The sequence below is a fragment of the Xenopus laevis genome, chromosome 3S (genome assembly GCF_017654675.1).
Source record: "Xenopus laevis strain J_2021 chromosome 3S, Xenopus_laevis_v10.1, whole genome shotgun sequence".
NCBI lineage: Eukaryota > Metazoa > Chordata > Amphibia > Anura > Pipidae > Xenopus > Xenopus laevis.
In genome coordinates, this window is record NC_054376.1 from 36,963,260 (window position 1) to 37,020,469 (window position 57,210).

Below are 57,210 nucleotides of genomic sequence, written 5' to 3' on the forward strand. Positions count from 1 at the left end.
GGGCGGGTCCACGAGGTGGAGGATCGTTCTTAAAATGGGCAGGGCTGTGATGTCACGGGGCAGCAATATCGCTGTCACTGGGGGCGTGGCCATGACATCAAGGGGCGGGCCAGAGTCATGGATCGTGGAATACGTAAGTATTTTTTAGCTATAGAGGGAAGAAAAGGATGGGCTGAGGGTGCATCGGAGGCAGGCCGGGAGCAGTTTGAATGGTGATCAAAAATTTACCGGCAGCTTCATTGCCGGTAAATTTGTAATACCCGCCCCGGCTTGGTCTGGTATTTTACCGGCAAGGCCGGTGAAATACCGGCCAGGTGGCAACCTTACCCCTGTAATGCATAAAGTTCCCAAACCATTTTCAACAGTTTAATGCTTTAATGAACAATTCTTCATTGTGGTGTCTCCATGTCACTCTTTGGGGCAAATTCACTACAGCGCAAAGTGGCTAACGCTAGCGCAAATTCGCCAGTGTGATGTTATTTCCGTACTTCGCCGATTTACTAACGGGTGCTGGCGTAAATTCGCTAGCGAAATGGACCTACTCTAGCGATACTTCGCACCCTTAGCCAGGCGAAGTTGCGCTATGGCGAAGGGACGTAACTACGCTCATTCACTAACTTGCGCATTTTACTGAACGTTACCTCTTGTGCCAGACTTGTCTTCGCCACCTCAGACCAGGCGAAGTGCAATAGAGTAGATAGGGCTTGCTTCAAAAAAAGTTGAAATTTTTTTAAAGTCCCAAAAAACGCCTTTTTTTAAGGGTGATAGGCTGAAAAAGATAGTAATTTTTTTGGGGGTAACCTCCTTCCCCCCTACATTTCCTAACATATGGCACATAAACTATACAGTGGGCACATGTGTAGGGCAATATAACAACTCTATTTTATTTTATGAAGCTTTCCCAGGCTTGTGTAGTGTAATGTATTTGCTGCTACACACACGTCCATTGTACTTTAACTTGGCGCTGTATGCAAATTAGGCATTGCGAGCGTAACTTCGCTTTGCTTGACGTATTAACGCTAGCGCAACTGCACTACCTTTCGTCTCCCTGAGCGGCGCCCTGGCGAAGTCAACGCTGGCGCAACTTCGGAGGTAAGTAAATTTGCCCCCATCTCTTGCTCCGTAATAATAATAGTTACCCTGCTGTGTTTTGTTTTAATGGCTTGTTATATTTTACTTTCTGCTTTAATTATTTTGATTAAGGCAGGGAAGACTTTATTTTGGGGAGATTATCTGAAAACCCCCATTTCTCAAGCAGTTCCCATTATATCGGATACCTGTACAAGAGACACAAAACATTCAGGGTCTGGGGCCTCTAATTGGGTCTGTTTCCACCAACAACATGAGTCCCACAACAGGAAAGTTTTAATTATAATATCAGGGGGGTGGGCCCCTACACTCTCAGACAGCCTGTCCGTTCTTCTCAGTCCTTGCAACACTAAGCACACAGCTTTAGGCACAGCAACACCCAAATGTGCCCTTACCGTCTCTAAGCACATGGATTTAGTGGCGGTGATCCTTGGTGGGTGGAAGCAGTGAGTGCTAATCCGCTCAGCAGAGCTTATATGCAACTTCAAAACTAATTATAAGTATGGTAACTGTTCCATCAAGAAGCCTTCACAACAGCGCCAGTCAATGTGCCTAATTCACCCCTACTTATAGACATGAATGAGAAAATCTCTGCCTATGGTATGGCTTATACAACCTGGATACCCATGAAATCTGATTTACTGCATTAACAGCATGCCTTGCCTTTTGTTTCCCATGGATACACCGGAAACATTAGGGGCCAACTGATCCTAAGGCTAATACCAGACGTGGCAAAAATAAATATAAAAATAAATTTACACACCTACAAAGACACAGGATGACGGAGGTCCCTTTGCCGTAAAGCTTACAATTTAAGTTGACAACATATCCTGCAGGGTTGGACAACAGAGGGGTGCATCCATTAAAGGGGTTGTTTACCTTCAAACAACTATTTGTTTTCAGATAGATCCCCAGAAATAACGACTTTTTGCTAATTACTTTCTATTCTCTATGTTTGACTGTTTTTCTAATATTGTAAAGTATAGTGTAAAGTGTCATTTCTCACCTTCTAAGGGCAGAGACACACGGGAAGATTCGGGCAGATACAGTCATCGGGTAATCTCCCCAAAAAGCTTTACCGCCAGCTAGAATCTTAATCGCTGGAGGGATGGCACTCAGAACGGTTCGTTTTCCGAAGTAGCCCGAAGTTGCCTCACTCGGGCGACTTCGGAAAACGAAGAGCTCCGAGTGCCATACCGCCAGCGATGATTTAAATTCTAGCAGGCAAGAAGGCTTTCCGGGGAGATTAGACGCCCGAAGCAGAGGTGATTAGTCGCCGGGCAACTTAATTTCTCCCGAATCTTCCCGTGTGTCTCTGCCCTTAGAAGGTGAAAAATTACACTTTACACTTCAATATTAGAAAAACGGTCAACCATCATTTTTACCGGCCAGGCCAGAAAAATACCGGCCAGGTGGCAGCCCTAAGTCCGACCTTGCATACATAAAAGTAAAGTACAGCTATAGTAGTGGGACAGTCAGCAAGTGTGTATTAATGTAGGGGGCCTTATTTAAGCAATTTTAAGCATTGTTCAGTAATTCAGAAGGAGCCTAAAATGGAAGAAAGTAGACTTCTGATTGCAACTCTGCCACTAAGTACTGTCATTCCTGGGCTCATGAAATGACATTTCTTGTCTGTGTTTTCTGTGGTCCTAACATGGTGGCTTCGTTTTGTAAGACATCCTTTGTTTTGGGAATATTAAAACACTGTATGGCAATTTAGCAGAAGAAAATCAGTACACATATTCCATCTAGTGGCTGAACGATAGAATGTTATAAATGACTTCAGCCCAGAGAAAGGTTGGGAAAATTTGGATCCATCCAAGAAGGCTGCTTGTTGCTTGGTTTGCAATCCTCGCACTCCAGTAATCTGCATTTATTCCATGCACCTTAAACTCTTTACATCTAGAGACATTAAAGGGGATCTCTACCCAATACAGTTATCTACAATACAGATAATGTCATTCTAAACATCCCACTATACATTTATTCCAAACTGTGAATGGATTGAAAGTTGTTTTTGTAATATAATTGCACTGGAACACTGCACTGTATTCTGACTCTTGAAACAATGTCATCAAACAATCAGAAATCAGTTTTTGTTTTTTTTACCATAAGCACATGCTATGGAGATGGGTAAGGGCAGAGACACACGTGGAGATTCGGGGAGATTTAGTCGCCCGGCGACAAATCACCTCTTCTTTGGGCGACTAATCTCCCCAAACTGCCTTCCCTCTGGCTAAAATCTAAACGCCAACCGGATGGCACTAGGAGCGTTTCATTTTCCCAAGTTGCCCGAAGCGCTCCGAGTGCCATCAAACCTATGCCCCCTATGATAACCCACTTTCTCTATCCACCTATAGCCTTTATTCTGAGCAAATGCCATTGCAAAATTCCCCTTACGGATACAGTTTTTTTTAATCTGTTGGTGAAAAGTCCAATTATTGTGGCAGTTTCTCTTATGGGAAAGTGATTTGACAACCCTGTACCCCGGTCCCCACGTACGATTCCTCCCCCTGACAATATGGACAGTTATAAAAACTCAGATCAAGGCTGTGCTATAATCTCTGCAGCCCAAAAGTATTTCATTACCCTTCTCCTACAATTAGTATGGAACACAATACTACTTGGATGGGCAGATTGAGAGATTATTCAGTTATTCAGAAGCACATTGTAAGAGGAGAATTTACAGTATAAACACAGAAGCAGAAACAGTCGGCGCTAAGCGTTTCACTGTTCTGCAGTTCATATATACACAATATATCACAATTACATTGTATATTCCTATCAGCAAACCAGAGCAGTTCTACTGACTCACATACAGTATTCATTCCCATGCACAATACACATCTAGCAATGCAATCTAAAAATGTTTTTTTTTTATATGTTATTGATATTCCTTTAATTTTCAGTCTTTGAACAATATAACTTTCCCTATCTTGCCCATGGGTAAAGATATATACAAGATATACAGATGCATCCCGTATACAGTACTTTTTAGAAACAGATGAGCCAGTGTGTTTGAAACTCTAGTCTAGGGCATCTTTGTTTATGTCAGACTGTGCTCAGATCTGAGAAGGAGATATTGTGTTACATGTCCTTTTCTCTTATTAAATACTTCTAGGTTTCTCATGGGGAGTGGGCAGCTTTGCACAGCAGATAGAGGGAGCATGGGATTCAGATGGGAAAGGAGAGAGTCTCTGGGATGTGTTCACTCACAGGAAATGGAAAGTGTTTAGGAACCAGACAGGAGATTCTACATGTGATGGTTACAATAAAGTCAAGAAAATTGCACAGGATCTCTAACAGATGATATGACATTTTCATTTAATATACATCTTTAAAAGGTTAATATAAATGTTAATGCTTATTACTTGGGAAGAAAATATGATGGGTGGGGTTTCAAGTAACAACAGGGAAACAGAACAGAAGGGGTAAAGGGGCTGGTTATGCCCGAAATGTTGCTTCACTTGTCGCACAAATAAATAATTTTTTCACTGAACCAGGTAGGTATCACTGTTACACTAGGCCCACACTAGTCACGTTACTGCTAATGACCCCAGAAGCTGGAAGAGACAAAGTACTTGATAGGCCTACAAAATAGAGATCAATGCAACTTTGAGATAAGTATAAGTCCTTGCTCTATAGCGGTTGCAGGAATAAGGCAGTGCTCTAAAGCAGTTGTTACCTGGAAAAAAAGTATTTCATTATTATTCCTCTTGTGCACTTGCAATGCTGTCATTTTCTCCTTTGTTTCCACAACTGAAGGTATAAACGAGAAGGGGATTAAATTAACATCCTCCTGCAAAACAAGATCACCTTGTACTACTGGGACCTGCCGCAGGTCTGCTCCTTCCACACCTCCCATAGATCTGCTTGTCAGGCGTCAGGTGGATACTTCCTATTGTCCAAATATTCATCAGGCACCAGCAATAAACATGATGTGTTGACTTTCAATTTCAGCGCCGTTCGGCTTAGAGCGATCTGTCACCCAAGAGATGAGTTCTCCCTAACCACAGAGACATCATAATAATACTCTGTGAAGTGAATTATAGCAGTTGGTCACAATTACAGAGAACTGGTGTCGGAGGTTTAGCTAATTAACAGACAAATTAGTTGGGAGCCGCAAGGGCGTGATATATTTAGATTTGCCTTCTGGATCTAAATAGAAGGATTGTTTAGAATGTAGTAAGATGTTCCCTTGGATGGCTAATGGTACAGCATTTATTTTTGTACCCTACGTTGGGGTTGTTACACTGCAGTCCCCCTGCTTTCGCCAATTACTGATTCCAGTATTCTCTGAGTCCAGCACAGAGCAAGTTAGTGTCTATCCATGAAAGTTTCAGTGCATTTACCTTGCTTAGCTCCATAGACACAGATTAATGAAGATTTCGGAACCGTAAAAAGAGATATACTGCTTTAAATTGAAATGCAGTGGCATAACTAGATGTTACTGGGCCCCCAAGAATAGTTTTAGGGCCCCCAAAATATGCAGAGGTTGTCATGTTTTACCAATATATGTTGAAATTGCTCATTAATTAGAGCCTCATGGGTCTCCCTACATCTTCTGGACCCCCGAGCAGCCGCAGGGTCTGCTTCCTCTATATTTACGCCCTTAATTTATGGATTTTGGCAAATGCCAGAGATGGTGCTGAAAGTTGCTGTAGACAGTCCATATTTATTGGACATGTGGTGGGAGTTGTTTGGGTCTCTATGTCCTTGAAATGCCACGACACCTTTTGAATCTTAGTTTTGGGGACAGAGTGAAGCACTGGACAGGCCCGGACTGGCAATGTGTGGGTTCTGGCAAATGCCATAGGGGCTGCTCTGAGATGCCATAGAAAGTCACACTTTAGTGGGCTGGTGGGGGACTTTTTGGGCCTCTTTGTGGGCTGTTTGGGCCTCTGTGTAACTAAAATGGCAGGGCCTATTTTGATTCTCAGTCCAGATCTGGCACTGGATCAGATTTAACTGCCCCTGGGTGAGTAGGCAAGCTGAGCCAGCATTTGGCTTGCAGCAGATGGTTTGATTAATTTTTATTACTTAAACGTTTAGCATTAGTGTCACGTTTTATGCTTTATATACAAGAACTATGATGTCTGTAAAAACAAAATGGGCATATATTACTTATGTAGACCTAAAGCCATGTTAGGGCTTAATAAGCCACACTGCTATACTAAGGGGCAACATTATTAGAATGTGAACTTTGCCGCAATTTGAAAAAATCAAGGGGAAAATACAAATTCGGATATATTTTTTAATTAAATCTCAACAAAAAAAATTCAGGAACTAAAACCCGGTAAGTCAAAGGAACACGTATTTTCAGCATTCAAGCTATTTTGCAAAAAGTCACATTTGTACGAACAAATGGAACAATGGGATCAGATCAAAGTTTTTCCGTTTAGGTTATTTTATAAATATACTAGCGGTCAAGGGAAATAAATGCAGTTGCCAAAACAACTTAATTAGATTTGAGATTTTTTTTTCTCAATTATGTTTAATAATCATCAAAATCTGTGGAATTAAGTGACTTTTGATTATACAGGTATGGGACCTGTTATCCAGAATGCTCGGGAACTGGGGTTTTCCGGATAATTGATCTTTCCGTAATTTGGGTCTTCATGCCTTAAGGCTACTAGAAATTCATTTAAACATTAAATAAGCCCAATAGGCTGGTTTTGCTTCCAATAAGGATTAATTATATCTTAGTTGGGATCAAGTACAAGCTACTGTTTTATTATTACAGAGAAAAAGGAAATCATTTGGATTATTTCATTATAATGGAGTCTATGGGAGACAGCCATTCCGTAATTTGAAGCTTTCTAGATATCGGGTTTCCGGATACGGGATCCTATACCTGTACTTGAAAATGTTATACAATTTTCGCAAAAGCAGCCTTTTCTATATACATTTTATAATTCGATTTTTGGAAGGAGTTGTATACATCTAGGGGGTTATTTATCAAAATCCCTTATTAGATTTTTTTAAATAAAGTCCAACCAATCTAGAACCCACTATGTGATCTTCTTTATTAATGAAAGAGCATGATTTAATCGGATCGAGGACAAACTTGATAAAATCAAGTGAAAATCTGACATATTCGACTTTTTCCCCGGAATAATAAGACTTTTTGGGCTTTTCCCCGAAAAGCCAGAATTTTTCAGATTTTTGCCAGAAATAGTTGAATTTTCGGGCTAATTCCAGCGCAGACCACAGAAACTTCCAAATAGGATAGGGACCTCTCCCATTGAGCTATAGGGTCTCAGGTCTGAGATGCCGGATTTGAAAAATGTAGGTTTTTTTCACAAAAAATTCGAATTTTTCGAGTTTTTAGCATTCAGTTCATGGGTATGAGACAGGAAAACATGCTCCTAGAATGAAGCTTATGGGGACAGGTGCATACAATGCAGCCCATCACATAATTAAGGTAATGCTAAATAGATGTCTGGGATATTGGTGGAGAACATCCTCATGAAATGATCCCTAATACAGTATGTGGGGGCTGGGTCATGAATTGTAGGTTTCCCCAGATGATCTCCTTGGACAGGAGCTCCAATTTATGATCTTGTATCATATCTCTGTAGTTAAAGGAAAACTATACCCCTCAAACAATGCAGATCTCTATAAGAAGATATTGCATAAAACAGCTCATATGTAAAACCCTGCTTCATGTACATACCGGTAAACCATTTTCATAATAATATACTTTTTTAGTAGTATGTGACATTGTAAAAAAACAATAAGGGCCACCTCCTGGGATCCTACAATGCACACAAACAAACTATACATGTATGATCTCTTGAGCCAATTAATGACAACGTTTTGTCTTTTGCTTCCACACTTCTTCCTGTTACAGTTAGAGCTGCAGTATTTCTGGTCAGGTGATCTCTGAGGGAGAACATTACCATCATAAAAAGGGGGGCTGTTGCTTAAGCATTCATTTTGGGGTTATAGTTTTCATTTAAATCATACTTTGCACCATTAGATGCACTATAATTACAATGGCCTAGAATATTTTTTACTGTGGGTGTTTGTGTTGCAGGCACATGCCCAGGTGTGGCACAGTTACAACAAGAACTGGCGAGACAAGCAACAAGTAGGATGATGCCCCCAATCCAAACCGATAGTCCAGTGAGTACCTCCTCTCTTTGATGCACAGGCGGTGCAAAGCAGCTGGGCACTGACTACACTTATGGTACCACCCAACATGGCAGTTAAAATATTCATGTGGCCACCTATGCACATTTATGTTGGCCTTATCAACTTCCAATAAGTTTATATAAGCATGTTTGTGATGAAGGAACTACTGAATCTTTGCATTTCAAAACAAACCCAGCGAAAGCCAACATATAGTGCTCCTGTCCAGAGACTCAAAGGAGGGATGCGTCTCTAATTCATATATCTTTGAATGTCTTAAACTGGACTCCATGGCATGGCAACATGCATTGTATAGTTCCCCTTTACGATGCCCCTTATTCTAACCAAGTTAAAATACATTATAAACTTGCCACGTTTACTTCCAGGCCAAAAAAGTGCAAAACAGGAACTGGGGATGTCCCGTCTCCCCACTTTTACCTCTCAAGAGAAGAGTTGATTTCCTTGGTATTGGCCACTTTTCCACTTGATACATCACAAGCAAGAACTACCCCTCTACCCACAGTCCAAGTTACTACACTGACCGAGACCTGACAGAACTGGTGGATCTGAGATGGCCTGAGCCAGAATCTAACTGGCTTTGCTCTGTGCCTTGGCTGCTCAATTATGTGAAGGTACATGGCCTGGGAAGATCTTCTCAAAATGATTTGAACCATTGTAGCATGAAAGTTTTTGCATGTTTACCTCTCTTTAGACACACTATGGAAACCCTATGCTATTTGTGACAGAAAATGTTGCTTCTAAGAAGATGCTGTGTGCAGAGCTGCACGATAAATGGAGAATACAGTATCTAAAAGGCTACGGTAATAAAATGTTAAAAGGTAAAACTACAGCCGCATGTGCACACATTGGTTAAATAAGTACAATTCACAACAGAGGTAAAAAGGGACACTTCAAGCATAACTGTAGTCCAACACTAAAGGTGGCCATAGACGTTACAATTACGATCTTTTCTTGGAAAAGATCTTTCCAAGAAAGATTGTTCGTTTCAACACATGTAGAACTGAATCGTCAGATAAACAGGTAGATACAATAGAATTCCACCTGTATCCGATGATTAAACAGTGGTCGATGCTCAGGTGCCTTCAAAGGCGCCCGATCGACAAGCCGACTGGTATCCAGATCTTCTGCAGATATGGGTTGGCTCATTTGCCTCAATACACGGACCGAATATCATACGAAAATTTGTTTCTTACGATATTATTGGTACATCTATGGCCACCTTAAGTTAGTTTCATGGTGACCCTCTGCTCAAGATTGGGTTTGCATTAGGCCATTTATATTGGGTGAGTCCTTGAGAATAGATGTCACTTATTTTTCTCTCTTTTCTTATTAGTGAGGAATGGTTGGTGAGTGGCATATACTCAAACCATCAAAGCCTAGAAACATTTGGCTTAACTATCAGGTTCGATGAGCAGGTTCCAATAGATTTGCTTTATTATTATCTTCCACATATTTCCATGCAGTGGACTCAAACACATATAAAACAAAAACAGCTTAGTCTTGATTGTTAATGAACCAAAGTCAGGAATTGTTTGGATTCATTACTTGATCTGCTATAGAGGATTTGCCTAAATCCAAAAATGATGGATTCACCATGTGCCATATTAGATGCACAATAGCACTTTTGCGATACATTGGGATACTGAGAGCTGTAGTTAAAAAGGCAGTGAAGGGCTGAATGCAGAACTTCTTACTATGATTTAGTCTTAGCCAGTTAGTGATCCCCAACCAGTGGCTCTCGAGTAACATATTGCTCTCCAACCCCTTGGATGTTGCTCCCGGTGGCCTCAAAGCAGGGGCTTTTTTTTGAATTCCAGGAGTCAATTTTTGGTTGCATAAAAAACAATTTTATGGTGGAGCCTCCTGTAGGTTGCCAGTCCACATGGGGGCTATAAAATAGCCAATCACAGCCAGTATTTGGCACCACCAGGACATTTTTTCATGCTTGTGTTGCTACCCAACTCTTTTTACACTTGAATGTGGCTCATGAGTAAAAAAAAAGTTGGAGACGCCCATCCTAAGTCATGATCTTTGACCTGTGCTTCCCAACCTGCTGCTAAATTGCATCTCCCTGAAGCATTATCCGGAGGTGATGACAGGTGTAGTTTGACAGCTTCAGAGTGAAGTACCCCTCAGAAGTTCACAAAACGCATTCTTCTTTTCTTTATACATGTCCTTCCAGTTTAGTGAGAAAATCACAAAAGGTAGCCCCTGCCCAAAACTTCCTTGCAATGACAAGTGGTTCACTTAACGGCAATCTTGCTTCACTGGCTGGTACAATATCTATTATAAATAAATAACTCAAATGCCTTTAATAAGCCTCTGCATATTTGTTCTTCTGGGAAAGTTTTAATGGCTACAGTTTGAATGCAGCAGTTTACCAAAATAAATGAAAAGTTCAGGTCACTTACCTTAAGGGAGTTAAGGGCTGTCACAGCTAAGATCTATGCTTCACGGTTGGGCTGCGAAATCAAATGTTTAACATACTACAACATGTACAATGACAAAAAGGTGGAAGAAACCGCAGATACTGTCACTGGGGATGTACACAGTAAATTCACAAAATGAATACAAACAGAATACCAGAACTCTAGAGGAACAGTTTATTATAAGGTTAATGTTTATATTATATAAAAAATATATATATGTGTATATATAAGAAAAGGGGGATTTCTCACCCCTATGGGTGGCATGTGTTAATAAGAAGGATGGAAGGACTTTATGGGATCTTTAATCGCAATAAGACAATGTTAACCTGTTATATATACATACTATATATACTTGTTTCCCCTTCCTCTTTCCCTTTGTGGGATGAAACAGCTTTAAGCTTTCTCTAAACAACATACTACATGCAGCAATGTACAGAACTTTCATTTCAACAGATTTTCAGAACCCCCTTTTTGTCTATTCTTTTTGTGAAAAGAGGAATATGGACGCAAATATTCTGCGGCTTATTCATGGTAAGATGTCTTGTTAGAATGTTAAATGTAGTGTTTGTTTTTAAACAGATGGTAGGAAATTTGTGCACCAATAGTGATGCTGTTTCAACAAGTGAAGACAAAGATCACGTTTGGCCTTATGACGTTTCTCACTATTAAATCCTAGACCCGCTGACCACTTACATGGAAATGGTGACAGAGATTGTGGTCTCCACAGTGGTCACAAATTCCGATGCAGTCCTTTTAATGATTCTGCTACAAAGGCAAAGCTAAAGCAGAAGGAGCAGCAAGTAACCCCATGGACAAATGCTGGTGGTGTCCTCCAATAGCTGAGAGACTTGCTGACCACTTTCAACCCATCAACTTCTGTAGCTCTACAAGACAGGAAAGAATATAATATGAACAAATGTATAACAGAATCACACTAAATTCATCTGCCATTGTGAATGGAGACTTGTATTGGAATGTGTGTCCTACATCAAGATACTTCTGACAAAGAGACATTTGTAGAAATAGGAAATTTGGGGAATATATCGAAATAAATCTAAAGGCATTGCAGTGTTAAATGCAATAAAACGGGAGTACTGATACACACCTGCATCTTTCTCTCTTTTACTGTAATATATTTTCTGTCATCTGCTGCCTCCTCTCACCTCTTAAAGGAGAACTAAAGCTTAACTAAAGAAGTAGCTAGAAATGTTGTACATTATGTTTTGGGCTTCTGTACAAGCCCAAGGCAACCAAAGCCCTTTAGCAGGGAAGATCTGTGTCTTCAAAGATGCCCCAGTAGCTCCCCGTCTTCTTTTTCTGCTGATTCACTGCACGTGCTGCTGTCATTTATTGAGCTCTATACACACTATATACTGTACAAATAGAGTAGATCTGTCACAATATAAGGTGGAAAAGTAATTAATACAGATAATTACTACATGGCAGCACAGAAACATCAGAATTTAATAATCAGGCCTGTAGCATCAGCTTATATTACAGACAAACATTTTCTGCTTGATAATTTGTGACGACCCCTAAGCTTAGCTTCTCAACAGCTGCTCAGAGCCCACTGAGCATGTGAGTGTCACAGACACTTTCCAAGATGGTGACCCCCCAAGTTTGAAGTCCTGGATCATTGCTGCTATTGACAAGCTAAAACTTTAGGCTGGTGCAGTAAGTTCAGTATATAAAATATGGAATTTTTGGGCATATTCATTTTCATAGGGTTTAGTTCTCCTTTAAGTCTAACCCCCTCTTGGCTACTGTACATTTTCTTCTTCTCCTTTCTATCCACCAACTTCTATATCTGTGCCTCCTTTGCTCTTCCCATAGGAAGCTCTCCCCTGAAAATCCTGCACACTTTTGCCAGCGAGTTTGAATTCCTTAACATACATTTTCTCAGGGATACGCATATTAATACCATCTCTGTAGAGCAGAGAACATTTTATTATTCAGGCTGGGGTGGGGTCATTACCAGGGTGACTACACCGGCAGGGTGCTGGTGCTGACTTGCTAACCATACTTTGTTATATAACAATACAGAATAGCAAAATTACCTTCTGCTATAGAAGAGCTATAGGCTGTGTAGGCACATACAAAAAAAGGTCCAAGTCTCCTCTATAGATATTGATACAGGTATGGGACCTGTTAACCAGAATGCTTGGGGTTTTCCAGATAAAGGGTCTTTCTGTAATTTGGATCCCCATACTTAAGTCCATTAATAAATTTTAAATAAACCCAATAGGATTGTTTTGCCTCCAGTAAAGATTTGTTATATCTTAGCTGGGATCAAGTACAAGTTACTGTTTTATTATTACAAAAAAAAAAAATTAAATCAATTTTCAAAACTTTAATTATTTTATTAAAATGGAGTCTATGGGAGATGGCCTTCCTGGTATTCTGATCTTTCTGGATAACGGGTTTCCGGTTAACCGACTCCATAACTGTACTTCAAGAGGCCAACTGATGTGCCGGTTGTCATACTCCATTGAAGTAAGGTTAACTAATACTATAATAGAAATAGTATAATAGATAATAGTATAATAGACTTCTGTGTAGACTGTACCTGGAAAGCAACCGTCTCAGCAGAAGTTCACTTGGCTGCAGCTGACTTGTGTGGGGTAATATACAATCTCTTCATTCTCTCCACTTATTGTCATATCTATTGGCACATCTGCAGGAAGAATAGCAATTATTAAGTTATGATCAGCTAGATTTCCCAGTTATTTACCAGAAATCTCTGCCCCACACTTGCAATTTCTAGAGAGCAAAAACCTGCTTATCTTCTTAGCTAATTAGTTTATTTAATGGATCATTTAATATATTGTTATGTAATATTTACTTTTGTTTGCCCAGAAATAAACATGTATGCTGTGCAATCTTCTGGTTTAGGTAAATCTGCCATCTTTCACATAATATACTATTGAGTATGTAGTATGGATGAACTGAAGCTTGAAGATTAATCCAATCAGTAGTTTAAAGGGGTTGTTCCTTTTTAAAATTCAATATAAGCTTCAGCATACCAAAATAAGAAACTTTCTAAATACAACCAATTAAAAATTCTGTACGGTTTCTAAAATAATCAAGTTTATCTTCACTATTCCTCTCTCGGCATCGGTTTCTCTTCATTAGGTCTTCATGCAGCAGTTGGGTGTCAGATAATCATTGACAGTTAGATCCAATATTTCTTATAGGGGAGGCTCCTTTTGCCTAGAAGGTGTATTAGAGCTCACCAGACATCATGTCTCTCTACATGCAGAATTTGTGCCAGAGTCAGTTATTTTGTTATATTATGTTTGTCTTGGAATCTAATGAGCTCTAATTCATCTGCTAGGAATGGAAGCCCCCCCTATAAGATATATTGGATCTAACTGTCAATGAATATCTGACACCCAACTGCTGCAAAAAGACAGAATGAAGAGAAACAGATGCCGAGAGGGCTAGATAATTTTAAACTAGAAACAATAGAATTTTTAATTGACTGTATTTACAAAGTGTCTCATTTCAGAATAGTAAAACGTATATTACATTTTCTATATTGAGATAGTTCCCCTTTAAAGGAAAACTATACCCCCAAATTGAATACTTAAGGAACGGCTAGTTTACATCATGTTAAGTGGTATATTAAAGAAACTGGAATATATACAGTATTTAAGTAAATATTGCACTTCTACATCTTTTCCTATGAGCCCCCATTTTATGATATTCTCTGTGCTGCCTCAGAGATCACCTGGCCAGAAATACTGCAGCTTTAAATGTAACAGGAAGAAGCTTGGAAGTGAAAGAAAGAACATTGTCCATTAATTGGCTCATGTAACTTAACATGTATGGTATGTTTGTGTACACTGTGAATCGTAGGATCCCAGGAGTTGACCCTTATTTCTTAAAATTGCAATTTCCTATTTAGGATTACCTAATGGCCCATATTACAAAAAATTTAAATGAAGCAGGGTTTTACATATGAGCTGTTTTATGCAATTTATTTTTATAGAGACCTAAATTGTTTGGGGTGTCATTTTTTTTGTGTGACAGACATAAATGATATAATTTGCAATTGGCTTTTATTTTTTTTGTTGTTTTTCATCTTAGGTTTTTGTTCAGCAGCTCTCCAGTTTGGACGTTTAACAGTTGGTTGCTAGGGTCTTGTTTATCTTAGCAGCCAGGCAGTGAAATAAGAGACTGGAATATGAATAGGAGAGGGACTGAATAGAAAAATAAGGAATAAAAAATAACAATGATAATAAAATTATTATCCAAAAACTATGCTAAAAATAATGGCCTTGCCACCCTCACCTCTATGTTTCATGGCTGACTTCCACTCCACAATGTACCCTCAGGCTGACTGCCTTCACTCCCAAGAGGCAGCAACAACTAAATTAGCATAATGGGCTGAAGCCTACCAACTCGTACATATCTGGAGATGGAAGCACCCAGAGGCTAGGGAAAACTCCTGCTAATCAACCACCCACCAGTCATTTTTAAGAATAGATCTGGCATTCGTAACTAGTGATGTCCTTCCCCTCAGTGGTAGGGTGCAATTCCTACCACATATTCTCTCTGACCACCCTCCACCGCTACTTTCCCTCCGCTGGTCCACCCAACGGGGCCCAGACTGTTGAGACTAAAGGTGGCCATACATGGATAGATCCGCTCGTTTGGCGATGTCGCCAAACGAGCGGATCTCCCTCCGATATGCCCACCTTGAGGTGGGCAATATCGGGCTGATCCGATCGTGGGCCCTAGGGCCCAACGATCGGATCCTAGCGTTCGCCAAACGGGCGGTCGGATCGCGGGACCGCATCAACGAACAGATGCGGCCGCGATCCGACGGGATTTTTAACCCCATCCGATCGAGATCTGGCCGACTTTCGGCCAGATCTCGATCGGGGAAGCCCGTCGGGGGCCCCCATACACGGGCCAATAAGCTGCCGACTTGGTCTGTCGGCAGCTTTTATCGGCCCGTGTATGGCCACCTTAAGTCCCCTCTGGCTGACTAGAACATCAACAAACCCTGTTAACAAAGAAAGCCCTCCTTTACCAAGCCCAAAGGCTGTTTGAGCCTTACAACAGCTGCGTCAAACATAAAGAGGGTGGATGCAAAAGTAGTTACCGACCCCAAACTTATTGTAGACAAGTTTGCAACCTTTTATCAAGACCCCAACATCAAGCCCAATCTATTCTAAGATGATATACAAATCCCCAAACTGCACCCACAAGACAGAGCCTCCCTCAACAACCAATAACATAGAAAAAGTGAAAAGAAGTGAAAGCTGCTATAGCATCTCTCCCTGACAATAAAAACACCAGGTATGGATGCTCTCTCATCCAACTGGTGCAAGGCCCTAGTACAACAACTAGCGCCCCTGGCTTTTAACCAGAAATCCTTTGAGGTGGGCATCTTCCCACCTCTCATTCTGAGATGCCCTCATTGGTGTAGTTGCAAAACCGAGAAAAGACCTGGACCAGTATAGCTCCTTCCGCCCAATCTCCCTCATAAACACAGACGCCAAAATCCATGCAAAAATACTGGCTACAAAACAAAAAAAATAATGAAAACAAATTGCAAAGCTAGGAATGGACATTCTATAACATACTAAAAGTTAACTGAAAGGTGAACCACGACTTTAGCAGGCATCACATTACCTGGTACAGCGAAAGAGACATGATCCACTGGTCTTCTAGAGGTCAGCTGCCAGGTTGTCTTCACTTCCTTCTGCCCATGCCCACTGATGATCTCCACGCGCCAGGTCTGTGGGTGTGAACTGGAGAAAAGCACATTTTCAACAATTTTGATCAAGTGCAAAACCACTGTATTGAATCATTTAATAATTAAGAATGACAATGGGAAGATATTCTTAGTCTTTGATAAAACATATAATTTCAAATAGTTTTTTACTTAAAATGCAAAAAGGATGGATGGACTCACTTTTGGTAGAAAGTGCTGATGACGCTTGGTCGGATTGGAAGCTGGAACACATGCTGTTCATTCCAAGGATTTTCCTTGTAGTATTTTAAACAAGACCTGGTCAGGAAAAAAATCCAATAGGAAAGCATTTCATTTACATTCAACCAAAAAGAGCCTCTGATGTAAACATTGACTAAGTACACACTTTTTATTTTAAAGGAGAAAAAAACCCGTAACATAAAAACCCCTACCCTTTGAAGACCCCCCTCCCCCGCCAGCCTAGGTGGTATCCGGGGCAAATGCCCCTAACTTTTTACTTATCCCTTGGTGCTGATTCTGTCCCTCACAGTTCACGGCAGCCATCTTCTTTTCTTCGTTAAACTTTGGAAGCAGACCTTCGTTTTCGTCGCATGCACAGTTGGAATAATTTTCCGGTCCCGAACAACTGTGCATGCGCTGAAAGTCACGAAAATATCCGAAAATTTTCGTGACTTACGTTGCATGCGCAGTTTGGGACCGAAACGAACCTCTGCTTCCAAAGTTTAACGAAGAAAAGAAGATGGCTGCCAGGAACTGTGCGGGATAGAATCTGCACCGAGGGGTAAGTAAAAAGTTAGGGGCATTTGCCCCCGCTACCACCTAGGCGGGGAGGAGGAGAGGGTCTACAAAGGGTAGGGTTTTTTTATGTAATGGGTTCGTTTCTCCTTTAAGGGATAATAAAAAAAAGAAACAACCATATAGTAGGTGACCAGAGTGCAAATACTGTATATGAGTATATCCATTATTGTGATATCTGGTAACATGCTACCTGTAAACTACATTTCAATTTACAGGTGAGGTGATAAAATAGAAAATAAAATGTAATAATGACATACTAGAACTTTTATATGCCTTTTCCCTACTGCACCTTAGCCCCAAGCGATATACAGATGAAGATTGTACACGCAAAAGAAAAATCAAATCTGTTTTATTCCATCAAAAATAAACAAAATCAAGACATTGGCATTACACATTTTGACCTTTAGGGCAGAGGCACAGGTTCCGATTTGGGGAGATTAGTCGCCCGGAAAACGAATCGCTCCGAGTGCCAGGGGAAGGCAGTTCGGGGAGATTAGTCGCCCTGAAGAAGAGGAGGAGATTTGTCGCCGGGCGACTAATCTCCCCGAATCTGACCGTGTATCTCTGCCCTAAGAGGTCTTCATCATGGTAAAATATTAAAAACAACACAAGGAACAAAAAGGAAAAAAGAAACGATTTGTGTTGTTTTTGATATTTTTCCCCTGATGGTGGCCTCTTATGGTCGAAACTTGTAGAGCCAATTTTGTTTATTTTTGATGGAATACAACAGATTTGATTTTTCTTCTGAGTGTACAATCTTCATCTTTATTGGAATTATTGTAAGCCTTGGTGCCTCTGACGGAGAGTCCTGTTGTCCTGTTTAGATAACCTCTTTTTTGTCCGAGCTCTATAGAGCTTAGATTTTCAGTGACTAGCTGGTGGATGCATTTTATACTATAAAGTATTTGCCGCTGGTTGTTGGGAACTCACTGTGTGAGAGGAAATAAGTTTTCATGCCCCAGGCTCAGAAAGGCATTGCAGACCACAACAACCTCCAGCATGTGATGTAGTTTCTTCACACGTTGCACCTGTTCCTGTATGTCCACTGAAGAGGAAATAAAGTAATCCTAACAGAGAAAAGGACATGAAGCTATTTTTCTTCAATGCCAAACAACTTCAATGATGTTTTTTAGTTAAACATATTGGAATGGAGTTATTTATTGGGCTCACCCTAGGGCAGTAGTGTTAAGGTCCAGCATTTGGGCAGGGCTCCCCTTAGCACAGTAAGAGATTTATATTTACACATTGTTGTATTAGCCATTCACTCAGGTCCAAGAACATTTTGCACGCATTGATCTTCAAGCTGGGCTTTCAGATATGTCCAAATATGTCCCTAAATGACATCAAGGCTTACCCCCACCCCAGTCAAGGCTCTGATCCCCCTAGGGGGGCAGCACCACAGTTTGAGAATCATAGCCCTAGAGTCAATCCAAAGTCCAGAAATGTAATACACAAACCATAGTCTTACCAGGTAATTGAAAGTTGCAAGATCTTGGCCTGTGGGAAGAAAGCGCTTCATTACTGTAAGAAGTCTACATATGACTCAACTGGTAGCATTAGAATAGCTTGAAATTGTAGAACAATAGTCAGATAATAAAAAAGCACCATAGGCAACCTTGCAGTTTATGTAGAAAAAAAATACTTTGCGAATAAAGTCGCCTAGCACTGAACAGTCAATAGATCACAAGGAATTCTGACCTATGAAGCAGCTGATATAATCTTTCTTCATTTTGTCCAGTCCAATTTCTAGCAACATCCGCATAGGAGTAAGTCCTGTAAGGGAGACACTCTGCATCTTCCCATGATAGGACTGCTGAATGAGCTTGCTCAGGGCACTGCTGCTTCCACGGTGGATCTGAAATGAGCTCAGAAAATGAGACAGCACCATGTCTACTATTGCTGTGAAGTAGCATCAGAAGTTACCAACTCCCGAAAATATTAGAAAGACAGAAGAACATATGCCCCTGGTCCGAATCAAAACTTACACCTTCTACTGTAATTATTATATATCTCTTTATTCATGTACTGTATAAAACAAGTAGAATACATAGCAGTGGCCAGAGATGATAAGTTCCTGAATTGATCACCTAAAATAAGGTGACCTGGTCACCTTCTCCTAAGCACCCCAACATACAAATCAACATTCTTCCAGAGTTGCAGGTTTTTTTTTTTAACATACCAATTCTGACTACTATACCCCCACCCTGTATTAAATACATAAATACATTAGTTGTAATATTGGTGTGTAGGTAGGGTTGCCGTCTGACTGGTATTTTCCGGCCTGGCCAGTAAAGGTTGATCCCAATGTTATTAATAGCGAAAAAAGATAAATATATAGGAAGGCCGGTATTTTTTCCTGAAAAAGTGGCACCCCTATGTGTAGGCAGCCATCTTCTTCTACTCAATGTAACTGAATGTGTTGCAGTGGGACCTGGATTTTACTATTGAATGCTGTTCTTAGATCTACCAGGCAGCTGTTATCTTGTGTTAGGGAGCCGCTATCTCATTACCTTCCCATTATTCTGTTGTTAGGCTGCTGGGGGGAAAAGGGAGGGGGGACATATCACTCCAACTTGCAGTACAGCAGTAAAGAGTGACTGAAGTTTATCAAAGCACAAGTCACTTGACTGGGGTCATCTGGGAAACTGACAAAATGTCTAGCTCCATGTCAGATTTCAAAAATAAATATAAAAAAATGTGTTTGCTGTTTTGTTTGTTTTTACTTCGGTAACTGTCAGCAGCCCAGAGCATGTGCATTAAAACAGCAGAAAAGGATGGGGGGAATTGGAGGCTACTTTATAGGCACAGATCTTTACTAGTGACTGGGGTAAAATGAGGTTTTACACATAAATGTAATTTGTATCTGGTTTTAAACTCAGAGTTACAGAAAATAGAACACTTGATACTTGCACTTACCCAAGGATGCACCTCTCCATTTTTTAGGGACTGGATTACAAGAGAGAAGCAGTTTACCACATCCTGGTAAGAGGAGACACCTGCAGAAAAAGTAATCATGAACAGAGTCTGTGACACATAACTTACTCCCAATCATCTGCTGGCATTGGCTGCTCTACATACATAGAATACTCCTACTCAAATGACCTGCTCTTCCCTAATTAATCTATGCTATTCAACAGTTAAAGATTAGGTTTTGTTTTCTTAAAGTAGCATGGACCACATCTAAGGCTATTTTAAGCTTAAAGGAAGCTCATACAATCAATAGAGAGGAATGTCGCTCGCTGATATGGAGATTTGTTGCGGTTCAACTGGAGGTTCAACTACTTTATCCCATATATTTTGCTACAAGTGTTTGAGACACTGAGCAATATTAGCCGTAGAAAGGCATGAGGATGTAGCATTGCAGATTCATTTATAACCCGCCCGTCTGTAGTACAATGCCTTTGACATTGGGTCCTGGGGGTTGCACTCCTGCAGTAGAAACAAATTCTATATTATCTTTAGTATTGGTTTAACAGATAAATTCTCTATAATGAATGCCATGCATTCTCTCTGTCTCTTTGTATTACATTCACAATAATTCGTTATACACATTATAATACATCAGTGATCCCCAACCAGTAGCTCGTGAGCAACATGTTGCTCTCCAACCCCTTGTATGTTGCTCTCAGGGTCCTCAAAGAAGGGGCTTATTCTTGAATTTCAAGCTTGAAATGAAGTTTTAATTGCATAAAAACTAATTATAGTCCCAAGTAGAGCCTCTTGTAGGCTGCCAGTCCACACAGGGCTACCATATAGCCAATCATAGCCCTTATTTGGCACCCCAAGGGACTTTTTCATGCTTTTGTTGCTCCCCAACTCTTTTTACATTTGAATGTGGCTCACGGGTTAAAAAAGGTTGGGGACCCCTGTAATACATTATAAAAAAAACATTAACATCAGAAACCTTAGTGGGGTTGTTCACTTTCCAAACACTTTTTTCAGTTCAGTTGTTTTCAGATTGTTCCTGAGAAATAAAGACATTTTTCAATTTCTTTCCACTATTTATTTTTTACTGTTTTTCTAAAATCCCCCCCCCCCAGAGCTGCTTTAGAAGGTGAAAAATGACACTTTACACTTAAATATTAGAAAAATGGTGACACAGAAAACTGGGAAAAAATTCTGGTGATCATTCTGAAAACAGCTAGTTTGAAGGTGAACAACCCCTTTAACAACATTTTTGTAGTGGATCCCCCACTGCAGAGATGGAGAATGAATGTGAATAATACATTTTACACAAATAGGCAAATTCTTACTTTTCCTCATCCTGCACCACAACATCTCAGCAAAGTCCAGATCCCCCCGTTCAGTGATAAAGGACTGGATGGAACAATCCACTGCTGCAGTGTCACTTTTTATTTTCTAGGGAAGAAAACCATAATAACAATCTCACGTTCTCTATGGCAATTTAGAAAATGCAGTACAGGCCATAAATACAAGCACAGCCTTATACAGCACATGTCCTAGCAGATGTTACTTTCACTAGGAATGTTACTCGCTGCCATTATGGAAGCAATCAGACTCATATTCCTACAGGAAACTCACGCATATAATATTACTGTGTATATGTATAGCTATACACTAAGCATGCAAATAAAACCTGCCATTAAATTGTGCCATTACATCAAAGCCAGCATAGATACATGTACAGTATTTTGTTCGTTTACATATTATGCTCTTTTTTTTTTTTTTAGAAAAGTGCCAAATCTATAAAAATTGGAGTACTGAATCCCCCATAAAAGACCCAGCCTATCACTGAGCCTTGAATGCATATTCAACTTTGAGCAAACTTGTCATTAAAAAAAAAAATGAATTGCCCCTTCAGTTGTCTAGAGCTTATATAAATCAGTTCGATTCAGTTAAACGTTTATGTTTATTATGACACAGCAGAACAGCCACTGCCAAGATCCCATCCTGCAGTCGCTTGCTATATGGACAAATACCCGTCTGTTGCATTCTCTGTAACAGAATAATAAGAACACTAATTCAGTCAAGAAAGGACATATATCTGTGCATAAATAAGGGATGCACCGAATCCACTATTTGGGATTCGCCAAATCCTTGGTGAAATATTCGGCTGAATAACGAACCCAATCCGAACCGTCAGGAAAGGAAAAAGTGGGAAAAAAAATCTTCATTTGTAACGAAAAGTCACGTGATTTGCCTACCCGTCCCTAATTTACAAATGCAAATTAGGATTCAGTTGGGCCAGGCTCAAGGATTCGACCGAATCCTGCTGAAAAGGGCCGAATCCCGAACCGAATCCTGGATTCAGTGCATCCCTAGCATAAATAAACATAAAAGAAGGGGAAGCTCACTTTCTCAATGCTTGAGAGAAATTAAATGTTCCCATCAATCATGTGTGCAGTGAGACTCACACATACATAATACATGAGCAGAGCAGAATTACTGTAAAATCATTTTATTGAGGCTGTTTGGATACCCTTCAAGCCCAGAGAGAAAATCCTCAGCAGTCTATAAGCAATAGACCTCAACATGAATCTATTTCCCTGTAGGCCCACCTGTTATTTTCTGGCTTTCTGTAAATTTTTATTTAGGTTTCCATTTTTATTTCATGTGCCCCAAGGCAAAGCAGCTGAATCGTACAAGCGGCACATGCATCACTCACTGTAATTGTCGTGTTTAATAATTGCAATATTACCCATGAGTATTAGCAACAATATGCACAGAGATGGACTGCTTTATGTTGACCTTGTAGACAGGTTTTTAACCCCTTTCATTATATTGAATGCTTCAGTAGTCTAAACTGTGGGAGACTCCATTAAAACAAAACCTGCATTTAGAGAAATACTAACAGGCTTACCTCATTGTCTTTCTTGGATACAGAACTAGTGAGACCATCCACTTTATTCTTTAGATCTGCCAAAACATAATTAATAGGTAGAGTGCTACTGAGAAGCAGTTTTTTGGCACAATATGGCTCTGTACACTCACTAGCCTGTGGTAGCAGTGGGAAGGCAATTCGATACACTGCAGCCACATAGCGATTTTAATAGGGGAACATGCAAGTTACCATTTAGAAGGAGCTGCACTAGATCCACAGCAGATTTTGTCTCGCCAGTTTCTGGCCACTCGGTAACCCCAGTCTTTAAACCTTCAGCCAAAACCTGCCAAAAAAAACCCCATGCAATATTATTTTTTTTTTATTTTCATTAACTTACCATCCTCCATATTTATAAAAACAATAAGGAAAACGCAAAGTTTAATGGAATATTATTTTCCCTACATAAGAATACACAGAGACAAATGGAGGTCAGTTACAACCTGACGGTAATATTAGTTTCAAACTGTATTGGCATTGATCAGTTAAATTTAGAGAACACTAAAATAATAAAGCTCTTGATCTGCATACCAGGGCCGCTCAAACATGGGCCAATGGGCTGCTCAAGACTTTACTATAATTTTTTGCATGAGAACATGCAACGATATTAGATAATAAGCCTACTACATATTAAACTTCATATAATATTTGGTATGTTAGCCAGACAATAGCAATTTATATCTATGTACAATAGATATTTGTCAGTTTGTCAATCAGGAAGGTTTAAAAAATGTATATGTTGATGCAGCACATAGGCATCTGCTCTTCACTTTCTGCTGTTCCAGTTATTTATGATGCCAGCCCAAAATAACATAATGAAATAAAGGTGGCCATACTGTGAATGAACCCTCGTCCAGTATTTGACTGTTTGACCCTTTGGCTGATATATTAAAGCATTGACTAGTGTATACTGTTCTTAAATGAGAACTAAACCCTAAAAATTAATGTGGCTAAAAATGCCATATTTTACAAATTGAATTTATTGCACCAGCCTAAAATTTCAGTTTGTCAATAGCAGCAATGATCCAGAACTTCAAACTTGTCACAGGGGGTCACCATCTTGGAAAGTGTCTGTGACACTCACATGCTCAGTGGGCTCTGAGCAGCTGTTGAGAAGCTAAGCTTAGGGGTCGTCACAAATCATCAAGCAGAAATGAGGTTGGTCTGTAATATAAGCTGATGCTACAGGGCTGATTATTAAATTCTGATGCTAGTTGCACTGGTTTTTGTGCTGCCATGTAGTAATTATCTGAATTGATTACTAATCAGCTTTATATTGTGACATTTCTATTCTATGTGTACTGTATATTGTGAGTGGGTCCCGAAGCTCAGTAAGTGACAACAGCACAGTTCATGTGCAGGGAATCAGCAGAAAACAAGATGGGGAGCTACTGGGGCATTTTTGGAGACAAAGATCTTTACTGCTAAAGGGCTGTGGTTGCCTTGGGCTGGTACAGAAGCACAAAACATAGTGTTCAACATTTCTAGCTACTTTTTTAGTTAAGCTTTAGTTCTCCTTTAATATGGCAACTACACAGGCTATGAGCAAAAAGTCATTAGGCCACAGTCACACGTAGGGGCAGATTTATTAAGGTTCGAATTGTAAATTAAAATTAAAATTTTTGAGTTATAAGTTCTAATCAGGCAGAGAGAAAATGGTCTCCTTTCTGCAGGAAAAGTGCAGCTACAGGGCGCTGCAGATTCTGCTTCTCTCTACTTGATTACAAAATGCAGATGGAGAGAAATGGAAAATATCCTATGTGTGACTGTGGCCTTAGGGATCATTTACAAAGCTCAACTGCACCTAAGGTAAGGCATAAATGCTTCATTGTGGGTAAAAATCATAATAATATTCAATGAAATTATAATAAAAAAAGAAATCTATATTCATCACTCTGGAATACGTTGGCACTTGATAATAATATCTACTTACAAGCAAAAAATCCAGCTCTTTATAAACTGAATATACTGGGCTTCGGAGATCTCCAGACTCCACCTTAATGTTCTGGAACAGAACAAAACATTACAGAAATCAAAACAGGTGAAGAGGTTAAAAGATGAAATATTACACAGTATACTTACACCTACCCCAAGCCATGTCAAAATGAATACGAAACCCTGCAGGTCCCTTCTTTGACCACAATGGTTTCAAAACGACATTGGAAATTGGTCAAATTAAATTTGCCTCCCAATCGTTTATGAATCATTTAAATTTTAATGGTTAAAACTGCAACTGGGACTGTATCACATTTGTCACATTGATACAAGTCCATACATTATACTGAACCTTTTGCTGTCAAATACATTTGTGGGTTATGTAAGCAAGGCATAGCATGTAACTTGCTAATAGATTCTAGCACTGTATTTGAGAGCAGAAGCTAGCATAATGTAAGAACTGAGATTAATGGGATAAAAAGTGTGCAAAACACAGCAATGCACAGATACTGCCTGACATATCTAGTATGGTCTGTGAGAATAAGCAGTGGACGTGAACGTGTCTTTGTGATCTTGTACTGTTCAATATGCTTCCTCTGTTATGACTGTACCGAACATGCTACTGCCTTGTATTTTCCTTTTTGATGTGAAATAAAAATATAAGTTACAAAAAAAAAAAAAAACACAGCAATGCAGTATGGGACTCAATGCAATTATTATCTGCTTCAAGTCCCATGACGAAATATTTCCTTCTACAGGTACTGGAGGTATTTTTCTACTTGTACCAGAGTAAATTTCATTATGTTTTGTAAATGGCATATCATACTGGAATTGCTTGGTTTTCTGTTTTCTGCTTTTCTTCTTAATATAGTGCTAATAACCATATACATGTGAGTTGGCATAGTGATCTTCTGCCTGTTTGTACACCATTATGATCACTATTCAAGAGGGCACTCTCATGCACCTGTATTTAGGATCTCTCTATTTTCAGTAGGCTCTACCAAAAAACACAGGTTATCTGGGAAGTAAAGACTAGAGAAAAAAACAAAAATATGTGTTTCAGTGTAGATTTTATAAGCCAAAGATAATGTTTTCTGCACATTCCTATCAACACAGAAGTGAAATAAAATCATAAAATCTTATTTTGCTGATTTAATAGATGCAAAAACAAATTATCTACTACTAACCTTTAAAATAAACTTAGGGGCAGATTGATTAAACTTAAATGGTGAATACGGAGGTTTCCCCTTTGCTTTAAATTACAGTTATTTACACTTTCTTAACTGCCTGGAAAACTGTTAACAGCATGTTAAAGTAAATTTAAAGGAGAACTAAAGTCCAACAAAGAAATAGGCTACAAATGTTAGCCTATATGTTTTGGGCTTCTGTACCAGTCCAAGGCCACTGCAGCTTTAACGAAGATGCCCCAGTAGCATCACATCTTCTTTTTTGATTGACAGCATATAGTCTAGGTGGTTGTCAGTTCCCTGACCTAAGTGACCAACTAACACAATGCAATCTATCTATTTATGATGTAAAAATTAAGATACAAGTCTAAACTTAGCTTCTCAACAGAAGTCCAGAGCATAGGGAGCATTGTCAGTGCCATGGACTCTCAGAAAATGGCATAACATCAAGGGATGGAGAACTGCTGTGTACAACTTTGAATTCATTGATCTTTACTGTTATAGAGTTGCTGAACTTCTGGACTCAAGCTCAATACAGGTATGGGATCCGTTATCCGGAAACCAGTTATCAAGAAAGCTCTGAATTACGGAAAGGCCATCTATTCTATTTTTTTTTTTAAATTACTTCCTTTCTCCTCTGTAAACAAACAAATCCTTGTTGGAAGCAAAACCAGCCTATTGGGTTTATTTAATGTTTACATAGCTTTCTAGTAGACTTAAGGTATAACTAGAATAAAATTACAGAAAGATCCATTTTCCAGAAAGCCCCAGTTCCCGAGCATTCACTTGTCACCAATATGTTGTCTTTAGACACGACCTGTGTGATATAAGTCTAAACCTCATCCTGTAACCAATATTATAAATTGCCAAATTTATCTGAAAGCCTAACAAAGGCTGCAGCTGGTGAAAGGGAGGTCTTGTTTATAGAGAAGCCTTCTCAGTGGACTTATGATTTGTTTCTATTGTGCTTACAGGGCACAGGAAGTAGAAGGTGACTTTACATTCGATTTAAGATTTTGCTCTGTTTAGTGCAAGAAATAACAAAATCACACATTTGTCTTAATAACAATTTTTCAGCTCTAATCGATTGACCCTTGAATGCAGGCAATTGGCAGAGAAGTGAATTTTGAGCATTTTGTAAAACTGGAAATTGCTCAGTCAACTGTGCCATTGCCTTAAACAAAACCACAACCAGTCAATTATATTCAACTAAACTTTATGTAATAAATATAATACAAATGCCTTACCAGAAAACCTACATGTATTTTCAAATAAAAATCTAACTTTGCACACAGGTTGTCTAGTCTTTAGGGAGTGCTTATTTATCAGCACTCTCACTTTAGTGGTTTTAGAAACCATGACTAAATTCACTCTTTTTTCAGACAATTCCTAGCAAAAAAATAAATCAGAAAACTTCTAAAAGTCTGAATTGATTAATAGCAGTCCAATAAGATCAGCGCAGCTCCCATTGACTTCTATAGGACCTTAAAGGGCCAGAGTAAGATAAATCTCAAACAACTTTTACTTGGCAAATTTTTGCATTAGATGTTTTCATGGTTTTTATACTTGGGGCAGATTTATTAAGGGTCGAAGTGAAAATTTGAATTTAAGAACTTTTTTTTTCAGTCAAAACTCTCAAATTCGAATTGTGAATTATCCAAACTCGATTCGAGTTTTAATTTGAATTCAAATTTCGAGATTTATCATACTCTGGCCCTTTAGAAACTCGAATTAGACTATTTGCCACCTAAAACCTGTCGAATTACTGTACAAGTCAATGGGAGAGGTCAAGGGATCAATTTGGTGATGTTTGCCGCCTTCCTAACATTCAAATCGAGTTTTTTTAAATTCAAATCGAGTTTGTATAATTTGAATCAAAATCGATTAGAGTTTTCAGAGGTTTTAAATTCGTTCTTAATAAATTTCGTCTAGCTGAATTTCGAATTGATGGGAGTTTAAAAAAACTCACATGAATTCAAAATCCGACCCTTAATAAATCTGCCCCTTAATAAATCTCGAATTTTTCGAGCTTCTATGAAATATAGAAAAAACAAAAAAAAATTCGAGATCCAAGGAAAATATAGAAATTTGATTGATAGTTAATGGGCCCCTAAGACTTAAATGCTTTTAGGGTACATTCATTGCCTGGTGTTTCCAGACCTTTTAAAGGTAGCACTGGTTTGCAATACTTTGCTAACGAACCCTAAATTAGAGTGCAGTTCATTGCACTGTGGCTTTATAATTTCCACAGTGCTGCAGTAGTTCTTGAATACTTTGACAGATGCAAGTTACTGTTATCTGCATGTAGCCATGTGAAAGGACAATAAAATAGCTGAGATTTCCAAGGACAGAAAGGCAGTACACATTAGTCTCCTTCAGTTAGATAAGGTGCCAGAGACAGAAGTGCATGTAAAGTCAACATCCCTTTATCCACTCAAGATGACACTTTCTGTTTGTAAAGCCATCATATCACTGTGTACCACACAACCATTGGACTCCTACTACATAAATCAAAAACACTTTAACACCGTGTGATCAAATTGATGCATACAATGTATAAAGAAATATATAAAGCAGATTTTGTACCAATGTTGCTGCTGATGCCAGTGGTGGAAGCTGCAATATTCTCTCCACACCATTCCAGACGAAGTCTACTGTGACGCTGCTCTGGGACTCAATCACAGAATTTTCTACTGTGTTGCAGCCAAATAAATCATACTGAGCAAAGCCCCTGGTCTGCATCTGAAAACCAAATTATACATAATAAATAGAAGTCAAAGTGTTAGAAGAACTTTCTTAGGCATAAAAACAAAGTTTACCCTCCCAAATGTTTTTGCAGAAGAAATGCAAAAAAATATCTGCTTTTCCAATGAACTTTATATTAACTATAAATATTGTTTTGCTGGTTAACCATCATCACAGCACACAATTATGCAGGTACAAGCCCCTTTTACATGGAATCGACTGGCTGTGTTTAGGGCCTGCAGAAACGCAATAAAAGTTTTGATTAAACCCAAATTCGTCCACTGAATTCAACTTCCCCTCCAGGAATTCTAGTTTATTTTCAAAGAATAGTATTTTCATGCTTTATTAAAAAAATAAAAGGTTTCCCGTTTATGGGAGAGCTTAAAGGGGTTGCTCACCTTCAAAACTTGTTTTCAGTTCAGTTGGTTTCCAACAGTTCTCCAGAAATAAAGACTTTTTCCGATTACATTCTTTTTTCTATTTGTGACAGACTGTCAATTTTCTTACACTTTAGTGTTAGATAAACTGTCACTTTAGAATGTATTCTAAAGTGATACATTTAGTTGATACATATGTTATCTTTGTCCCTGCTGAGCAGAATCCCTGAGCTTCATTAAAGGGAATAGTTGCTAATATTCCCCAGATAGTGCTGAGAAATGTAGCAACTAATTGTAGCAATTAATGTAGCAAATTGTAACAGTTCAGATGCTACTGAATCACTGAGCTGCCAGACTGAAACACCAGAGACACGAACATTAAACTTTAACCTTACATTTTTGGAAAACTGTAAAAAATAAAAGATGGAAAGCAATTGAAAAAATACTTTTTTAAGGTGAACAATCTGAAAACAACTGAACTGAAAAAAAAAGTGTTTGAAAGGGAACAACCTCTTTAAAGCTGACCATAGACGTGCAGATATTACCCTTGTATCCGACGAACAATCAGATGTCACAATCTTCCAACCTGCCACGAAGCATTCAGATTAAATAAAATAGTCAGCAAAACAGATGATGTTCTGTCTTGACAGGAATCGTACAAAAGTTCCGTTCAACAAACAGCAGTAACAGTCACCCACAATACATGCAGAAAAATTATCGTTGGGCCGACAGAAATGTTTTAACCTTTTCGATCGACTAAATGACCGAGCGTCATGGTATGAAAAATGTCGGGACGATCCACAAAGATGTACAACTATATCTTAGCGTCTATGGTCAGCTTTATTCAAATGTTAATCAATGTCAAGCATCACTGACAGAGGGCCTCATTTATCAACACAGCAAATTTGCTCACGAGCAGTAACCCATAGCAACCAATCAGTGACTGGCTTTTTTTAGCCAGCTGCAAGGTGGTCAATGAATGTACCAATTTGATTGGTTGCCATGGGTTACTGCCCACAGGCAAATTTGCCCAGTGTTGATAAATGAGCACCAGTGGCACATTCAGTTCCACACAGAAGTACACAATATGCTCATTAAAGCTCTGGCACAAACTTACAACTGATGAATAGTGTCTCTCTTTATGCGCTTGTCGGAGAGAGTCCAGACTGGGAAAGGTGCTCTTATCCGCAGTGGGACCTAGAAACCAATATTGAGTATGAAACACAGGTACAGGTACATGTCTTAATAAGATGTTTGCATATCAGAGAAAAGCATTTAATACAATGGAATCAAGAACCATTACCTGCACAAGTTACAGTTCGGAAGCTCATGCCTGTAATTTCATTCCTACTGGATTTAATGGGCTCAGCTCCCAGCCAGCAGGTCCCCTCCGCATCCGAGCAGTCGCATCTAACCCACAGTGGAGGTAGGACTTTCACGGGTGCTCCACTGTTTAGCTGAACCATGTTGGGATTATGTGTAAGAGTATAACTGGTGAGGAATTGCCTAACAAACCAGGATGAAGAGTATTTATTTACTTAATATGTGGCCACCAATAAAAAAAAAAAAAAAGAAAGATTTTATAATTAGCATGATAAGCATCATCATTTTGGGTTTCTATTCTCAAATGTATGGTTGCATGCATATATATATATATATATATATATATATATATATATATTTTTTTTTTTTATACAGACATGGGAGCCAGTATCCGGAAACCCATTATCCAGAAAGTTCCGAATTATGGAATGGATGTCTCTAACAGACTCCACAATAATCAAAATTTTTAACAGATTATTTACTTTTTCTCTGTAATAATAAAGCAGTACCTTGTACTTGATCCAAACTAAGATATGATTAATCCTTAGTGGAAGCAAAACCAGCCTAGATTTATTTAATGTTTAAATAAATTTCTAGTAGACTTAGGGATTTATCAAGGGTCGAAGTGAAAATTCTAAGTAAAAAAATTTGAATATCAAGCTATTTATGTGTTCTTTGACTAAGGAATAATCCAAATTCGATTCGAGTATATATTGTCACTTGAATAATTCGACTTCCACCATTTGCCATCTAAAACCTGCCTAATTACTGTTTTAGCCTATGGGGGACCTCCTAGAACTAATTTGGAGTCAATTGGTGGACTTTGAAAAATCACAGGTTTTTTTTTTTTCTAAAAAACTTTGAATCGAATTCGATCGAATACGATGTTACTTTGATTGGACCAATTCAATTCCAACGAATATGGCCTATTCATCCGCAGAAAAAACTTCAAATTTTTTTAATAAATTTCGGTTGGTCTTTTTTTATTCGAATTTCGAAGTTATGGTAGTTAAAAAAAAACTCCCATTACTTCGAAATTCGACCCTTGATAAATCTGCCCCTTAAGGTATGAAGAATTCAATTATGGAAAGATCTGTAATCCGGAAAGATACGTAATTCGGAAAGCCCCAGGTCCCAAACCTGTACTGTAAGCATTAAAGTATAGCTTATAGAAGTACCTGGCTCTCATGGTGGGTATTGCCTGGGGTTGAGGGATTTCTTGTAGGGATGTATAAAAAGAAATGCCCTCGTTATTTTCAGTTTCGTCTAAGACATTATCTTCCAAAGTCAAAGGCTGCAAAATAAAAGTGGCAGCACATTACTGTATAAATACACTAAGTAAGTGAAAACATATCTATTAAAACATGTACATTCTTTTATCTGCATACCTTTTTCTCTAAAATGTATAGCACCTCACTTCCGCTGCAGAAACTTTCTAGTGGCTTGCAGTGGCCATCGCAGACTACATGTACCTGAATGTCATCCTGAAAACAACATATTAACATGTGTAGATTACTTTAGAAACCGCAAACCACGAATGACTAAAGTCACCGCCAGAAATAGTGATAGTAAAGTTTATTGGCTCGTCTAATGCACCAGTGGTTCCTTTTCAACCCCTTGGATGTTGCCAACAGTGGCTTCAAAGCAGGTGTTTATTTTTCAATTACGGTTTTGAAGGAAAGATTTGGTTGCATAAAAGCCATGTGTGCTGCCACTATGCTATTACTTACCTTATTTCTGTTGCATCCGACTTGACGCCTGCGTTTTTGCACAGCGCGTCGGATCGCACCTAAAACGCCCGTGTAGTCCTACCCTAAGTTGCAGGTAAAACTTAGTCCCTTTGTAAAATGTAGCAATTGAATTCTTAATGAATCAGATGAAAGTTGAGTTTAGGACTGGCCATATCGGGGATGACTTTGATGTAGTTGGCCAGCTTAAATATATTGCAATATATGGACAAACAATCCCTGTTTTGTTAAAAGGGGAAGGCATTTTTAGTAGCTTAAGGCACAAAATGTTTCAATGTCCTTAATATATTGAGAATGGGTTGAGTGCAGAGGACCTCTTGTATTTGGCACTGTTAACTACTTAATGTCTTTTCTTTCCATTCTTTCTTTCCATTTAGTTTGGACATACTTCATTACTCGATCACAAACGTTATAATTTACAATGCAAATACCCTGAATAGCAAGAAACATTTACCTTAAACTGAAAAGGACCCAATGATTCCTCTTTCTTCACTTGTTCATAGACGCTGAAAACAGAAATGTGTAACTGATAAATATGAAGTTTTCATATAATATATATATATATATAAATATATATATATATATATAAATAATACACAAAAGCCATGAATATCTTGTAAATTATAGCCTTATAAATGGTGAGTTCTGATGTCATCAGTTATAAACGGTGAGTTCTGATGTAATTTCTGTCACATGACTCACTGAAACTTGTGTATTATAATAAATAACGTACCCCCAGTTGCAAAACATGAGGATATTAGAAGTTACCTCTGAGTTTCATGACCTGTATAAAAACACTCGGCCTTCGGCCTCTTGTTTTTATATGGTCATGAAACTCCTCGGTAACTTAATATCCTTATGTTTTACAAGAGGGGGTACTTTATTCACTATATTATATATATATATATATATATATATATATATATATATATATATATATATATATATATATATAGTTCATATAAACAAGCTGCTGAGTAGCAATGGCAGAAATTGAAAAAAGGCTTTATGGCACAGGATAAATAGTGGATAACAGATAACACCATTATGTTCTACAGAGCTTATCTGTTATCTGCTGTGTAACCTGAGCCTTTGCTCCTTTCAATTGCTGCCCCCATTGCTACACAGCAGCTTATTTATATAATCAATAGTAGTGTTTCTGAAGCAAACACAGCAGTTTTACTAGTAACACTGCATTATATTTTTATTACTTGAAAAATTTTTATTTTTTTGATGTTACTGGTCCTTTAACAATGGTGTAAACCAGCAGTCCATTTCTCTCTCCACAACATAAACTCCGATTAAGCTATACCCAAGAATGTTGACGAATACTCAGGGGTAATAAGGCAACACTGAAAGTATCACACCCTCTTTTTCCTGCCATTTTTCATATATTTTATTTTCTGTAAGTTCTGAAAGAGCCTCCACCTCCATTTTTTGCCTAATGAAAGAAAATGTAATTCTAAACAACTTTCCAATATGTATTCGTTACAAATATTTGATGGAATTAAAGTTATGTGTAATTGCTATTGAAGGTAGTATATTTAGGCTCCCATACACGGGCCGATAAAAGCTGCAGACAGACCGAGTCGGCAGCTTATTGGCCCTTGTGTGGGGCCATCCGACGGGCTTCCCCGATCGATATCTGGGCATCTTGATCGGGCAGGTTAAAGTGGACCTGTCACCCATACATAAAAAGCTGTATAATAAAAGTCCTTTTCAAATTAAAGATGAATTCCAATTTATTTTTTTATTAAAGCATTCATAGCTGTTGTAAACTCATTTAAAAATCTCAGAATCAAATATTCCCTGCCCCTCCTCTATGCCTGAGGCCTAGAGGCGGGGCAAGCAATTACTTTCACTTTCCATTCAGCACTTCCTAGATATCACTGCTCTCCCGACATTCCCCCAGTTCTCTTAACCATTTAATTGTGTAGCCAGGGCATGGGGATGGACATTAGATCCCCTATTCTGGTGCACAAACAAGATTCTGAGATGATACAAGGCTTCTCTTAATAACAGTGTTCACAAAATGGCTCCTGCCTGCTTGTTATATAATTTATGAATTCCTAGACTGAATAAAACAAGATTGAAATAATTTATACAGTGTAATTAAAGTTCATTTTGCTTGACTAACGTGTTAAAATAGGATTTGGAATATTTTTTTTTTTGGGCGACGGGTCCCCTTTTAGAAAATCCCGTCGGAACGCGGCCGCATCTGTGCGTTTATGTGGTCCCGCAATCCGACCGCCCATTTCGGAATGCATTATGATCCCGATTGTTAGGCCCTAGGGCGCCCGATATCGCCCACTTTAATATGGGCTTATCGGGGAGAGATCCTCTCGTTTGGCGACATCGCCAACCGAGCGGATCTGTATGTCAAAGCCACCTTTAGTAGTGTATCTTCTCTGCACAGTCAGGTTCTGACTCCTGAAACAATATAGCAGAAGCTCAGGAGAACTGGCTTATTATACTACAATGTTTCAAGATTCTGAACCAGGGAAGAGAAAGGGATAAACGAATAACAGCCACAAATGCTGAAACTGAGTATTGTAAAGTTCTCTAGAATTACATTTTCAAAAATATTTTTGTAAAGGGAAACTCTCATATAAACGGACTATGTATTGTAAATGAGAGGTTATTGACACTAGGCAAAACCCCTAAGTAATACAAATAGTGAATACTGCCAAAAGGCCTTAAGCCTCATAAAGGAAGAGCAGAACATTCTCCCTACGCTACCGACCTGCTCAGAAATTGTTGCAGCTCTACAGCCGCCCGATGCCTTTCAGCCCACATCCTGAACTTCTACCCGGACCTTCCAAATCGCCCGCGCTGCAGCTGTCACTCACGTCACCGCCGCCGGAAGTACTACGCGTTCGACTTTATTTATTTTAACCAAAAAAACTTTTACAAAATAATCCTCGATAATTAATATGACTTATATGTTTTCTATGAGCTCCGATAAATGCCGTTTTATTTTATTTGAGATGTTTTTTTTCTTTTATTTCCGTCCCTCATACGTCAAATTGATTTCCGGCTACGGCTTTTAAGGTATCGCTCCGCGACACAAATAGTCCCTGTCGAAAATGACAGATTTTGTCCAAAAATATAGGCTCTGCCGATATATACAGCCTCCGCGAGCGTTGTGTGTTTGTTTTGAAACCTAGTAGCGGGTCTATAGGAACGTTGCCGAAGTTATTTACACTTCTTAGCCCTTTACCAACGCAATAGGCGTAGGCATATAGCTGAGGAACGCGGCTCCTCCTTCCTTTTTCTTCGTGGCCGCTGTGGAGAAGCAGCGAGGAGATGGCGGTCAGCATGGTGAGGCCAAATAAGATATATATTGGTAGGATTGTTAATACCGATATATGGGCGCCTAAATGATTACTAACATTGCCTGTCAGGGAGGGTGAACGCAACATGGAGTCTGATGGCTGTAGTTTGTGGGCGAGTCTCGTTAGGGCCGTGTGTAGATTCGCCGGGTCCGGCTCGCCTATAGGGACAGCATGTTATGGCCTTAGTTGCCGGGTATCACGTGGATATTTTTTGGCCTCATGTCGTCTCTTCTATACTATATATCCTTTGTCTGAATAATCACCAGAACAGAGCCTCCTGGATAACCATGTGCTAAGTTACAGGCTTATTACTACTACTACACACACGCATGGAGGCTGCCATTAAAGGGAAACTCCTCCTCAAAAAACAGATTTTACTTTATTTGCTTAAAGGGCAAGTCAACCCCAAAATAAAAAAAAGCCTAATAAAAGAGAGCCTAATTCCAAGCAACTTTGCAATATAAATTCATTACATCTTTTCAATGGTATTCAGGTTATTTGTATATGTGTTGCAATTGAAAGGAGTGTTTGGCTGTCCTGATGTCTAAGACGGACACAATGTAAGACAAGGCAGCTGATTAAAGCTGGCCATAGATGTTGAGATTTTTAAAAGATCCGATCCGCATCGTGAGACCACCATTTTTCTCGGAATGATCGTACGAATTGACCATCAGCTGAAAAGACCAATTTGCCAGGAAAACAAAGGGGAGCTGCCTGCTTGGCCCTGCAAACATAGATAGATTGCACTGGGAGCGACAGATTTTTTGACCTGGCCGATCATTTTCCTGACAGACGTCGGCCGAAAAATCGTAAGATGTACGATCGCTCGAATCCCACTAACCGCACGATAATTACGAAGGATTGGTCGGACTTCCCGAAAATCGGTCGTTCGGCAAGAAGAATAGCCACGTCTATGGGGAGTTAACAGACCTTTCTATGCTGGGGGAACAAGACCGTTGCAACATTGTTTAAAAAGTAACACCTGGGAGTTAAGACAATGCTGCAATTGTTTTTACAAATCACTTTAAAAGCTCTGAAAAATTATATATTGAAAAGTTGCTTAGAACTGTTTTCTTTTATTAGGCAAATCTTTATTTTGGAGTTGACTGGCCCTTTAATGAACGAACATCATCAAATGTTCTAATAGACATTACATATTGAGTTTTTTTTTTTTTTTACATTTGTAAATGTAACAAAGTATGTATCCCTTTACATGTATCCTTTTCTTTTTGACGTGGAACAGTGTATTAGAATGTGGGACATGTGGCCTTTATATGTTCTACAGTCACATAGTATCCAATGGTCTCTGCTCCATCCAGAGCACTGACAATCTAGACCTGATCCAGAGCCTAGGAAATATAGCTCAGTAGCCTATAAACTGCAGCCCTGCTGACACCCCTCTTTTATGTGCACTCTTTGTTTCTAAGTTTAATAGTTAATACAAATGATAGATGTCTGTGTTAAAGGAACAGCGACACCAAAAAATGAGAGGGTTTTAAAGGAATGAAAATATTATGTGCTGTTGCCCTGCACTGTTAAAACTGGTGTTTGCTTCAGAACCACTACTATAGTTCATATAAACAAGTTGGAAAAAAATAAGTCTATATGGTACAGGTTAAATAGTGGATAACGGATAACATCATTATGTTCTACAGAGCTTATCTACTATCTGCTGTACCTAAGCCTTTTCTCCTTTGAGTGCTACACAGCAGCTTATTTATATAAACAATAATAGTGTTTCTGAAGCAAACTCAACAGTTTTACCAGTGCAGGGCAACACTGCATTATATTTTTATTACTTTAAAACACTTGTTTTTTTGGTGTTACTGTTCCTTTAAAGATGTATTGAAACTAAAGGTGGCCATACACGGGCCGATAAAAGCTGCCGACAGACCGTGTCGGCAGCTTATTGGCCCGTGTATGGGGGCCCCCGACGGGCTTCCCCGATCGAGATCTGGCCGAAAGTCGGCCAGATCTCGATCGGATGGGATTAAAAATCCCGTCGGATCGCGGCCGCATCTGTTCGTTGATGCGGTCCTGCGATCCGACCGCCCGTTTGGCGAATGCTAGGATCCGATCGTTGGGCCCTAGGGCCCACGATCAGATCAGCCCGATATTGCCCACCTCAAGGTGGGCATATCGGAGGGAGATCTGCTCGTTTGGCGACATCGCCAAACGAGCGGATCTCTCCATGTATGGCCACCTTAAGTGTTTTCTAGTGCAGAAGCCTGTAGGCCAGGAGTACCCAAACTTATTTTTCAGTCCGTTTCTAGGTTGCCACATATATGGGCTGTAACATCCAAAGACCAACGTGCGGCTCAAGAATCACTGGTTGGGGACACTGCCCGATGCTGTTGGCAGTATTTATTCTTAATGCTTCGGCTTGTATGACAAACGATATTTTCCATTCCTTGTGCAAAACTATATACGTGTCTGAATCACTGCTAGGGTCTATTCTTATTGTTTTAGGCTTTCATACTCCATATCTATAATCAGCCTGGTAGGCAACACCCACAGCCTTAATAATTCTGCCTTTATTTCAACAACAACTGCATCTTTGCTGCTTTTCTGTTAAAGAGAAAGTTTACAAGTTTAGTATAAAGTGGGGTAAAAAAAAAAAAAATTGATTTCTTTATAATGAACAAATGCAATGATGGTGTAATTTGCGTCTTACCTGGTGTTCAGCGACAGTTGCCTGCTGTCATTAAGCTGGTGCCAAGGGGTGACGATAAAAAAAAGTCTGAGCATTTTGTTAAAGTGGTGGTTCACCGTCAAGTTAACTTCTAAGCAATTTTTCAGTTGGTCTTCATTTATTTTTAATGATTTGCCATTTTCTTCTGACTTTCCAGCTTTCATATGGGGGTAACTGACCCCTTCTTAAATCAAATGTTTGGTAAAGCTACACTTTTTATTACTCCTTTCTATTCAGGCCCTCTTCTATTCATATTCCACTCTTTGTTCAAATCCGTGCATGGTTGCTAGGGTAATTTGTACCCCAGCAACCAGATTGCTGAAACTGCAAATTGGGAGAGCTGCTGAATAAAAAGAATTCAAAAACCACAAAAAATGAAAACCAATTGTAAATTGTCTCAGTATCACTCTCTACATCATACTAAAAGTTAACGCAAAGGTGAACAACCCCCTTTAAGGCAGATGTTTATGGATTATATTTTTCAACATGTAGCTTTATTTTGAATTAAAAATAATCTGTTGTAATTTTCTTTTAATCCTCCACCCCAGGCCTGCGCTCGTCCGCTAATATCAGTGTACTCTGAAAAGGGGGAAACATCTGGCAAAAATGTCACCATGCCTGCAGTGTTCAAGGCCCCTATTCGGCCTGATATTGTCAACTTTGTTCACACAAACCTGCGCAAGAATAACCGTCAACCCTACGCAGTGAGCAAGCTTGCTGGTATGTAGTAGTGTTTTGATCAGCATGTATTTTACATTTAATGTCTAATGGATATGATGAGCTCCACTTCATGGTCCGTGTTTCTGAACCCAGTGATATCAATGGAAGTTCTGATTCAGATTTTTGGCATATATGTACGCTGCTTCCTTGTGATAGTACCTGTGTTTCGGATTATTGTAACATGATTTATTTTACAGGTCACCAAACAAGTGCTGAATCATGGGGAACAGGTCGAGCTGTTGCTCGTATTCCCCGTGTGCGCGGAGGAGGAACTCACCGTTCTGGTCAGGGTGCCTTTGGAAACGTATCCTTTTGTGATCAAGACTAGCGCATTTTTACTTGCTATGATGTCGTAATTTGCGTCTTACTCCACATCAAGCTACAGTTGCCTGCTATTATTATGCTGATGTGGATGACTGACGAACATCAGCGTTCTGAGCAAAAAGCACTTGGAGATTCATGCTTAAAATGTATTAATGGAAAACCTCTGGGTAAGTTATTTGCTAAAAACTTTCCTTAATCCGGTAATGTAGATGTGTCGTGGTGGGCGTATGTTTGCCCCAACCAAGACCTGGAGACGCTGGCATCGTAGAGTCAATACGACCCAAAAGCGCTATGCGGTCTGCTCTGCACTGGCTGCCTCAGCCCTTCCTGCTCTTATTATGTCTAAAGGTAATCCTTTTGTAAGATCTGGTAAATCTGACAGTGGCATGCAGTTGCTTTATGATGAGCTCCACTTCTCTGGTCCGTGTTTCTGAAGCATCATGATCTTTGTGGAAGTTCTGATCAGCATAATGGGGTGGGAATTATACATCCGTACCTGAAATCAAGTGGGTTCATTTTGTCTTTAAAATAAAGGCGTGTGCTTTGCTTTCAGGTCACCGTATTGAGGAGATCCCCGAGGTTCCCCTTGTTGTTGAAGATAAAGTGGAAAGCTATAAGAAAACAAAGGAAGCAGTCCTTTTGTTGAAGAAGCTGAAAGCCTGGAATGACATAAAGAAGGTGCAGAATTGTCCCCCATATCACTTTGGCAATTTAGTGTTTTTACAGTCCTAATGAATATTCCACTTTATCGGATTCAAGTTGCATGTCAACGATTAAACAGCCGTAAAGCACAGGATATCTTGGCTGTATCAAAAGGTCATTACCATAGTAGCTATTCCGTAGATTTAAGTGCAGCAGATAAACTGGATCCTCCTGCTTTATTGAGCTCTGTATTTGTCTACAAAAGTATTGGGAATTATTGCATGGCTTTCCTCCTTGGAATAATACCAAATCTTTATTGGCATTTTAGTTTGAATTTTAGATTTTCCATAGATTTTAGCAATGTACTATGTAATTGGAATAGGTTTTATTCTGGAATCATCATTCACCTGGGAAATATAAACTTTAGAAAGCAGCAAGGCACATTTAAAACTTTTAATTTTATTAAATGTGTAAATTGTGTTATGCAGGTTTATGCTTCTCAGCGTATGCGCGCCGGGAAAGGTAAGATGAGGAACAGACGCCGAATTCAGCGCAGAGGGCCCTGTGTAATCTACAATGAAAATAACGGCATTATAAAAGCCTTCAGAAATATCCCAGGTAGGTAAATCCTATGAGAGAAAGCAATTGCAGTCAAGACATTGGTCCATGTTTTGGTAACTGAGCTCCATTGGAATCTGACCTTGTATGGCATTGATTCTTGGCATTACCAAAATATTGAGCTGGGAGAGAGGCAAATACTAGAACACATACTAATCTGTGCATATTCTTGATGCAATGTCGATCCCAATTTTATTTGCTAGGTATCACCCTCCTCAATGTAAGCAAGCTGAACCTTTTAAGGCTAGCTCCTGGTGGCCACGTTGGACGGTTCTGTATTTGGACAGAAAGCGCATTCCGCAAATTAGATGATCTCTACGGTACATGGCGCAAATCAGCCAAGCTGAAGGCAGATTACAAGTAAGTATATCTTTGATCTTTTTCCATTTTTAAATCGGTATACTAAAATAAATGCAGTGGCTTGGGGGTCTACCCTGTTTATACATGATGAGTTCCACTTCTATGGTCCGTGTTTCTGAAAATTCATGATCTCTGTGGAAGTTCTGAATTACCTGCAGGGCATATACTTTAGGCTACATTTCGGCTCCAGTCTTATAATTATACGTTTCACTGAGAAAAGTTTTGAGAATTAGCACAGCCTATGTTTCGGTATTGCAACAATACGCTTTTGTGGTTATGGTGTAATAGGTCATTCTTTCCCTTAGCTTTGGTTTGACTGCAAAGGACACTGTTGTGGGAATTAATTTTGCCACTTGAGTGAAGCACTAGATAATCTTGGCACTCAACCTTACAATGTGTATTAACCAACAGGCCTTGAACATTGTTTTTTTTTTTTTTTTTTTAGCCTTCCAATGCACAAGATGACAAACACAGATCTGACCAGAATCCTAAAAAGTCAGGAGATCCAGCGGGCTCTGCGTGCTCCAAAGTAAGTATTGCACTGGAAGTATATTGCATTTGATTTAAAAGTAAATTATAATCATGGCAGGTCTCTTAATTTAAAAACAGCAGTCTTTGGCACACCACTTACTTGTTAATTATAGGGTGCATTCAATGCAACTGAGGAAGGGGTTGTCCCCAAAAGCTTGTGCCACGTTTCTGCTGCAATAAATGTTTTAAAGAAGGAAAGCTACGGAGGCATTTTAGCTCTAGAAGCTGTTTTAGGATAGCAACTGCAGTATTAGCTTGGTGTTACACCACTTCCTGCCTGAGTCTCTCCCTGCTCACTTATATCTCTGGGCTCAGATTACAGCAGAGAAGGGAGGGGGGGAGAGGAGCACACTGGGCATGCTCATGCCCAGGGCAAGGAGGTTTAAGCTGAAGGCAGGAAGTCTGATATAGAAGCCCATGTGTACACAATAGAAGGAAAGAAATGCTGTGTTTCTATTGACAGAGGACTCGGAGCAACATTACTTTGAAGATTTACTGTATATTTATATAGACCTTTCTGATAAGGCTTACTTAGCTTTTCCTTCTCCTTTAAAGGCAGGAGTTGAAGTAGAACACAGCCCATATGTAAAGCACTTTTTCATTAAAGCTGCTTTGAGAAAAAAATTACATTTTTCTACAGCTATGCTTCATTGGATAATCCCATTAGTTTCCTCTCGGACTCCTGATGCACTGTGCTTACAGATGAAAGACAAAAATGGCCCCATACATGCTAGGTTAAATCAGCCAATGAATGGATAGCTTTTTTTTTTTTTTATTATTACCACATTACATACTGTCAGAACCTGCATTAATTAGTTATGCAGGTGTTATTTTAGTTGTTCATGATGAGTTCCACTTCATTGGTCCGTGTTTCTGAAACCTTATGATTTAAGTGGAAGTTCTGACATAACATTTCCTGACCCTTAAAGCCAGGGTGACATGTGAGTGTGAAACCTATTTATTTAGCGCTAATGTTACCTTGCAGCAAAAAGGTGAAGCGAAGGGAGCTGAAGAAGAACCCACTGAAGAACCTAAGAATCATGATGAGGCTGAACCCATATGCAAAGACCGCAAGGCGTCATGCTATCCTGCAGCAGCTTGAGAATGTAAGTACCTGAAAGAAAATCATATCCCTTCCTAATGTTTTAAAGAAAAGGGATATTTGTATTGTTCATTGATGCATGCTGAGATGTTTGGTAATTCATGGAAACTTCTGTAAGGATGGAAAGATGACATTCATTGTGGGAAGGGGTATTATAACAATCAAAAGAGCACTGCTGCATTGAGGCCAGGAAGGATGTTCAACCTAGATCCCTTCAGCGTTTGGTTTGCAATTCCAACAGTTGCATTCAGACTGTGGCTCGTGTGGGTGCACACATGTAAGGTGGTGAATCACACAAGCAATATACAAATGCTGTTTTGGGTGGGGAAATTGATGGCAAGCCCCCTTAGACTTCCCCTTACTGGCTGCACATCTTGTTTGCAATATGTTAATGCCTCGGATAGCGAGAACTTCAAAGATGAGTATTTACTGGAGGGTGTTGAGCCAATGTCCGAAAAAGCTGCTCTTAAAATAGTTTTAGCCCATGCAGTTTTAGAATGTATGCTGGATATGCAGACCAACGGTTGGTACTGTTAAAATGTTGACTTTTATTAATTCATCTAATTTTCCATGACAGATTAAAGCTAAAGAAAAGAAGCCAGATGATGGTAAGCCTAAAGCAAAGAAGCCACTGGATGCAAAAACAAAAATGATCAAGCTGGCCAAAGCAAAAAAGAGGCAAGCCAGGGCAGAGGCTAAGACGGCAGAGGCTAAGACGGCAGAATCGAAGTAATCCCAGAGCGTTTGTCTCATGTTCAGCACTTTGGATTTACTCAATAAATTCTGTTAAATACTTTGTGTTTCTATTTTTTTAAAATAAATTATTTAAATCTGTTCATCTTGGTAGACATCTTTGACCCTGGCCCTGCCACAGAAAGCTTATGCTTTGGTTCTCTGTTATAATCATCATGTTAAAGAGATACCAACCTTTTTTTTAAATTAGCTTTCACAACATTGTCTTTGGATGCTGTTTATCATTTTGCAATAAGTGTTTGCCTGGTGCTTTTGCATTACCTTTCTTACTACCCTGTTCCTCTATTAGGGGGCTTGACATTTGTGCAACAGTAGTCTGTTGGCATTAGAAACTCTTAACTGACAAGTTGAGAAGGGACAGTCAGGTTTAGGAACTTCAAGTAACAATTACTTACAAAAGCAGAACTATTGACGAAAAAGATCAACATGACCTATAAGTAACTTTTGATGTAGATTAATATTTTGAAAATAATTTAGTATCCATACTCCATCCACAGTGGCCAATGAGAAACAGTTTTTGGTTGTTTTTTGAGACTATATCTTGCTTCTAGAGATGCTTAAAGCTGTAGGTCTTTTATTGGTATATACTGGTTTGAATCAGTTTGTAATTTGGTATAAAAACAGGTTAAATAGGCTGTGCAAAGTAAAAAAGGTTTCTAATAAAGATAGGCAAAATGTAATGTATAAAGGCTGGAGTGAGCGGATGTCTAACATCAGAACATTACTTCCTGCTTTGCAACTCTCATTGTTTTAGAACTAGATGCCCCTGAAATGTTTCACAGAGGCAGAGTTATAATGAAATGTGTAAAGGTCATGTGAGTTGAATATAACAGATGCAATACTGAGCAGAGCATGATGTTTGATGGCAATGTTATTAAAGGAGAAGGAAAGCTACGGAAGCATTTTATTGCCAATAGATTAGCTGCAATAGTGCAAGCTAGAATGCTATATTTATTCTGTAGAATATTTTACCATACCTGAGTAAAAAGCTCTAGAAACTCTGTTTAGAATAGGAGCTGCAGTATTAATGTGGTGTGACATCAATTCCTGCCTGAGTCTCTCCCTGCTCTGGGCTCAGATTACAGTAGAGAAGGGAGGGGTGGGGGAAGAGGAGCAAACTGAGCATGCTCTTGCCCAGGGCAATGAGGTTTAAGCTGAAGGCAGGAGGTCTGATACAGAAGCCCATGTGTACACAATAGAAGCAAAGAAATGCAGTGTTTCTTTTGACAGGGGACTCAGAGCAATATTACTTTGGGGGTTTACTGGTATATTTAGATGGACCTTTCCGATAAGGCTTACTTAGTTTTAACCTTTCCTTCTCCTTTAATGGGGAAGAATGATAAAAATATAGGAAAACTGGTATTTTTTTCCAGTAAGGGTTGTAACCCAAACTTCACTTGGCAAATAGGTCAAGAGTAATATTCGCTCCAATGCAAGATGCTGGTGCATGGCTAGAAGTTACCCCCTAGTCACATGTAAAAGGCCGTTTAAAGCAGGGTAGAGCCCCTGCAACTTTAATCTGTCAGATGTAACATTTCGGGGGTGAACCCCTTCGTCAAACATGGGGTTCCCCCCCCCCTGAAACATTATGCCTGTATATTAGCCACCTACCCACTTTGACTGTAAGCTCTATGGGGCAGGGACCTTCTTCCTACTGTGTCTCTTAGCACATTAGGAAATCTTTACTCCCAAAATTAATAGTTTACATCAAATTAAGTGGCATATTAAAGAATCTTTCCAAACTAGAATATACATTTAAGTAAATCTTAAATCATTTAAATGTACGATTTGTCCATTACCTAAAAAGACCATATCAGGCGATATTTCCAGGAAAACTGTGGGTAGCTGCCTGCTTGGCCCTGCAAACAGATTGCACGGAGTCCGGAGTCGGATGAAAAATCGTAAAATGCACAATAGTTCGATTCCCACTAAACTCACAATAATTTGACGGATTGGTCAGATTGCACTGAAATTGATCGTTCACCAACTAAAGATCTTTGCGTCTATGGGGACCGTAATAGGATAAAGTGCGGAAGCAAAAAGACAGAACTCTGTCTGTTAATCGGTTCATATGATCTAACGTATCGTTTGTTTGTGTGCTGTAAATTGTAGGATCACAGGGGGCGGCCCTTATTTTCAAAAATGTTCTTTTTATGATTATCCAATAGCACATTCTACTAAAAAAGTATATTATAAAAATGGTTTATGTAAATTAAGCAGGGTTTCACATATGAGCTGTTTTATGCAATATATTTTTATAGAGGCCTACATTGTTTGGGCGGTATAGTTTTCCCTTAAGCGTTATGTCCCTATATAAGCTCTGTGTACTGTGCATATTTATTTGTTGACTTGTTCTCTCTGTGTGTACTTTTATATATTGTACGGCTTTATATGCTGTGTCCACATATGAACTAATCCAGGAGTATGTTGCACTCTGCAGTGGTTTCTGCGCATAGGGTTGCCACCTTTAAAAAAAAAAAAAAACTTACGGGCCAGTGGTGGGGGTGGGAACTAAAGGGGCAGGGGCGTAACACAAAAAGGGGTGGGGCTGAGGATTGTGCTGCAAAAAGGGGCGGGCCATGCAATGCCCAGAAGATGGAAAAAAAGGTAAGTTTCCACATAAGGCCAAGGGCTTTTCTTAAGGGTATTACAAATTACCGGCAACTACATTGCCGGTAAATTTGTAATACCTGCCCCGGCATTGGCAGGTGTTTTACCGGCTAGGCCAGTAAAATACCAGCTGGGTGGCAACCCTATCTGCGCAGCCATGCAGTAGCAATTTAAATTAGTTTATTAAATAGTACAGATTTACATGCTCCCATATTTAAAGTGATATTATAAGTCACTACATAGTGGGCTGCTGAGATCTATTTGAGCCTCTTTGTACTTGGAATGCCAGGGCCTATTTTGACTCCCAGTCCAGACCTGATGTAGAGAGTGATATTCTGAGATAATTTGCTATTGGGGTTTTTTTTTTTAATTGTGTTTTTTTACACTGATTTAAATAAGAGACTGGAATATGTATAAGGGTGGGACAGAATAGAACGATGAGTAATAAAAAGTAGAAATAACAATACATTTGTAGCCTTACGGAGCTGTTATTGTTTAGATGGGGTCTAGGGTTGCCACCTGTTCGGTTTTTCTAAGGCCTGTTCAGGTCTCAACTTTCTGTTCGGTTTTCAGCCTTGTGAAACCCAAACAATAATCTGGCCAATGTATGAAGTCCAATGAAATACAAAGATATTCATCTTGACATGGCTTAGTTATTATCAGGTGCAGTTCTTGTTATTACAGAAATAAGCAAATCAATCAAAAATAAGAAATAGTTTTTCTAAATGAGCATTGATGTATTTCAAAGCTTTCTGGATAACTGATTTCTGTATAATCGATCCCATACCTGTAGTTTTGGATTGGTCTTATTTATCGGGCAGAATAGATAGAGGTAGGGTTTCCAGCCGTGTTAGTTTCAACTGGACATCTCAGTTTGTCAAAGGGCTGTCTCATTAAAAACATTGTGAAAACTGGACAGAAATCCAGCCAGTTGCATGTAAGTGATGTAATAACCCTGACCCAGCATCATAACTAGGGATGCACCGAATCCAGGATTTGGTTCGGGATTCGGCCTATTTCAGCAGGATTCGAAATCGGGCGAATCCTTCTCCGTGGCCGAACCGAATCCGAATTTACATATGCAAATTAGGGTCAGGGAGGGAAATCGCGTGACCTTTTGTCTCAAAACAAGGAAGTAAAAATTATTTTTCTCTTCCCACCCCTAATCTGCAAATTAGATTCGGTATTCAGTTCGGTATTCGGCCGTATCTTTCGTGAAGGATTCGGGGGTTCGGCCGGATCCAAAATAGTGGATTCGGTGCATCCCTAATCATAACTCCATGACATCATCTCTGATGTCATCATGCCCACACCAACATCACTGCTCCACCCCTGATGTTATCTGCCCCGCCCGTTTGTTAGGGTTTAGCCTCTGGCAAAGGTGGCAACTCTAATGGGGTCAGTGACCCTCATTTAAAAAGCTGGAAAGAGTCAGGAGAAGAGGTCCAATCATTCAAAAACTATATATAAAAAAAAAGAACAACAAGTGAAGACCTTTTGAAAAGTTGCTTAAAATTGGCCATTACATAACATACTAACTTAAAGGCAAACGACCCCTTTGAGTGTGTGTGAGGAATATGTGTGAGACATCGATTAAATGTCTAGAGCTACTGGAATGACACAGAAACCTCCAAAGTACCATAGCAGTAGTAGCCCTCAAATATGTAACTGGTTATACAAGAACAAATTCTTTCCTGTCCATACTTTTTTTCACTTTACAAAAACGATCTTGGCGTGCCCTTTTCAAAGATGGCCGCCGTCACCCCCCACACAAAACATTTTACGTCATGGAATCTCGCGCCTCGTGATGACAAAACGGGACCCCAGGTCAGGTAGCTTTGAAGTTGTCCGCTGATTGTCTGGCTGATATAATGCGGCGCCCGAGACGGTGACCTTTATACGGGTAGGGAAGAATGCTGAGTCGACTGCAAGAGCTGAAGAAGGAGGAGGAGACTCTATTGAAGATGAAAGCAGCTCTCCATGACCAGCTCAATAGGTTAAAGGTCAGAGGTCAATCCCTTCGTTTCCCTGTGCGCTTTCGCTCTAGAAGAGGTGCCAGAGGAGGTCACGTGGCTTTTCATATTGCTGCTGTCCACCTGCAGTTTCCTATAGAAAGGCTGGCAGGGGATTCTGGGAGTTATGGGCTCACATCAACTGTAAAGCTCAGGGTGTTCCACATTCCTGGAAAATCATTGGCTGGAAAACATTCACATTTTCAGTTTTTATGACACATCTCTTTCATCCTGGATCATGTGAAACTGCAGCATCTTTGTTGCCCAAGTAAAATGCCTGCCCTTTAAACCATCCAGTATATCGGCAAAAATACAGCTTGGCTAAAGAATTTTCTAAATCAAAACTTGAAAGATCCCAGGATTTGCCCGAGTTCATACTCTGCTGAATATTATTCAATGGCTTTGGTTAATATCATACATCTCATTTCATTGCATGGCTTCCTACTCCTATGGATGCACATCATGAAAGGCCAAGTACAGCCCAAACAAGACATGACTGATGTATTAGCCATGTGCAGTGTCAGACTGGGACACCAGGGGCCCACTAAAAAAACCTTAGACTAGGGGCCCACAAAAAAAACCTTAGACCAAGGGCCCACTAAAAAAACCTTAGACCAGGGGCCCACTAAAAAAACCTTAGACCAGGGGCCCACTAAAAAAACCTTAGACCAGGGGCCCACTAAAAAAACCTTAGACCAGGGGCCCACTAAAAAAACCCTAGACCAGGGGCCCACTAAAAAAACCTTAGACCAGGGGCCCACTAAAACCTTAGACCAAGGGCCCACTAAAAAAAACTTAGACCAGGGGCCCACTAAAAAAAACTTAGACCAGGGGCCCACTAAAAAACCTTAGACTAAGGGCCCTCTAAAAAACCCTTAGACCAAGGGCCCACTAAAAAAACCTTAGACCAAGGGCCCACTAAAAAAACCTTAGACCAAGGGCACACTAAAAAACCTTAGACTAGGGGCCCACTAAAAAAAACCTTAGAGCAGAGGCCCACTAAAAAACCATAGACCAAGGGCCAACTAAAAAACCTTAGACCAAGGGCCAACTAAAAAACCTTAGACCAAGGGCCCACTAAAAAACCTTAGACCAGGGGCCCACTAAAAAAAACCTTAGACCAAGGGCCCACTAAAAAAACCTTAGACCAAGGGCACACTAAAAAACCTTAGACTAGGGGCCCACTAAAAAAAACCTTAGAGCAGAGGCCCACTAAAAAACCATAGACCAAGGGCCAACTAAAAAACCTTACACCAAGGGCCCACTAAAAAACCTTAGACCAGGGGCCCACTAAAAAAAACCTTAGACCAAGGGCCCACTAAAAAAACCTTCGACCAAGGGCCCACTAAAAAAATCTTAGACCAAGGGTCCACTAAAAAACCATAGACCAGGGGTCCACTAAAAAACCATAGACCAGGGGTCCACTAAAAAACCTTAGACCAGGGGCCCACAAAAAACCTTAGACCAGGGGCCCACTAAAAAAACCTTAGACCAGGGGCCCACTAAAAAAACCTTAGACCAGGGGCCCACTAAAAAAACCTTAGACCAAGGGCCCACTAAAAAAACCTTAGACCAGGGGCCCACTAAAAAAACCTTAGACCAAGGGCCCACTAAAAAACCTTAGACCAGGGGCCCACTAAAAAACCTTAGACCAGGGGCCCACTAAAAAACCTTAGACCAAGGGCCCACTCTCAGTACTATTATTCTTCCTCTCCTCACTCAACCTCTATTCTCCCAGTCTCTTTTCTTTCCATACTATAATCTATTATTCCATCTATTTAGCCTATTTGTTCTCATAGAAATAGGGAATGGCCATGAAATAGGCCAAATGTTTAGCAGCATGAGGAACCACTGACACCTGGGCCCACTGGAAGTTTTCCTGGAAATCGAAGCGCCGCGAGTGCATTGGTGCAGGCATTTTCTCATTATAGCAGGTGGAAAGCAGTTTGGGGAGATTGTCGCCCCGCAGAAGAGGCGATTAGTTTCCAGACGACTAAATCTCCCTGTATCTGCCCGTGTGCCCCTGCCCTAAGCACTTTTGTAATTCACATTCATTATTTATTTTTCTTTAATTCCAAGATATTAAAGGATACATGTACTGTTAATATGAATGTTTTCTGACCACCAAGTAGTCAAGGAAATTGTCAGGAGAAAGAAAGAGGCTGCTCTGATGTTCTTCTGCTTAGGAAAAAAATTAAAAAACCTTTCTCAAACCTTTCCTAAGCATCAAACATCAGAGCAGCCTCTTTCTTTAGCCTGATAATTTACTTGACTACTTGGTGGTCAGAAACTGACCAGCAGCTGGCGCTGTCCCTTAATATCTTGGCATTAAAGAAAAATAAATAATGTATGCAAATTACAAAAGTGCTTAATCAATTTTACATTCACTTTTTTCAAAGGTTTACTTATCCTTTTAATAGCAATTACTCAACAAGTGCAAATTTGCTCATTTTCAGTAAATGAGTGTCACTCTTCCTGTTTATTTTTTTGTTTCTTAGGTTGAGGAGCTGGCTCTTCAATCCATGATCAGTATCAGAGACGAGCAAGATCTGTCGCAACCTCCTGAGGCCCCAGAAGAGGTGAGTAACTTTACGGTTCTCTGCCTGGACGGCGCAGGTGCACGGATCTATCGGTTTGATATTTGCGGTTACCCGACTTCTTATGTAGTTAGAAAATAAAATTCATGTTGATAACGATGACTTTTTTTTGTGACTATTTAAAGAATTGTATGCGGGTCTCGCTTTTTCCAGGAAGTGGTTGGATCTTGCCATTACCCATTAAATGGTTTGTGATATAACATTTCTGGGATGGAGGAGTCTAGGGGGCAAATTCACTATGCGCCGAAGCGCCTAACGCTATCGTCAATTCGCTAGCGTTGGCCATTTTCGTTACTTCGCAAATTCACTAACGGACGCTGGTCTAACTTCACTAACGTAACTTTGCACCCTTACGCCTGGCGAATTTGCGCAACGGACGTAACTACGCAAATTCACTAACGCGCGCATTGTACTGAACGCTACCTTTTACGCTAGACTTCCTTCGCCACCTCAGACCAGGCGAAGCACAATAGAGTAGATAGGGATTTCTTCAAAAAATGCTGGCGTTTTTTCTATATTATTAGGCTGAAAAAGATCGAAAAAATTTTTGGGGCTCCCCTCCTTCCCCCCTACATTTCCTAACTCATGGCAACTTAACTATACAGTGGGCACATGTGTAGGCAAAATAAAAAATTTATTTGATGTTTTGAAGGTTTCCCAGGCTTGTGTAATGCTGCTACATATACCTCCATTGAAATTTGAATTTGCCTTATGCAAATTAACCATCGCTAGCGTAACTTCGCTTCGCTTAGCGAATCAACGCTAGCGCAACTTCGCAACCTTATGCTACCCCTGAGTGCAACTTCGGATTTTAGTGAATTTGCGGATCGCTGGCGACAGGGCTGGTCCTATCAAATGTGGGGCCCAATTGGGACCATGTTGGCGGGGCCCCTAGACAAAGGGCTGGGCCGATTCAGTTTGGAAACAGGCTTGGTTGGATTGGGGGCAGGCAGGGCCTATCAAGGTTGGAGGAAAGCTGGACCTATGAGAGTTGGGGGCAGGCTAGACCTATGGATTTGGGGATGGGCTGGACTCTCAAAGTTGGGGGCAGGCCAGGCAGCATCATGTGCTGAGGGAAATATTATCTGTGCTGCCCTGTGGTGCGGGGCCCTATTGGGCCCAATTGGTCCAATAGGCCTAAGGCCGGCCCTGGCTGGCGAAACTACGCCTGGCGAAGTGCGGCGAAGTTACGCCTGGCACAACTACGAATCTTAGTGAATTTGCCACTAGGAGTGGCCTGGAGGACTAAGGATCTTTCTAAAAGGATCCATTCTTCAGCAAAATGACTCCACTGTTAGCCTACATTTAGGTACGCCTTTCCCTGCACTCTTTATTGATTTCAGCCTTTAAATTTTTAAAATGGAACTGTGCATTATTTCACCAATTTTCATTCTGGCATGAGCAAAAGTTCTAGTAAGTTAGTACTTAGTAACAGCCTCTTTGGCACAGATCACAGCTTCTAAACACTTTTTGTATCCAGCTAGAAGTCTTTCCATTTTTGCTATAGGGATGTTTGTCCATTATCCTATGCAGATCACGTCCATGTTCCCCTTGGACATTTTACTCAATTAGAATCTAAAGTAGATTTTCCTGTGTTCTGTGTTCCTATGTTTAAAGGGGTTGTTCAAAATTTGACTTTTTGTATGTTCTAGAATGGCCAATTCAAAGCAGCTTTTTATTGCTCTTCATTATTTATCTTTTTCTATTTTTTTTTTTTTTTTTGCCTTCTTCTTCTTCTGACTTTTTTTCAGCTTTGACATAGGAGTCACTGACCCCATCTAAAAACTTGGGATGCACCAAATCCACTATTTTGGATTCGCCCGAACTCCCGAATCCTTCGGGAAAGATTTGCATATGCAAATTAGGGGTGGGAAGGGGAAAACATTTTTTACTTCCTTGTTTTGTGACAAAAAGTCAAGCGATATCCCTCCAGCAGGATTCGGATTTGGTTCGGCCGGGCAGAAGGATTCGGCTGAATCCGACTGAAAAAGGCTGAATCCTGGCCGAATCCCGAACAGAATCCTGGATTCGGTGTATCCCTACTAAAAACAAATACTCTGTAAGGCTACAAATGTAGTGTTATTGCTACTTTTTATTATTTCTATTTCTATTCAAGCCTCGCCTATTCATCTTCCAGTCTCTTATTCATATCAATGCATGGTTGCTGGGGTCATTTTGACCCTAGCAACCAGACTGCTGAAATTGCAAACTGGAGAACTACTGCATAAAATGCTAAATAACTCAAAAAGCACTGAAAACCAATTGTAAATTCTTTCAGAATATCACTCTCTACATAACGTAAAAGTTAATTTAAAGGCGAACAACCCCTTTAAGGTTGATGAAATAAAATGTAACTGTGCATTTACATTTGCAAATATGTTGCTTTCTTTAACCCACGAGTTCCTGCAGCAATTGTTCCCTACTTATCACTTACAAAAGTAACAAAGTATGGAATTTGGTAAGGGGTGCCAGAACTTTTGCACTCCGCTTTATGTCACTTTTTACGCCCTGCATTACAGGTGTGGACAAAAAATATTTAGAATAACTGTCATCGTGATAGTCTTTAGATTCAGAAGATCAGATGTTGGGAATTATTTACCAACGTAGATGCTAAATCAGCCCCTCTGGACAATACAAGAATATATTTAATTAAATTGCAGTGATACATGCGGTACAGTGATTTATCTTTTTTATACAGAGTGAGGTAAAAGTAGATGATGAGACCGCCATTAACCAGACAGAACTACAACTTGGCTACTCCCAAGAGCAGGAAGAGATGGAGGAGGAAGAGGAAGATTCTGACAATTAGGCGGATATGGATATGATCCAGGGAAGAGACATTTTTATCAGTGGTCAGATCCTAAGCTGAAGAATTGGAATCCCAGAGCCCTAGTCCTATGGCCTTGATCATGCATTCGATCCTTCTATTCCTTTGTAATGAAGCCTTTTGCTGGCAGCACACAAATGCCCATCATTACATAGTCACATGCTCCCCCTCAGTGTGCAGAGATTTCAGCATTTTCGCTGAGGGACAATGATGTAGATGTAGCAATGTTTAAGGCTATAGAATGGCTTATTCAGTATGGATAGGGTTAATCATAAGAAGAAAAGAAGACATGGAGTGTTCCCCTGGAAGTGGACAATAAAGATTAGCAGCGTTGGGAAACTTTTGCGCATATTTATACGTGTATTTCCTCTCTCAGGCTGTACGGTGCCTTGCAGAAGTCTTCAGACCCCGGACCAGTTCTTTTTGTTTTACGGAATATGAAACCCAATGATGTTAATGTGATTTTGATTTATCTCTGAAAGAAATCTAGAAATAAAACTGTATTTGATTTGCATAATGATTCATAATTTTCAGTCCCCACAATATATTGTTGAGCCAAGGTCAGACTGGAGAATCTCCTACTGGGACCCAGCCTTAGTGGCTGCATTCCTATTGCATCAGTCACCTGTTACATCAGTCACCTGTTACATCAGACACCTGTTACACCAGACAGACACACCTGATACACCAGACACCTATTACACCAGCCAGACACCTATTACACCAGACACCTGTTACACCAGACAGACACCTATTACATCAGACACCTGATACATCAGACACCTATTACACCAGCCAGACACCTATTACGCCAGACACCTATTACACCAGACACCTATTACACCAGCCAGACACCTATTACATCAGACATCTATTACACCAGACAGACACACCTGATACACCAGACAGACACCTGATACACCAGACACCTATTACATCAGACACCTGATACATCAGACAGACACCTATTACATCAGTCACCTGTTACGTCAGACACCTGTTATATCAGACACCCATTACACCAGACAGACACCTATTACATCAGACACCTGATACATCAGACACTTGTTACACCAGACAGACACCTATTACACCAGACACCTGTTACATTTATCCCACCTTGTGGGCATTCGTTTCTGGAAGGCCAGGACCGATATACTGTAGCCCCACCTTCACAACAATAAGCGCTTTAAATCTTCAGCTGCAGGTTGTTCAGGTGATGCCTGTGCATCTCAGTGTTTTAATAATGTCAATTGTATTGAGATCAACTGGGGCCATTTAGTCACTCCATAGTTACTTTGGCCTTGTGTTTGGCATCAGTGTCCTGTTTTCTCAGCAATCTGGCACAGGGTCTCTTTTACAGTAATCCCATCAAGTATCAATTAAAGGAGAACTAAAGCCTAACTAAAGAAGTAGCTAGACATGTTGTACATTATGTTTTGTGCTTCTGTACCAGCCCAAGGCAACCAAAGCATTTTAGCAGTAAAGATCTGTGTCTCCAAAGATGCCCCAGTAGCTCCCCATTTTTTTTTCTCCTGATTCACTGCACATGCTCTGTGCTACTGTCACTTACTGAGTTTAGGGACCCACTCACAATATACAGAAAACATAGAATAGAAATGTCACAATATAAGGCTGATTAGTAATTAATACAGATAATTACTACATGGCAGCACAGAAACCAGTGCAATTAGCATCAGAATTTAATAATCAGCCTTGTAGCATCAGCTTATATTACAGGCCAACCTCATTTTCTGCTTGATAATTTGTGACGACCCCTAAGCTTAGCTTCTCAACAGCTGCTCAGAGCCCACTGAGCATGTGAGTGTCACAGACATTTTCCAAGATGGTGACCCCCTGTGACAAGTTTGAAATCCTGGATCATTGCTGCTATTGACAAGCTGAAACTTCAGGCTGGTGCAACAAGTTCATTATATAAAATATGGCATTTTTATCCATATTAATGTTTAGGGGTTCGTTCTCCTTTAACAGAGCAGCCTGCAGTAAATCTGTCTGGAAGAATGGTCCAATTAGATTTCTGCATTGGGTCGGATACCTGCAAACCATCTGGTCGGTTCATGTGTAGCCTGTCTGGTAACCGGATTGATTTTAGACTCTCATCCCCACACCTCCCCCAGCTACAAAATCATTTTTTGCCCCTGACCTGGTTGACCAGTCTTCGGAGTGAGGCAACTTCCAGTCTATGTTGTCGTCACTTAAAGTTTCACGGATTCTTGGTCAGGTTAGAAGCTAACAGCTTGCAGGTAGGGTAGAGAAGCGGGTCAGCAGGTCCGGGTTGCGGGTCTAGTTTGGATATGGATCTGGCCAACCTGAACCGTGCAGGACTCTAGGCCAGTATCCGTCCTGAACAATGTGCAGAGTTGGTACATACTTGCCCCTGTTAGACTTAAAGCTTTATGTTGTACATGATATTACAATGTACTCAGTACTCATACAGACAGCATATACAGTATCAGAGTTTCTGTATTTTGAAATCCAAGAAAATACATAGAAACATAGTAAGTTAGTTTGAAAAAAAGACATGTCCGTCAACCTTTTAAGTCTATATATAACCTGCCTAATTGCGGTGTATAAATATCAGAGAAAGTTACTACTAATAAATGCTCAAAGATGTTATTCCGTTCAATGAAAAAGTAGGTCATAGGACTAGGAAAGACACTGGCCCTGAGGGCTAAGATACAGCAGATTAGCAAAACTGGAATGAGAACACTGATTTACAGAAGAGGTAGGTCTTCTATGCAGAGATTAAAAAGATGCTCCTGCAAGGCTACAACTCCCAGCACCTTGGCAGGGAGGATTGGGAATTGACGTTTTGAAATTACCCCAATTATTAAGGCACTGATTCTAAAGTTTTCATAAAGTCTGTGAAATGTAAATACAATTCCTGTACTTTAACATGTAAACTGTGCAGTGGGGTTTTTGTTTTGCACTAGAGCCAACCAATAGCAAATTAGATACAGGTTGAGTTATATTAACATAACAGTGAGAATTCCCACCCAAATCTGGGGAGTAGGGCTTTTGTTGCTCTTTGTCAATCAGACTGCTGCTAAACACTAGCATATATCTTATTAAAAGGCAAGTCCATCTGGGATGATCCCTAGGCCAGTTTGCCTTAGCCCAACTAAAAGAAAGTAAATTCAGATTGTTCCCAGATTTCCGATTCTCTGTACTTCCATTTCCAGGACTTCTTTATATCCAATGGTTAACACAGGGGTTGGGGACTTGAACCAGACTAAAAAGCTGATCAGAAAATTTGCCATTTTCATTCAGTTCTATGGGACAGGGTTTGCGTATAGCAAATCGCTTTGCTCACATTGCCCACAAGAGGGAGCATTTGTTCTATTCAGTGGCAATGGGAAAATCTCATTAAACAGGTTTTTATTTGATCCAAGTTCCACCCACCTAAATTCCAAAGAGAGAGCAGCAGGGCCAGAACTAGGAGTAGGTAGAAGCGGCACCTGTCTAGGGCGCAAATCTTGGTGGCGCCAGGCACGCACCTTCCCTGTTGCCCAATCCTAGTCTGGCGGAGCATGTGCCACACTCCAAATGCAAAGTGCGCAAACACGCAATTGTCTCCACGCGTACGCTCATGTATGCATTCATAGTTTAACTGCATTCCTTCCATTCCTGTTACTACTTTAGTTGGACAAATCTGCACTCTTTCTAGCTCACCATTATCCTTCTTTGGAGCCCAAAACTGCACTGCATACTAGTAA

The 57,210-nt window shown here is 39.9% G+C and overlaps 3 protein-coding genes and 6 non-coding genes across 9 annotated transcripts; 8 read left to right on the forward strand and 1 right to left on the reverse strand.

Moving 5' to 3' along the window:
* Positions 1 to 10,833: 10,833 nt before the first annotated feature.
* zwilch.S (zwilch kinetochore protein S homeolog) lies at positions 10,834 to 35,193 on the reverse strand. Its single transcript, NM_001091490.1, is given in 19 exon segments — positions 10,834 to 11,557; positions 13,240 to 13,347; positions 16,317 to 16,435; positions 16,600 to 16,695; positions 18,127 to 18,263; positions 18,665 to 18,693; positions 18,895 to 19,051; positions 20,113 to 20,192; positions 21,450 to 21,555; positions 23,018 to 23,073; positions 23,228 to 23,321; positions 24,969 to 25,040; positions 28,744 to 28,899; positions 30,397 to 30,476; positions 30,583 to 30,785; positions 31,781 to 31,896; positions 31,991 to 32,086; positions 32,805 to 32,856; positions 35,094 to 35,193. Coding segments are annotated over 18 exon segments (1,794 nt in total). The 5' UTR covers positions 35,147 to 35,193; the 3' UTR covers positions 10,834 to 11,557; positions 13,240 to 13,255.
* Positions 35,194 to 35,617: 424 nt separating this feature from the next.
* On the forward strand, positions 35,618 to 43,467 carry rpl4.S (ribosomal protein L4 S homeolog). Its single transcript, NM_001089252.2, has 10 exons — positions 35,618 to 35,671; positions 38,926 to 39,097; positions 39,295 to 39,401; positions 39,631 to 39,769; positions 39,975 to 40,099; positions 40,552 to 40,681; positions 40,885 to 41,041; positions 41,487 to 41,570; positions 42,558 to 42,678; positions 43,252 to 43,467. Exons 1-10 carry the CDS (start codon positions 35,657 to 35,659, stop codon positions 43,405 to 43,407), a joined length of 1,206 nt encoding a protein of 401 aa, NP_001082721.1. The 5' UTR covers positions 35,618 to 35,656; the 3' UTR covers positions 43,408 to 43,467.
* On the forward strand, positions 38,332 to 38,432 carry LOC121402315. The gene has a single exon (XR_005966747.1). It is a non-coding gene; the product is annotated as a small nucleolar RNA SNORD16 (small nucleolar RNA).
* Positions 39,146 to 39,215, forward strand: LOC121402309. Its single transcript, XR_005966735.1, has one exon. It is a non-coding gene; the product is annotated as a small nucleolar RNA SNORD18 (small nucleolar RNA).
* Positions 39,438 to 39,538, forward strand: LOC121402314. Its single transcript, XR_005966746.1, has one exon. It is a non-coding gene; the product is annotated as a small nucleolar RNA SNORD16 (small nucleolar RNA).
* Positions 39,816 to 39,887, forward strand: LOC121402312. Its single transcript, XR_005966738.1, has one exon. It is a non-coding gene; the product is annotated as a small nucleolar RNA SNORD18 (small nucleolar RNA).
* On the forward strand, positions 41,121 to 41,192 carry LOC121402311. Its single transcript, XR_005966737.1, has one exon. It is a non-coding gene; the product is annotated as a small nucleolar RNA SNORD18 (small nucleolar RNA).
* On the forward strand, positions 42,410 to 42,481 carry LOC121402310. The gene has a single exon (XR_005966736.1). It is a non-coding gene; the product is annotated as a small nucleolar RNA SNORD18 (small nucleolar RNA).
* A 4,420-nt stretch (positions 43,468 to 47,887) lies between the features above and the next one.
* Positions 47,888 to 53,987, forward strand: snapc5.S (small nuclear RNA activating complex polypeptide 5 S homeolog; the record flags this gene model as incomplete). The annotated part of the gene is given in 3 exon segments (NM_001095585.1): positions 47,888 to 48,040; positions 50,548 to 50,628; positions 53,345 to 53,987. Coding segments are annotated over 3 exon segments (282 nt in total). The 3' UTR covers positions 53,456 to 53,987.
* Between the last annotated feature and the right edge of the window lie 3,223 nt (positions 53,988 to 57,210).

Bases quoted from the DNA above. Each gene is read 5' to 3' on its own strand.
- rpl4.S (NM_001089252.2), top strand. The intron at 39,770-39,974 runs GTAATCCTTTTG...CTTTGCTTTCAG, and splicing joins TGCTCTTATTATGTCTAAAG to GTCACCGTATTGAGGAGATC. The intron at 40,100-40,551 runs GTGCAGAATTGT...TGTGTTATGCAG, and splicing joins CCTGGAATGACATAAAGAAG to GTTTATGCTTCTCAGCGTAT.